The following is a 60948-nucleotide window of genomic DNA, read 5'->3' as shown; positions in this document are numbered from 1 at the left end:
ATTAGGATTCTCTAAGCTCTGATGCTGTTGATGATCATTAGTAGCATACCAAACAAATGTAACCAATCTACACTCGTACATTAATCTTCTGTAATATATTATTTTTTATTTAACTAGGCAGGTCAGTTAAGAACAAATTCTTATTTACAATGACGGCCTATACCCCGGCCAAACTCTAACCCGGACGACACTGGGCCATTGTGCACCACCCTATGGGACTCCCAATCATGGCCAGTTGTGATACAGCCTGGAATCAAACCAGGGTCTGTCGTGACGCCTCTAGCACAGAGATGCTGTTCCTTAGACCACTGCGCCAATCTATCAATAGATTTATAGGTTCTCAAAACATGTTACATAGCATAGCCTATATATTTATAAACATGTATAGTTATTAAATAGTTTTGTCTTTCTCAGAATTTTTTTCTGGAAGCATGAATTATTACTTAATCCAATTTCAATTTAATAATGCAATTTTCATATCTTATTTGAGTTTATCCCATTTCAGAGTGCTCAACGGGACTTTTATTTAGAAAATCGTGAGAGTAAAACACGTGACCGGAAGTAATAACCTCACACTGCTTTGTTTATGTTACTTGGGGTAGCTACTCGACTAGCATTCCTCAAAATGTCAAAAATAGAGTTGCTGAGATTGTTTCTCAACGAAAGATTGACAGCTGCTGCTGATGAGATATTTGGGACAATTGAAAAGACAATTGTAGAGTACCAGGAAGAAGTGTCCCGAACGAAAGAGGAGAACAGCCGTCTACGGGGGATGTTAAGGTTACAAAAAACAGGTTTGTGACTTTTTACAACGCTTATGGGCACTAGCTAGCTAGCTTATACAGCTTTGATATTACTGCATCTAGCTAGTACTGATTGATGTGAAGCTCATTAATATTTGCCCTTCTGACTCATTGCATTGCCAGCATTGCCCCTTGGATTCTCGAGAACTAATTCAGCTAGCTACCTGCATTCTACATGTTTTGTCAGACCCCAAAAAGATGCAGGTTTGCCTGGCCTGCTTCAACTCTGCATGCTCACTATGCTGTAGGTTTTCCAAAAGTAAGAATCAAAAGACAATCTTGGGACAATCTTATGCGTCCTCCCATGGGGTGGGAGGATGCATAAGCCATGAGTGGCAGGTGTTCAAATCCCGGCTGTGGTTTGAATCCAGACTTGGCGTGTCTTTGTTTTCTACTTATTACTGCTTATATGTATTTCTTTCATCATGTAATTTGATATTTTTTTTATCCATTCTCCCTCAGACCCCCAGCCGCTGACTGTCTCAGACGAGGATCTTCCCCCTGAGCAGCAGCACTGTGAGCAGCAGTGGAGCCCAAGTCTGGAACAGGATGGTCCAGAGGCCACACAGATTAAAAAGGAGCAGGAAGAACTCCGGACCAGTCGGAGGGAAGAGCAACTTCAATGGCTAGAGTCTGGTACCAAAGACTTCACATTCAGTCCGTCCTGTTTGAAAAGTAACTATGATCCGATTCAGAACCCAACTCATTCATCACATCTTCACCAAGTACAAAGTGAGGAAAGCAGAGAGAATCCAACTCATTCATCACATCTTGACCAAATACAAAGTGAGACAAACAGTGAGAACCCAAGTCAGTCCTCATACCTTCACCAAATAGAAAGTGAGGAAGACGGAGAGAACCCAGCAGCTCAGTCCTCATATCTTTACCAAATACAAAGTCAGGAAAACCGAGAGAAGCCATGGCAATGCCGTGTTTGTGACAAATGTTTCAGCAATATTCATCATCTGAAAGCGCACGTGAGGAGTCACACAGGGGAGAGACCATATAAGTGTCCTATATGTAGAAAATGCTTTATGACAACAAGCGCATTGAATAGGCATCAGACAATTCACACTGACGGAAAACCGTTTAGGTGTAATTATTGTGGCAAATCCTTCAAATGGATGAACTCCCTTGGAAGGCACATAAGGATTACCCACGAGAGGGAGAATATATGACAGCACCTTGTGTGGGGAAAGGGCAACAGCTGTTATGAAAAAGTGACATCCTGATTCTTTTTATATTCTATTGCCATATAATATTATAATATGCCATATGCTATTGCCATATAATTACACTATAACAAAATAGAACACTATGTTATGGTTAATTATAGGATATCTATGGCTATTTTGTGTGTGTTGTCTTTTACATGTTTGTAACCACTTTCCCAGGGACTGCAGATGGAAATATGTCTTGATCAATGTGTGTTGTCTTTGTCAAATAAATCAAATAAGGTCAAGATTTCAGAGGCGTATCTTGCTGTGCATAAAGATTGTTTTTTTTGTTCATATGTTATAATGTCATGTCACATCTGTTTTGACCATTTCCTCCAGTGTTCAAGAGCCAAAACATTTTCCATATGCTTACATTACTGTACTTTTTTTTATACCTCTGATCTTTGTAATGTGCACACCTGATGGCAAAAAAATAAATAATCAACACACCAAATCTGTTGCCATAGTCTTATCCCTACTTAGCTATGTTTCTAAGTTTGATGCCATTGAAGAAACATGTTCAGTAATTAAAGCATGTAAATAATTCAGTCCGAGAACTAAGGAGATGTCACATGACTTAGATTTGAGACTGATGATTTGAAATGATCTGGCCAGGTTTTGTAACGTTTTGTCACTGCCTACTCATTTTGTGGCAGTCTCCATGGGTTAGGCTACTCTCCACCCAGAGACAGTATCGCACTTCCAAAAAACGGATTGGCTAGTGAAACGCACACTCGACCCTCTGATTGAACCAGAAAACGGTCAATCAACATGGATCTGATGCGCTACAGTAACGCGGTGCGAAATATTTGGTGTCGCAAGTGTGAAACTGAATGTGAAAAACAAATAAACAATCTATACACTTTTATATTTATATCTTTTCTTATTCGACTGGTCACTAACATAGGCCTACGGCATTGCGCCAAATTATTGTAATCTGTGTTTCAGAACCAATAAATCAAATCAAGTTTATTTTATATAGCTCTTCGTACATCAGCTAATATCTCGAAGTGCTGTACAGAAACCCAGCCTAAAACCCCAAACAGCAAGCAATGCAGGTGTAGAAGCACGGCGGCTAGGAAAAACTCCCTAGAAAGGCCAAAACCTAGGAAGAAACCTAGAGAGGAACCAGGCTATGAGGGGTGGCCAGTCCTCTTCTGGCTGTGCCGGGTGGAGATTATAACAGAACATGGCCAAGATGTTCAAATGTTCATAAATGACCAGCATGGTCAAATAATAATCAGGAGTAAATGTCAGTTGGCTTTTCATAGCCGATCATTAAGAGTATCTCTACCGCTCCTGCGGTCTCTAGAGAGTTGAAAACAGCAGGTCTGGGACAGGTAGCACGTCCGGTGGACATGTCAGGGTTCCATAGCCGCAGGCAGAACAGTTGAAACTGGAACAGCAGCAAGGCCAGGTGGACTGGGGACAGCAAGGAGTCACCATGCCCGGTAGTCCTGACGCATGGTCCTAGGGCTCAGGTCCTCCCAGAGAGAGAAAGAAAGAGAGAAGGAGAGAATTAGAGAGAGCATACTTAAATTCACACAGGACACCAGATAAGACAGGAGAAGTACTCCAGATATAACCAACTGACCCTAGCCCCCCGACACATAAACTATTGCAGCATAAATACTGGAGGCTGAGACAGGAGGGGTCAGGAGACACTGTGGCCCCATCCGATGATACCCCCGGACAGAGCCAAACAGGAAGGATATACAGTGGGGCAAAAAAGTATTTAGTCAGCCACCAATTGTGCAAGTTCTCCCACTTAAAAAGATGAGAGGCCTGTATTTCTCATCATAGGTACACTTCAACTATGACAGACAAAATTAGAACCCCCCCCCAGAAAATCACATTGTAGGATTTTTAATGAATTTATTTGCAAATTATGGTGGAAAATAAGTATTTGGTCAATAACAAAAGTTTATCTCAATACTTTGTTATATACCCTTTGTTGGCAATTACAGAGGTCAAACGTTTTCTGTAAGTCTGGTGGCTGGGGTAGTGTCATTTTCATATTGCAGGCTGGCTGGTAGCTGGGAGTAGCTTTATTGGAAATGTACAGGTGTAAATCCTGCAATTTCTGTTTCCTAAATCCTAAAGCATTAATTACTCTGCAAAAAAACCTAGAAATGTGGCGAACTACACTTTTGCTTGTGGGGTAGAGTGCCCTTGCATCACTACTTGTGACACTACCCCGACCTCATCCTGCAATTTGGGCGACTCATTCGTTTGTGGACACAGCTTTGAGAGCAAGCACTCCTACTTGTCTGAGAGGCACCAGTTACTCCAATCTTACTTATGCAGCGGCCAATTGTTTCCACATAGCATTGAAGTTGTTGGTGTCATGAATGAATTTGAGAAGCAATTATATAACAACGCCATTCGGGGAGTTGTACAGTCAAATGGGTTCACAAAGCAAAGCATTGCAGAGGTGTTTAAAATTGTATACAAAGTAAAAGCATACACTAAAGGCCTTGTTGTAATGGGAGAAAATGATGACGATACACATTTGGAAAGATCTCATTGATTCTGGTTACAGAATCACAGGTCCATTTAATTGTTGGGGGGTGTCACGACTTCTGCCGAAGTCGTTGCCTCTCCTTGTCCGGGCGGTGTTCGGCGGTCGACTTCACCGGCCTTCTAGCTATCATCGATCCATTTTTCATTTTCCATTGGTTTTGTCTTGTCTTCCCACACACCTGTTGTCAATCCCATTCATTACCTGTTGTGTATTTAACCCTCTGTTTCCCTTCATGTGTTTGTCAGAGATTGTTTTATGTCAAGTGTTGTTTTATTGGTGTATAGGTGCGCGACGGGTCCTCGTACCCATTTTTATTTGATGTATGTATATTTCTCGTGTTTGGAGAAACACTTCGTTTACTCTCCTGCGCCTGACTTCCCTGCCACCTATACACACGACGTTGACAGGGGGGTGTATCAGTCTGTGTCACTGGTCGATCTCGGGTTCGTTTTATACCATATTCTCTGATTAATTATGCGTGTGTTAATGCAGTTAGTCTGAGCGATTATTACATGTTGTGTCACGCCCTGACCTTAGTTATATTTGTTTTCTTTATTTTTTTGTTAGGTCAGGGTGTGACAAGGGTGGTTTGTTTAGTTTTTGTATTGTCTAGGGGTTTTTGTCTTGTCTAGAGTTTTTGTTTATCTATGGGGATTTTGTATGGTCTAAGGCACAGGTGTCAAACTCATTCCACGGGGGGCCGAGTGTCTGCGGGTTTTTGCTCCTCCCTTATACCTGATTGATGAATTAACATCACTAATTAGTTAGGAACTCCCCACACCTGGTTGTCTAGGGCTTTATTGAAAGGAAAAACCAAAAACCTGCAGACACTAGGCCCTCCGTGGAATGAGTTTGACACCCCTGGTCTAGGGGTTTGTAGGTTTATGGTGCCCTGAATTGGTTCCCAATCAGAGACAGCTGTTTCTCGTTGTCTCTGATTGGGGAGCCTATTTAGGTTGCCATTTGCCTTGTTGGTTTTGTGGGTAGTTTTCTGTTTTGTGTGAGTACCTGACAGAACTGTTGCGTTTTGTTCCACTTTTTGTTTCAGTGTTCAGGTTATAATAAACATCATGAACACGTACCACGCTGCGCTTTGGTCTACTTCTTCCTCAGACAAATTGTGACATGTTGTTTCCCTGCGTCACTCAGTGTGTTCTCCGTAAACGATGAGATCTTTGTCAGAGCATCTGAGGGCAAATGTTGGAGTGAATATTAAAGACCTTGATAACATTCAGCTGGAGGCCATAAAATACAATTTGATGCCAATATAGTGCCAGGAATTGCTTCAGTCCTTCATCCAAAGAGGTGAGATCTTCATTGATATATGTAACATATTTATGTAATTGTTATGAATAGGTATTTGGCTGTCCCCATAGGAGAACCCGTTGAATATCCATTTTTGATTCCAGGTACATGTAACCAAGAAGGGTTCTCCTATGGGGATAGCCAAAGAACCCTTTCAGAACCCTTTTTTCTAAGAGTAGAAACCCTTTTAAGGTAGAGTAGAAGAGTAGAAACCTTTTTAACACAAGGTTAAAAAGGTTCTGTAAATAGTTAATTTTTTTGCCCTCATAAATTTATGCTATGAGGGAGCGAGGCACATGCAATTAAAGGTACAGAAAAATACATGAAAGTACAAAAATATACAAATGTTTCTGTAAATTGTTGGTCCTCTTGTGCTGGTATGGAGTGCAGCGCATAGCCTAAACGTCTTTGTATTTTTTTTCAAAGAAATTAAGAATGGATAGTTTCTGTAACAATGGATAGGACACTTGTCCTCCAAGCATCAGTGACCTTCAGGAACAGTGGCCTTTCCTTTTCATCAAGTTATGGCTCTGCGACCACTTCAATACCCTCACTGGCATCGTGATTGACGGTTGCCTGACTCAAGCTTTCCTGAACAAGGGTAAGAGAATTGTGAACTTCAGTGCCTGAAGAATGAAATCGACGGTTACATCAGAGGCAATGACGATCTAACAGCCAATGCTGCCATTCTTTTGTTGATGACCCACTTCAAAGAGAAGGACGAATCTCTGTTCCTCTTGGCAGATGTAAGGAATAGTGCTTTTATACTTCTAAAGTTCATATGATTAATGGTGTTTATACTGTTAGAGGAATTTCATAAGTCCTTTATGAGCTCATTAATTAAAATCACTGTCTGTTTCTAAGAATTTGTAAGATCCTTATTAACATAAAAGACAGGGAACAGTCTTATTAAAAATAGATAATAGTATTTATTCTCGGAGAACGCTCCCATTTAACCACAAACGAGTTTATATACAAAATATGATGTCATTGGTTACAGAATAAAGCTCCTCTTGACCAAGGTAAAACAGGTTCGAAAGTTCATTCCAACTCACCAGCGCACACACATGACACACAATATCATTTATTCCCCTGAAGGCTCACTATATTTATTACCACTTTAGCAGACAACTCGAGATAATGGAAGACCTAAGAAGTTACTCACTGCCTTATCTAAACATCTCAGGGCTAAGTTGGGTCAGTTCAACCATAGTTTAACGATCCTTTTTGCTTACTTTATAACCCACAGTGCTTTGCTGCAGGAGGGACTGGTGCACTTCACAAAATAGATGTCATCATGAGGTAGGAAAATGATGTGGATATATTGAAGCAACATCTCAAGACATCAGTCAGGAAGTTAAAACTTAGTTGCAAATTGATCTTCCAAATGGACAATGACCCCAAGCATACTAACAAAGTTGTGGCAAAATGGCTTAAGGACAACAAAGGCAACGTTTTGGAGTGGCCATCACAAAGCCCTGACCTCAATCCTATAGAAAATCTGTGGGCAGAACTGAAAAAGCGTGTGCGGGCAAGGAGGCCTACAAACCTCAGTTCACCAGCTCTGTCAGGAGGAATGGGCCAAAATTCACCCAACTTATTGTGGGAAGTTTGTGGAAGGCTACCCAAAACGTTTGACCCAAGTTAAACAATTTAAAGGCAATGCTACCAAATACGAATTGAGTGTATGTAAACTTCTGACCCACTGGGAATGTGAAAGCAATAAAAGCTGAATAAATAATTCTCTACTATTATTCTGACATTTCACATTCTTAAAATAAAGTGGTGATCCTGACTGACCTAAGACATGGAATTTTTACTAGGATTAAATGTCAGGAATTGTGAAACTGAGTTAAAATGTATTTGGCTAAGGTGTATGTAAACTTCTGACTTCAACTGTATGTTTTGTGATTTTAGGTCACTGGAATTAATAAGGTGCAAATTCCTTTGCCAGACACATCAATGCTTGGTAATACATTTGATGTAAGGTGGAACAGAAATATATAGTATTGTGGTACCTATCTAGAGATGTCTAGTAAGTATACACTAACACTTACTTTGTATTTCAGGAAATACTCTATTGGGTTCCTCAAAATGGATGGTGTCGATCGAGGTGTTGGGGGTTACCCTGGGGGTCGGGTGTGGGGCTATACCAATGCCATGATTACTGTATATGTGTGATAATAACCTTTGTATGCTTTCAATGTGCAATGATGGAAAAGTACTGGATAATGGAGATGTACTGCTTTAGTTCTCAGGCTGAGAACTTCCTGCACCTGCTGATAGTCACACAGGCTCAAGGCCGAGATAGTAGAGTGAGAAACCACAGTCTACACATGTTTTTCTCATCTTAGATACTTTGTATCTAATCAAATGCAACAATGTTAAGGTATGATTGACAAGTATAAAGAGTGTCTCATGTTTCGCCACAGATCTTTACTATAGACTACTGAGGTATTCTGTATGTGAATCTCTATCTGCAATTGCATTTTATTACTAAATCGTTTTATACTAAGGTTCCTGTGTCTGTCATCTATCTGGAAGACTGATTGTTGAAGGAAACTTGCTGTAAATGTACAGCAAGGAGGCTGTAATATGTTTTACATTAAGGAAAATCATACTGTAAACTATTACAGCATCACTGCTGTAAAGCAAAATTACAGTATTAAACTGGCAACTGGTGCCAGTATAATGCTGTAAATTTACAGGGAAAAGTTTTACAGTGTACATTTTATTAAAGAAAATGCCAAAAGTGCAGGCCTACCCATTGTTAGTTTAAGATTTGAAGAAAATAAAACATCCGATTATTTAAAGTGACGCTAGAAACAATTTGTAAAATACCCTGGAAAGACATGACTCCGACGCAACTGCGATATCATAGTTTAGTTTCTTTGACGCTGAGATAAAACCTATAGACTAGAAGACTGATTGGTAAATAATCTAATTATGTCACTATGAATTGATTAAGCTATTCACTTTCGGTACAATAGATGTTTACATTGGGTTAATCCATAGAAGAGTAGCCAGACTAGCCAGCAGTTAAAGCTTACATTTTTCTGCGATGGTAGCCTACTCGTTCTAAGGGTGGAGAGGTAGGCCTAACTTTTGTATGCATCATGCTCAGATTCATAATGACGTCTCCCATTTCATTATTTGCAAACAAGACACACTGCATTGGTATTGGAGAAATGTGATAAGATGAACACAAGGGCCTATCTCTCTGTCCATTCTTAGCCTGTAATTTCGGTAGTTTGTGTGGTATTAACAAATATTGAGATTCGGACCATTTTGAGACTTGTTTGTGACTCGAACAATAGTGACTTGGTCCCACCCGGCGTCCACTCCACTCCTGTAGGTAGCGACATTGCAGAATGCGTTAAGCCGTGGTGCACACACTAGGCATGCTTTTGGCACAGCAGATACATATATATCATTGATGAACGGAGTTGTTGTCAAAGAAGAGCGTTGTCACTGATTGTTAGCTAGCTAGCTAGCATTCTGTAAAAATGTCTAAAATACAGCTGTTGAGAGTGTTTCTCAACCAGCGGTTAACTGTGGCTGCCGAGGAGATATTTGGGGCAGTTGAAAAAACGATAGCGGAGTACCAGGAAGAGCTTTCCCGTTCGAAAGAGGAGAACGACCGTCTACAGAATAGTCTTGACATCGTTATTAAACCTGAGATAAAGTTACAAAGAGCAGGTTTGTGCCATTTTTATTGAACCTACATGTCATACACATTGACAACGTTAGTTGTTTCATTTTGAGAGTCAGTTGTCCACAAAAGTAACATTGTGTCTAGACATTCTTGAAGAATCAACGCGCATGCTCGCCCTTAGGGTTCCTCCCGTTCCAGCTATTATTTCCCTGTTGCCACATAGCCTAATTGTTTTTTGCCCGTTTTAGATTTTTTGTTGATGTACTATAATTCAGTCAATATTTGATGGATTTGTATATCCAAAAGCGTCGAGTATGTTACTCCATTATGCAGCTGTTAAATTTACCAGAACTGTATTTTTGACCTTTTATCAATTTTGACGTCAGTTGTATTGTAACATTAGCAGACATCTCTCCCTCCAGACCTCCAGCAGCTCACTGTATTGGAAGAGGAGGTTCACCCTGAGCAGCAGCCCTGTGAGCAGGATTGGAGCCCTAGTCTTGGACAGGAGGACAGCGAGCCCATACGGATAAAAAAGGAGCAGGAGGAACTCAAAAAGCAACTTCAGTGGCTGGAGTCTGACACCAGAGAGTTCATATTTGATCCTTTCTGTGTAAGTGATTATGATCAGGATCCAACTCAGTCCTTGCAAATTCAAAGTGAGGAAAATAGGGAGAGAGACTCTCAACCAAACATTGTAACTGGACAGATAAAAACAGAATCTGATGGAGAGGATTACAGAATATCAGAACCAACCTGTTCTTCAGCTCAGAGTAAAAATAGTGAACATGTCAATGGGATGGAAAGCAAAGGAGTGCAGTCTGTTTTAAAGTCACACAAACCAAAGACCACAAGAAAACTAAAAAGAAAACAATCTTATATCAGTGCAAATGGCATGAAATGTACTCCATGTTCTTGTAAGGTTTGTGGGAGGTCTTTTCGGTACAAGCGTCCCTTTTTTAATCATGTGCAAAGTCATGCACATATAGAGGATAAACAACATCCCTGTGGTGTGTGTGGAAAGCACCTAGATTCTAAAGAGAGTATGAAAGATCACCTCCAAACTCACGTCGTAGCTGAGCCTGAGTTTTGTCATGTTTGTGGTAAAACGTTCACCACGAAGCTTAGGCTGAAAAAGCACATGAGGGTTCACACAGGAGAGAAACCATACCGCTGCGATGATTGTGGCAGGTGTTTCAGCGATGCCGCCAATTTGATCGGACACAAAAGGACTCACACCGGTGAGAAACCATATTGCTGCCAGGAATGTGGCCAAGGATTCACTCAAAGTGGACATCTGGTTTTGCACAGGAGGAGACATACTGGGGAGAAGCCATATCTCTGTTCTGTTTGTGGCAAAAGTTTCAGCACCAGATCAAATTATACAGGACACATGAGAGTTCACACAGGGGAGAAACCATACAGCTGCCATGTTTGTAGCAAATGTTTCAGCAATACTGCGAATCTGAGTGCGCACAGGAGGATTCATACAGGGGAGAAACCATATTGTTGTGATTATTGTGGCAAAGGATTTGCTCAGAATGGAAATCTTAAAATGCACATGAAGACACACAGGAAATAAATCGTATATGCTAATTGCTGTGTTTGTGAGAAATATCTCAGCACTGACACCCACCCAACTTGAGAATCCAAACAGGAGAGAAATACATCTCTTTCGTGACTGTGGCAAAGCCTTTGCACAGTGGAAATTTGGCAAGGCATAATGAGAATGCACAAAATGTATAAAATATCAGAATTCAGCATGCACAACCACATTTCAACAGTTTGTTTACACTGGAGAGAACGGTGATCTGGCTCATCTGACGGTGCTTATGAGGTTTCACACACAGTTGTGAGAGACTATACAAGTGTCCAAAAGAAAATGCTTTATCACAAGTGTATTAACTAGGCTTCAAACAAGTGAAATGGAGGAAAAATTGTAGGCCTACATGCAATCCCTGCTGCAAGTGCTTCAAGTAGACTCACTAGGAAGGCACATTCACAACAGGGAGAAAACATGGCAGGGCCTTCGGGGAAAGGGCATCAGACAGTGGATTGAGAGGCATATTCTCACTTCCACCAGTAAGAGGAGATGGGGTCTAGTACATACCCACAAGAACCTGGCTCTTGGATCAACAAGATATGACTGAACTAGTTTGAACTTACAGAACATTGTTAGAAGTCCACATGAATATTGCGCATCAGATTGCAGAGCAGTAGGAGTCCCTGCTCATTAGTATGACTTGGGACACACATTTGAGCTGCTGTCCTGTATCTTGATTTTTTTTTGTTGCATTTTTTGTCTTGAAAGTAAAATGCCTTTTTAATGATGTTGTCTTACTTTTCAAAGTATTTGTTACTTCATGCCTTTCCTACCAAAACTATTGTCATACCTCTTGAGTTTGATGTCAATTTGCTCGCAAAGAAAATAAATGCTTGTCTATTTCATTGTATATCTATTGACAGGTATAAATAATTAGTATGCTATGTTCCAGGTGAACTATTACATGTGCATGGGCTACCATCTGAAATGTGTGCTTCTTATTTCAACCAGAAATTTAAATATAATAAAACATCAAAATGTATGATCATTTTTACATCATACATTTTCCAGACATCCAGAAAGTGGCACAGAATAAATATCAGATATGCAGTAATGGGAAATTATTTGGGAAATTCTTTCCCTGTATTTGATTTACTGTTGATACGTAAAAAACATAATTGTGTGGGAAGACAGACAGATGCATTTCCTTGGGTAACCTATCTATATTTAATTAAGTCGCTTTGCGCCTGTTAGTACAAAATGATCTATTGTAACTAACTATATTGATTATACTATGTTTTACCTGGTTAACTGCCAGTATCAAATGTCTGCCAGTGTTGAATGTTATGGTTAAAGTTTGACGCAAGACTGGATTTGAGGACACACTGATAATGTATCTTTGACACTGTGTGATTATGTAGCAGCTGATGTGACTTCCTACAAGCCTCTGGCTGGTGTTTACAGAACATTCAGTGCTGTGTCATTAATATATAAGGACCGTTAGACATTTTATATGCTTCTGTTCTGTAGGTGTTTCCTGTAGTGCTGTATTAAACCGGATTGATTTTGATTTGACTTCATCAACGACTGCTCTCCTTTTTGTTCACCTGAACATTCCTGTTACGTAATGTTCATTGATAACTCTTAATTCATAAATAGCTACTCCAGTTAAATGGATAATATTTTTCCAGTAATAAATGAATAAAAAGACATGGTCTTGATCAAGTTTACATTTAAAAGTATTCTATCCTATTTTTGACTTTTAATTTGAAACTCATTAACTTTTTTTTTACCGGAAGTTAGACCCAGCGTTCAATTTCGTCCCACGGCACATCCGCTGAGCAACAGCACCGCAGAAGTACATTTTTCAGTTTTTTGTATTTCTGAGCACAGCAGTAAACATTTTCAACTACTGTGAGTATGCCTTCAAAAATATGATTTATGTAACTATTTTATATGTAGCAAAAGCTATTCGTTTTCATATGCAATGATAGAATAGTGGCTAAACGTAGCAATAATTGACATGAAGGAATGGTGATGTGGCTGTTGTTAAAGGCTTCTTCGACAGGAATCGTTATTTAGTATTAAAAAAAATGTAAAAAAGGGAGATATTCAAGGTTTCGAGTAATGACAGTAAAAAACGTGTGTGTTAGCTAGTTTCTGTGATTCGGTTATTTATATTCTAACTAACGTTAGCTAGCTAAACGATGTGGCAATTGAACTGTCTGTGGGCAAGCCCATCAATGATGACAAACATTTTCCTTTCCATAACCCCAGACTCTCCCTACAGTCTCTAGTTTTTTCACTGTGCATTATTCATTGGTTACAACAATTGAAAGCGTAGTTTTGCATTGCGTGAGAGGATTTGTTATCACTTGTGAAACAGTGCCATTAACCTTTTTATGTCTATTTTCTGTCACTGCTATCTAGTATTTTAGCCTACATCTTTCCTACATCGGCATCAGTTACTCTAATGAAATCTGGTGTCCCAAAGGGTGAGAACTGCCTTGTAGACATGGACTCCAAGGCAGGGGATCTCTTCAGTGCTGAGCCAGCCGACGCTGCTGGATCCGGAGGTGTGATGGGAAAGTGTGTGCTGTTGTTTTTCCAGCTCTGTCTCTACCTGTTAGTTAATCTGTCTAGTACGTGGCTTGCCAATCCTGTTCCTGGAGAGCTACCCCCCCTTCATATTTTTGCTCAAACCCCAGTTGTAACTAACCTGATTCAGCTTGTCAACCAGCTAAATATTAGAATCAGGTGAGCTAGATTAGGGTTGGAGTGAACCTACAGGACGGCTCTCCAGGAACAGGTTTGGAGATTCCTGCTCTGGTGCCAGCGGTCTGTAAACCTGGTCCTGGAGAGCTACAGGGTGTGCAGGCTTTTGTTCCAGCCCAGCACTAACACACCTGAATCAACTTGATGAGTTGTAGCACTATGCATCTCTCTGGGATCATGGTTGGTGACAGGTTCCGGTCCAAATACATTTTATATACGTTCCTCATGTGTAGTCATTCTTCTGTGGCTATTATTGTGTCTGTAGGACAATTGTGATCTGAATTTGTCTCATATTTTTCTTAATCTAGCCTACCACTAAAGGAACTAGATGGGTCAGTTTGTCCTTTCCTTGTATTATTCCTGGCTATGATGTGTTGCTGTTCATTCTGTCCACCATCAGTCTCTTGAATTGATGCTATAACATGATTCCATCTCCCCATACCTCCTGTTTAGTTTACCACCCTGGCTTTCTGCCTTGCCTCACAGGCTGTGGCTGCCCAAAGGCCTCTCGGCCACTGTGGCCAAGGAGTGGTTTGATCGTCGCCGCGCGTCAATCCGTCCCTGGGCTGGCTTCGTGGATCATAGGAAGTTCACCAAGCCCCGCAACTTTGGTGAACTGTGCCAGAGGGTGGTGCGCAACTTTGACACCTACAACAGCAACTACATCTTCATCTTCCTCGGCCTTATCCTCTACTGCATGTAAGAGCTGCGGGACAGGAGTTTAAGGACACTGTGGTATTCAGTGAATATAAAAACACAGTAATTACATATTGCATCTAGACAGACTGCTGCCAGCAGCCTATTTTATTTTCAAATTCAAAATCTGAGTGGTTCGAATAGGCCGAGATCTATGCTGGATTGAGTTTATTTAGAATCTGTGATTATCAAAGAATAACTCTTTCCCTTTTCCAATCTCCCCCTTGTTACCTCAGTATCAGCTCTCCCATGCTGTTGATTGCTTTGGCAGTCTTTGTTGGTGCCTTCTACATCATCCACCTCAAGTCCCTGGAGTCCAAACTGGTCGTCTTTGGTGAGTAAAGCAGTCATGATCTGTGAGATGATTGATATGGAGCAATTTCAGTGCCAACAGAGATTGTATTTGAATTCCATCATTTTACATTTGTTTTAGAATATTGAGTTTGAATGTAATATTTTTGAATATGTAATGCACAAATGTAATAATTGAATTCTTGTATTTCATGTTTTGACACCGAATTGAATGAATATTGCATTGTTTTATTTAATTGAACCTTCAAATTCAATATTTATGTATTCAATTTCATTCATTGTCTATGTATCTATTTCACAAACTATCAAGTTGATCAAAGTTTCATATATTCAACTTCTCAGATGCATTCAAATTCAGTTGTCTAAATTCAGATTCAAAACCAGAGACCAACATCCTGGTACTTTGCCAGCCAGGAAAGGTAGAGGAAAGAATCAAATGCTCTCTGTGGTAACGGAAGCTTCTGGCGGTATCTGAAGCCAATGTGGCATGTTGAATTGATTTTCTTCCTATGAATTTGGCTCTAGCATATGAACCGTTTTAGCTGTAACCTATTATGACCCCATTCCTGAAAGGTTAGGCTCTCTGAAACATGGACGTGCCTTCTGTTTCCCTCTATGATGCCGTGTGCAGGACACGTTAGAAGGGAATGTCACAAAAATTTGACCCCCATAAGAATATAGTTGAATAGCCTGGTTAAAGCCCTTCCAAGGAAAGCTTTTCCACTCCCTATTTAATCTTGCTGTTGTGACTGACTGGGTTCGAACCAGGGCTCCTGCATGTAACACGACTGTTAGCTAAACGCCCATAGGAAGCTATCATGTCTTCAAGTCTCCAGCAAGGTTACTCATCAAAAGAGCCTAGTTCATCGAACCACCCAGTTTACATTGAACCCCACTTTGACCTCATACTGAGAGATCACAGCACCAATATACAGTGCATTTGGAAAGTATTCAGACCCCTCGACCTTTTCCACATTTTGTTACGTTACAGCCTTATTCTAAAATGGTTGAATGTTTTCCCCCCCCTCAATCTACACGCAATACCCCAAAATGACTAAGCGAAAACAGGTTTTTAGAAATTTTTGCTAATTTATTAAAAATAAACCAGAGACCTTATTTACATAAGTATTCAGACACTTTGCTATGAGACTAAATTGAGCTCAGGTGCATCCTGTTTCCATTTATAATCCTTGATGTTTTTCAAATTGATTGGAGTCCACCTGTGGTGAATTCAATTGATTGGACATGATTTGGAAAGGCACACACTCTATAAGGTCCCACAGTTGACAATGCATGTCAGAGGAAAAAAACAAGCCATGAGGTCGAAGGCACAGATCTGGGGAAGGGTACCACAAAACTTCTGCAGCATTGAAGGTCCCCAAGAACACAGTGGCCTCTCACATTCTTAAATGGAAGAAGTTTGGAGCCACCAAGACTCTTCCTAGAGCTGGCAGCCCAGCCAAACTGAGCTATCGGGGGAGAAGGGCCTTGACCAGGGAGGTGACCAAGAACCCGATGGTCACTATGACAGAGCTCCAGAGTTCAACGACCCTAAGCACACAGCCAAGAAAATGCCGGAAAGGCTTCGGGACAAGTCTCTGAATGTCCTTGAGTGACCCAGCCAGGGCCCGGACTTGAACCCGATCGAACATCTCTGGAGAGAATGTATCTGCAGATGAGAATGGGAGAAACTCCAAGCTTGTAGCAAGAAGACTCGAGACTGTAATCACTGCCAAAGGTGCTTCAACAGAGTACTGAGTAAAGGGTCTGAATTCTTATTTCAGTTTTTATTTTTTATGAAAACTGTTTTTGCTTTGTCATTTTGGGGTATTGTGTGTGGATTGATCAGGAACATGTAGCCTTATTCTGAAATATTGTTTTAACGTAACAAAATGTGGAAAAAGTCAAAGGGTCTGAATACTTTCTGAATGCATTGTAACTGGGTTCAAAATCAGGCCTACTGCACAACAACAACACGTTCAGTGGCAAACAGAAGCATATAGATCTGTGCAGCCTATTTAATGAGAGTGCAACAGAGGTGGTTTGGTGATCCATGCATGTGATGCGCAACCTTGTCTGAGACCTGAAGACGTGCTTGTTTGACTGACGGGGTTCTAACCCAGGTCTCCTGTGTGCCAGACAATGCAACTCTCAGACAACTCTGGACTCGTTTCGTTCATTTGAGTCACACAGGACCGGCACATTAGTTTGTTGAGCTGTGTATGTTTTGGTTATACAAAGCCATGTCCATCATAACATTCAATTTGTGCATGTTAGAGTGCCACTATTAGCTGAAATATATGATCATTTCTTTTCAGTAAAAATGTAATTAAATGTATTGTCAGCCTGTTGTCATGCAAAAGACTGCCGGTCTCAATGTAACTGACCGTTAATGGACAGAAACATGTTGAGCATCTCCAGGCCTCCACGCGTACAAGCCGCTGAGGTGCGCCTTTGGAACATCTACATTTTAAAGTCAAATAAATCTATTTTAATATACACCCTCACAATAAATCCATGATTTATTTCAGTCAGGTCTTAAGAAACATTATAACAGGTTTCTTCTTCTGAACAGAATATGAGTTGGTCTACTGTATGTCATCTGGCCATGCTCCATGCCATAGAAAGAAGAATATAGTTGAACTTAGCTGAATAAAATAGACAGGCTATTTTTCCCATTCCGGAGCGAGTGCGTGAACCTTTGAAAAAGGTCCTATACACGCTATGTTTAGAGTTATTTGGCAACTTTAGTTGTGACCGATACAAACCTTGGAATGTCTTAGAAATCAAAACGCATATGGGCTGCATGATGCGACTACAGGCTATTGATGTTTCGAGAAAGTCGCAAAGAAGGCTTGTGCTCTGTTCCTTGCCTCAGGCTGCACAGCTGTTCTCTCATCAAGTGATCATATTTTCACCCATCAGTCTATTCTCGATTTAATCTTGTCTTTACTACTATTTAACATTTAGATTTAGAATGGCTCATTGAGGCTGCGCGCTTTTCAGCCCAGCCGGTCCATTTTTCAATGATGCCTGGTAGGCTACTTCGGTTTTATAGCGGAGCTGTGCTTAATATGAACTGCTGAGAAATATATATAAGAACCCCTTTTTACGCGTCAACCACTGTTTGAGAAGCATCCTCTCGTTGCGCGACAGATGATATTCCTCCCGAACTCTGCATGTCATGGGCTCTGCAACCTTGTTACTGCAGCTACCCAGTGCTTAATTTGGGAAACCAATTGGAATCTGTTTGGGAACATCGATAATAACATGTTTTCGCACTGAAACCTATATTTCACTAAACTGTTGACAGCTCCTCTGCACGCTCAATAAATAAAGGAGAGAGAGGAGGACGGAAACGCATGGTGGTGAGATATTCTGTAGATAAAGGTAATGTTTTTTATGAAAATATCAAATAAATTCCTATTACTAGGTTATTCAAAATCCAATACAAATTCACTATAATTGCAGTCTACCTGTATGCCGCCCTGCACAGTCAATGCACCAACATCATCGCCTAGGGCTATACGTTCTCTCCCAGACTCATGGATAAAAAAATTGGAGCGTAGCATAATGTAACCAGACCATCCAGTATGCATACTATTACAGTCCACACTCAAAGGCTAGACCAATTATGTACCAAAGACATCTTAAGTCAGTTTTGTTTTATGTTTTTCAGCCATGTGTAATATGCGGTATCGTATAAGGCACAATCATCATTTTAATAAAAATATATTTTTTTTTTACGGGTTTGGGCTCATAAGCCTATGCATAAGCTCTAATATGCATATGGGTGTCTTGAATTAATCATCACTTTAGAAAGCGCTGTCCATTTTGTTGTTAGTTTTTGAAACAACATCCACAACGACCATCTTTGACACTCAGTTTCAACCTGCTGTTTAACATTTTTTCCCATAGGTCCATGTTCCAGAGTCGAAGCTTTCAGGAATAGGGTCGTAATAGCTTATAGCCAAAATGGTTCAAACGCTAGTGCCAAATTCATAGGAAGGAAATAAATTCAACATGCCACAATGGCTTCTGTTTACCACAGAGATATACAGACAATGAATGCAATATCTACCATATTGAAACTTAATATTTAAATATTGAATTTCAATATTCTATTAAATTGAAACATAATTGTAAAACCGAATGCAATGTTTGTTCAATTCAGTTTAAAATAAACAAATTACAAATAGAAAAATCTCAAATTCAGTATCCTAATACAAATGCAATATTTATGGAATTTAAATATAATTTCTGTTGGCACTGAAATCAATCCATTATTTGGGTGTAGGGTGACTAGTGATTTTATTTTGCCCACAGGAAAAGAGGTGACCGGACCTCACCAATTGAGTCTGGCTGGGGCGGTCTCTTTCCCTGTGTTCTGGTTGGCTGGTGCAGGAGCTGCAGTGTTTTGGGTCCTGGGTAAGTTACAACCCCATCTCACTCTTTACTGTACACATCAAACCTGGCATAACTGTAGACTTAGTTGTAGATATGCAGTATGGAATGTATTTCAAATGAATCTTTCTTTTGAAGGAGACAAATTATTAGGGATGTAACAGTCACGGATTTGTATGGAAGCCCAAACCGATCCAAATGTTGCTTACACCAGTAACAAAATCAATTCACTTTACGAATTGCAGAGTCACTCACATGTTTTGCTCATATTACAAACTTTTTACCTATTGAAGGTACCTCATATTTTGTGACAAAGGACACATCCTCTCCTTCATTGTCGGACTAAGCATGTAACTGTTTTGACAGCAGTGGAGGCTGCTGAGGGGAGGACGGCTCATAATAATGGCTGCAACGGAGCAAATGGAATGGCATCAAACACATGGAACCATGTATTTGATACCATTCCGCTCCAGTCGTCACCATGAACCCGTCCTCCCCAATTAAGGTGCCACCGACCTCCTGAGGTTGACAGTCATTGATTTACAAGTAATTTTGCATGCCAACAAGCCCAAGAATTATCAGTAGCCTAGTCAAACTGCGCACCGTGCCCATCTTTGTTTGCTGACCAACGGCAGGTAGGCGGCCTGGCCTGTCCCTGATCTTGCTCATCTGCGGGCATCTTCAGTTTTCAAATGCTAAAATGGCTTGCACGATAGTAGGCTTTATATCAGTTGAGTGACAACCTCTGTAAGTTGCTAGATTGTTATCTTTGCGCTTTTGAAAATGGTGTTTTGCCGGAATAAAAGTAAGCTACCGGAGACGCAACTTTACCTTTAACTTTACCTGCTGAACGGAGCTTACAACAGATTTGACTTTGATTGTTCACGTTCACCATCAGCAATAGTTTCGGTAGTTGTGTTTTAAACGGTCAGTGTATATGGTCATTTTTTTTAACATTATATAGGGTAAAGTTGATCATTTCATCACGAGGAATCACTTTTGCGAGGCACACGGCGGAGTTAAGAAGCTCACTTAATAACTTCCAAACGGTCAAAACCATTTGACTTTGAGATGGGGGTGATATCCAAAGTTGTGCGTATACACTGAGTATACAAAACATTAGGAACAGCTGCTCTCCCCATGACTTGGACTGATCAGGGGAATCCAGGTGAAGGCTATGATACCTCATTTGTTAAATCCACTTCAATCAGTGTACATAGGTTAAAGAAGGATTTTTTAGACAATTGAGGCATGGATATTACTTTTTACGACACCAATAGGATTTGCGTTCTTTAATTCCCGCCATGAAAATTGTCAAATGATAGCGATATAGTGCTAAGATTAACCATTGTGTTTGGTTTCTCAAAATGGAGCCCTAAATGTATGACCTAGGCTTTTACTCTCCTTTTCCCCCAGCCTCTCCTATCTCTTCCAATTGATTGACTGTCTCTCATCTCACTCAGGTGCGACGATGTTTGTGATTGGCTCTCACGCTGCCTTCCGAGAGCTGGAGGGAGGATCGGAAATGGAGGAGCTCTTCATGGAGCCTGTGTGAAGGCATATCGATAGAGGAATCTTTATATCTGTGCCAGTCTAGCATCTGTGACAGCATTGGCAGTGCCATTGAGGCTACAACCCATAGGGAATCCCCACATGGGTGACTACTTTAAAATGGCAGAAGCATGTTGGAAGGCCTCAATGGTGCTGCCCATGCTAAAGCAGCCTTTTGGCCACTAGAGGCCTCTCTCTTTCTCTGTGTGAACCCTCAACACTCACCTTTGACCTTTCATAATATAACACAGAATGCACCTTCTCTTGCCTCTGAAGTGATTTGCTGTTACTGACCCTCTACAACTCTTTAATACCATAATAATACTCAATTTAGACAAATATATGGATTGACTGTCATACACATAGAGTGACTGAGATGTTCATATACCTCAGCACATACTTCATACTGTATGTCTTTTCCAAATGTGACTGATACTTCTCATTTGTGTTTAATACACCTTTCTTCCCGTGAAGTATCAGTGTCACCTTTGTTTAATGCCTCTGTACCTTCTGTTTAATGTTGTGGATATCTAATAATACAACATGTCACTCGGTCAACTCAAGACCTGACATGTTACAAAGAGCTTTAACATCGCCACAGTAGTAATAATTCAGATTGTTTTTTTTTATCCTATATAGCTGATGTTGAGTAAGTCCGCAGTGAGCGCATGAAAAACTGCATGAGGCAAGTGGCATCAAATCGCCAACGCTTCTCTGACTGGGGAAGAAGTGCCATTTGCAGCTTTACAATGTATTTTGTTCAACTAGAAGTAATAGTTCTTTTGGACATATTGCATTTACTTTAAAGCAATGCTTAGTGGATATTCCAGATACCTAATGGTGATTAAGCATTATGTTTAAATCATACTTTTAGGTGTATGCAGGCATGTGGTGCAGTGTTGTTGGGTAACTTTTCAGAATTTATTAGCTCTGCTTTATGACTTAGACATTTTAAAAGTCAATATTATTATTTTTAAATATATTTCATACTTGTCACGCTATCTTTATGCTATTTTTTTGTATTTTTTATGACAATTGGGAAGTGCATTAAACTATCCTACCTGTAAGATATTGTGTTGCGTCCGATTGTGAGTATGTTTGTGTGAGGACTCAAGTCCAAGCATGAATTCTAAAATATTTGGGTCCCTTTTGCACATATTTATTTGTGGTGATTTAAAACATTACATTAAAGGTTATTAAAGGTTGTATGTTTATTCTGTGTATATACAGTATATGTGCCAAAATTGCAATACTTTGTAGACCCTTTTGTGTCCTGGATGTGCCGCCACACAATAGGATGTAGTTTCCCCTACTTTTCCCTTTCCGTGTCCTCCTCCCTGTCCTTCCCTCCCTTTGTGACACTTCAGATACCGCAGTGCTCACCACCTCCCCTTCCCCCCCCTTTATACATGATCCCTGTCCATTGCTCATCAAGACAACCCCATGCACAGGTTGCCATGGAGATGACCTTGGAGGTTCACCCATCCACACACACACTTCACTCACTGGCGTACTGCACACTGCGGCAAAGCCGGGCGATCGATATTCTATTATGCGGAGGGGGAGATAGAGGAGCCACACTGCAGTGAGCTCACTGCATGGACATGTGGGAATTTAGGGGGAGGGCTGTGTGAGAGAGCGAGTGTCGGTGATGTAGAGTATCAACGCAGTTTATACACCTTTTGTGAATAGCATTTACCATTACGCATACCTCGTCATCTCGATCAATGCTAAGCGTTTACTCACATTTTTCCCACCCTACTACAATCCCTGTTGTGGAAAACTGCATCAGAAATGGCAACTACTGTATTCCCTGTAGTGCACTATATAGGGAATGGGATGCCATTACGGACAAACACTAAATGTGTGAAGAACAGAGGGAGGAGGAAGCGTGTTTAAAACGGTAGGTGCAGGGACAGGCATAGGCTCTGTCATACCCCCATGACAGGTTTATTTGACCTACAGTAATATCTATAGCAGATATTTGCCACTGAACACATCTATTTAGCCCAGATTAATCTTACTCCAGGATTAAACATGTTTTGGGGAGAACGAAAGTGCTTTTTTAGTCCAGGATTAAGCTTAATCTCAGTCTGGGAAACTGGCCCATACTCAATCTGTACTCCTGTTACCAGTAGCTACCGAACACAAGGCAAGACTAACAAAGCTTCAGAAATGTAAAATGCTGATGACTTGATATTCTTTACTCGCAGAAAATTGTATAAATCTGTTTTACTAATGCGGAATATCAGTTGTCTGGGAAGATGGACTACTGCCTTCTGTTTGTATTTTTTTTTTAGGTTTTTAACATCAAAGCCAACATATTTACTTGATTTGGTCGTTTGGTGCATTACCCTGGGCTCTTGCCAACTCACAGTCTTCTATCAGCTGTACATTTTGCAGTGTAACCTGATGTGATTCTGATCGTTAGATGGCATCCTAGCGCTCTGCCAAAATGTACCTCAACACTACAGATACAACACGGGAACACAGGCAAACACTAGATACAGCAGATCTCACTGGTCTAAAGAATCCCTTGTAAATCACTTATTCTCTTACAGATATTTCATCGTGTATACACAACCCCAACTGTTGTCCAGGTGAAGACAAAATATATCAATTACTGATCAGTTGTATCCTACATTTCATCAATTCAGGCCTACATTTAGCATTTAAGCCATATAGTATCAGATTGACATGAGAAAAGAGGGGGAAAGGAAGCTGAGTGTCAGCGTGGCGAGTGTGTGGCGAGTCGAAGGCAGGGAGAGAGAAAGACACACAGTGCTAGGTTGTATTAAATGTTCGAGATGTTTTATTGGTGTTGGTTTCGTTTTCTTTCACATACACATTCTACTACTGTTTTTTTGTTGTCTTCTGTAGTCTCAACCCCCTACAGCCCTCTGAGTAAGACCCAGCCTGAAGTGGCTGTTCCTCTGCTGGTCTCCAATGCAGACATTCACACAGAACTCAATACCTGGACTGTGTCACCTAGACTGGACCGGACTCCAGGAACATGGACTCATCATCTCACACCAAATAATCACACCACACTGCACCGGCACGTCAGAAGTGGTAGTAGGAATATGGACGCCATAGTTTCTGTCTCACATGTTTTAATAATAAAACACAACCTTGTCGTTGTTTTTTTTTTTTTTTTTGGGGGGGGTTACATTTTTGCATCGGCTTTCTGAAAACCTGGCGGAAAAAAAGATTGGAAACCACACAAAAAAAGGAAACATAGTGATCTTTCCTCTTTTCCCATAACACGCTCAACAATGTCGCCGATGTTCTTTTTCATTGAATGTATATCTTGAGATGTTTTATTTTCAACATGTCATTTTTATTTCTTTAAATCAGTATAGAATTATATAGTTTTCCTAGAACACACAGAAAGATTTGAGTTGTATTTTCCAACTGGGGGTGTACTGTAGTATTTAACAAGGACAATGGTTCACACAGTGCACACAAACGTAGACAAACAGGGAGTAGAGGGGAGAGGAGGGTGTGAGAGACAGAAGGGGGACTGGGGACGCCATGGCGGGGTGTGCTTTGTTATGCCTAAATGAGGGAAAGCAGCTCTCACACACCCCCCCTCCCTTTATATAAATAAAAAAAACAAGTAAAACCATTGAACCCCCACCCCATGTTATAAAAAAAACAACAACACTGTCGAAGAAAAAGGAAAACGGTCGGAGTGAGAAAGACATCCGCTCTTCCTCCTGGAGAAAGGAGAGGGCGAGAGGGGACGGCTCGATTGGTGTCAGCTGTGGGATCTCGCTCGTGATCTGTATGTCTGTGTGTGATCGGAGGACAAGCAAAGGGTCGCCGGAGGAGGAAGAGAGGGAGGAACAGAGGTGTGGAGATAGAGGGGGGGGGAGAAAGGGAAGGGAGGAAGGAGTGGTATGGCCCTTTTCTTGCCGAGCGTCGACACTCCCTTTAGATCATAGCTCATTCAAATCTACATACACAATATGCAGCTGCCGTTTGGTAGATATATTGGTTTATGTACACAGCAGTGAGAGAACACATGCAAAGAGTATCATAGGAGATGGAGAGGAGGGGGGTGGGGGGTGTTGATGTAGAAAGTCGTAAAGGTGCTTTGCTGTTTTGAATCTTTGGGGCAGTTGTGATGAAAATTGCTTTGAAGCGGTTGTTGTCTTTTACAGGGTGGGGCATCTGAAGATGTGTCTTGCCAGGGATGGAATGAAGGGGGGAGAAACAAATGGAAAATGTAGGGGTATGAGTAAAGACGGTTTCCATCGCTCAATAGTATGTCTCCCTTTCCACCCAACCTGTAGGAGGAGAGGGGAGGGGAAGAGAAAGAGAGGCGTTAGAGAGTTTTCTTGTTTTTGTGTCAATTAAAGATTTGGGTGAAGTTTCAAATGCAAATTTCATGTTAGGATTTGGGCCTAAATGTTATACGTAGAGAAAGAGACAGCCATTTACCTCCTGGGTTCCTACGGATGAGCAGTTTTCGGATCTCATCATACACAAAAATGAGGACACTGTAGGGGACCGCACAGAACCACCAGCTGGGCCTGGAGGAAGGAAGGAAGGAGAGAGAGAAAGAGAGAGAGAGCAGAGGTTAATAAACACACAACATGGCAGATAGAAGATCAATAAGAGGACCCCACAAGTTGTCAGTGTAGGTGTGTGTACGGTATGTGTGTATGTGTATGTCTATCTGTTTGGTTTGTGTAGGTGTATATCTATCTGTTTGTGTAGGTTTATGTCTATCTGTTTGGTTTGTGTAGGTGTATATCTATCTGTTTGTGTAGGTGTATGTCTATCTGTTTGGTTTGTGTAGGTGTATGTCTATCTGTTTGTGTAGGTGTATATTTATGTCTATCTGTTTGTGTAGGTGTATGTCTATCTGTTTGTGTAGGTGTATATCTATTTCTATCTGTTTGTGTAGGTGTATGTCTATCTGTTTGTGTAGGTGTATGTCTATGTCTATCTGTTTGTGTAGGTGTATGTCTATGTCTATCTGTAGGTGTATGTCTATGTCTATCTGTTTGTGTAGGTGTATATCTATGTCTATCTGTTTGTGTAGGTGTATGTCTATCTGTTTGTGTAGGTGTATGTCTATGTCTATCTGTTTGTGTAGGTGTATATCTATGTCTATCTGTTTGTGTAGGTGTATGTCTATCTGTTTGTGTAGGTGTATGTCTATCTGTTTGTGTAGGTGTATGTCTATGTCTATCTGTTTGTGTAGGTGTATGTCTATGTCTATCTGTAGGTGTATGTCTATGTCTATCTGTTTGTGTAGGTGTATGTCTATGTCTATCTGTAGGTGTATGTCTATGTCTATCTGTTTGTGTAGGTGTATGTCTATCTGTTTGTGTAGGTGTATGTCTATGTCTATCTGTTTGTGTAGGTGTATGTATACAGTATGTCTATGTGTATTTCTGTATATTTCTAGGGTTTCCTCCACTCACTTTAGGGGGAACATCCTGAGTGCCACATCCATGCCTGGGGTGTAGGATAGGAAGGCAGCCAGAGCTGTCTCCTCAAACAGGCCAAAGATCAGGATCTTGTTCCTAAGAGGAGAGGAGTGCAGAGGAGAGACATGAGAATGAGAATAAATATAACAGGGTGAGAGAGACTAATATACATAGAGACCAAGCATACTGTATATTAACAAACAGACGGACAGACAGACAGACAGACAAGAAAAGAAATACAGAAACAGACAGACAGGCAGACAGACAGGAAAAGAGACACAGAAACAAGACAGGCTGACAGACAGAGACAGACAGGAAAAGAGAGACAGAAACAAGACAGGCAGACAGGAAAAGAAATACAGAAACAGACAGGCAGACAGACAGACTTACTTCATGCCCTGCTGGAAGACAGAGTTACGCCTGGTCTTGCAGACAATGACATCAGCCCACTGTACCACCACGATACTGACGAAGAAGGCTGTGTGACATGTGAACTCCACGATCTTCCTCTGTTCATATGTCTACACACAGCGAGGAGAAGGAGTGAGACACAGTATTTGAATCACAGAATGAAATAGAACGATAGAATGGACATTGGTATCCCGGCAATGTGACTAAAAGGACAGCCATCTTGGTCAGGGAATATTTATTTATAGAATCTGATCAAATATGGTGAAATAGTGTCAACAATGAATTTGCAGATATTCTTGTAATACACTGTATTGCGATATTTTGAATACTTATTTTGACTGGGAATTGTAGCGTGTACCTACCCATTGCTGGCCATAGCTGTCTTCCAGGTCGTTGCAAGCGCGGTCGTCCCAGTTGAGCCTGATACCCACAAGAATTGAGGGTAGGAAGCCATTCTCAGCCAAGATCACAAAGTAGGAGAAGAAACCTCCCAGAGCCTGGATCATACCTTCACACACAGACACAGACACAAAGCGTTAACACATGTTCACTGTGGAAATGATGTTACCGGATCCCACAAGGAGAAGCCATTGACTTTGTCATATAGACCCGTGAAATATAATCCACTAGCCATAGATTTAGGATCTATAAGCGACGATGCACTCATCAGTCTGTCAGATTCTACACAGGGTGGTCGAAGACTAATCAACCATACTGTCCACAGTGTAATGCTCAAGGACTTCATGGGGAAGTATTGACCATCGATCTGGCTGTGGGCTATAATAACATGTCCAGCTACATATGCACTGTCTTTATGGCCCCGACCAGGTAGAGGAGCTAATGGGGACCCACCGATTTGTCCGTAGGCGATGCTGATGAGCCTCTCGTTCACCAGCTTGTCCCTGGTGGGGTTCCTGGGCTGACGCTTCATGATGTCACTCTCGGCTGCCTCATAGGCCAGGGAGATGGCGGGCACCTGGGGGAGGGGGGTCACAGGTCACAGATGTGAGTTTGAATGAGAAACTACTAGTTTGATTGATTGCTTCATTGTGAGATAGGGCATATCAAGTTTCCGTGTGACATTTTCGTCAACGATGCACAATTTCGTATTTCCGGAGCTCTCTGCCGTATGTCTGTGTGCCGTGTGTGTGTGTGTGGGTGCCACGTGTGTGTGTTATGTGTGTGTGCCTTACCATGTCAGTTCCCAGGTCAATACAGAGGATGGTGATGGTTCCCAGCGGTAGGGGGATGTTGACGATGATGAAGAGGAGGAAGGGTGTGATCTCAGGGATGTTACTGGTCAGGGTGTAGGCAATGGACTTCTTCAGGTTATCAAAGATCAGACGACCTGCAGGGAGACAGGAGGACACACACAGAGGTCACACACTGAACTCTGACCTCTAACCTCTGTAGAATTGAGCAAAGGTCCCTCAAGGTTGGATCAGGGTCTGCCCTTATTCATAAAGTGTCTCAGAGTAGGAGGGCTGATCGAGGATCAGGCCCCTCTTGTCCATGTGATCTTATTCACTCTGATCTAAAAAGTCTAAACTGATTCGCGATCAGCACCTACTCTGAGATGATTTAAAAATACAGGCTCATATTACTCGTCCCTCCTCTCTTCTCCTTTTCTGGCCTCTTTTACCTTTCGTCCACTTCTCCCTCTCACATGCCCTTCTACTCTTTCCATCACTTCTCCTCTCTCTCTCCATTTCTCACCCTCTTCCACTCCGGTGACGATGGAGGCAAAGTTGTCGTCCAGCAGGATCATGTCAGCGGCCTGCTTGGATACGTCAGAGCCGGAGATTCCCATGGCAACGCCGATGTCAGCCTTCTTCAGGGCAGGAGAGTCGTTTACACCGTCACCTGTCACAGCCACGATGGCACCCTGGGAGGGACAGAAGAGTTAGCTCGTGTCCCAAATAGCATCCTATGCCCTTTATAGTGCATTTTAGTAGTGCTTTTGACCATGGCCCATAGAAAGTCAATATTGTACCAATACTAGGGGGAAGTGATGGGGTCAATTCCCTGTTCAATTCAATCAATTCATTTTCAAATGCATGAATAAAATGTCAACAATCTCCCCGAACTGAAAATGGAATGAACCCCAGCCTTGTTTCCAGACTTATATTAGTGTAGTTGTGGAAAGCAAGTTCACTTTTGTTGATCGGGTGATGGATTCAGGTGGTGTGTGTCTTTCTGTTTGTGTGTGTGTGTGTGTGTGTGTGTGTGTGTGTGTGTGTGTGTGTGTGTGTGTGTGTGTGTGTGTGTGTGTGTGTGTGTGTGTGTGTGTGTGTGTGTGTGTGTGTGTGTGTGTGTGTCTCACCAGTCGCTGGCAGCCCTCTACGATGATGAGTTTCTGCTGGGGGGAGGTCCTGGCAAACACAATCTCAGTGTGGTTTCTGAGGATGTCATCCATCTGATCCTGAGACAATTCCTTCAGGTCTGTACCATGGATCACACAAGCCTTGGCATCCCTGGAGACACACACACATTATAATAACTAGCTTGGATCCACAGAGACAGGGTGAAAGGGACATGAGAGTGAAAATGAATGAGAGCAATGAATTAGCAGAACAGGATCCCGTGTGGTCTCACCGTCATTGTGAAAGGATGTACTGTGCTTGTGTGTGTGTGTGTGTGTGTGTGTGTGTGTGTGTGTGTGTGTGTGTGTGTGTGTGTGTGTGTGTGTGTGTGTGTGTGTGTCGTGTTTCTCACCTTGGGTTGACCTGGCTGACAGGGATATTGAGGCGAGAGGCGATGTCCTCCACTGTCTCGTTGCCCTCGGAGATGATGCCCACGCCCTTAGCGATGGCCTTGGCAGTGATTGGATGATCACCTGTCACCATGATGACTTTGATGCCAGCCGAACGGCATTTGCCCACAGCGTCGGGCACAGCGGCGCGGGGAGGGTCAATCATGGACATGAGGCCCACGAAGCACAGGCCCTCTGTGGTGAAGTTGACGTCGTCACAGTCGAAGGCAAAGCCCTTGGGGTACTGGTCCTCTGGCATTAGCAGGTGGCAGAAACCTGGGGAGTGACAGGAGGTGCTAGCTTCATTTACCTGTTCTACTCATTCTCGACTAAATCAGTCAATCCTTCAGCTCTCACTTCCATTCATCATTGGATACGGTACATTTGACCCATTCTCCAAGAACCAAAATCCTGACCTTCCCGCCTGCCTCTTTCTCTCTCTCCCACTCCCCTCCCTCTAACAACCCTCCCCACTCCTCTTATGCGTTTTGGAAGGCCCATTTCTTTCTCTTCCTTCTTCTCATCCTTCCGTCCACATCAACTCTATCTCTCTCACCCACCCCCTCTTTCTCACTCTCCCTGTCTCACCGAGTACTCTCTCTCCCAGTCCTCCAAGCTCCATGTAGGCGTTCTGGAAGGATTCCTTCATCTCCTCGTCCATGGGCTGCTCCTTGCCCTGGATGATGATGGTGGTGCAGCGGTCCAGGATCCTCTCTGGGGCTCCCTTCATCACCAGCAGGTAGCGGTTGTCATTGGGATCCTCTGTCTCGTGAACTGAGAGCTGTGGGTTTGGTTGAGGATGGAAGGGGGAGAGAGAGAAATAGGTGGCAAGAAGAGGGAGAGGTGAGATCGGACATGGTCACGGTGTTAGAAACCAATCCGTTTGAGTGTTGTGTTGTGTTTGTGCGTGTGTGTGTGTATATGTACACGTGTGTGTTACGTACCTGGTACTTGTTGGTGGAGTTGAATGGGATCTCGGCCACCTTCTTGTTCTTCTCCCTTATTTGTTTGACAGAGCCACAGGACAGCTCGATACACTTGAGCAGGGCAGACTCGGAGGCATCACCAGCGGTGTCCCTCTTCAGGATGGGCAGTTGGTCCTGGCCGGCTTTGAACACGGCACGGTTGCAGAGAGCTGCGACACGAGCAAGAGCAGCCCATGAGGCTGAGGTCTTGTCGAAGGAGGCACCTGGAGAGAGAGGTGGCCGATTAGAGATGATAAAACAATATCAATTCCTGATCTGTAATTAAACTGTACTTGTCTGTGTATGTGAATACATAGGTTATAGAACTACTTCAAATCAAGAGGGATTCCTACACTTAAAATTGTCTCTAAACGTGACTGTAACCCAAACTTTAACCCTAACACCAACATCTAACCCAAACTCCAGCTCTAACACTAACTCCAACCGAAACGCAAACTCAAACGCTAACTCTAACATTAACTCTAACATTAACTCTAACTCTAACATTAACTCTAACATTAACTCTAACATTAACTCTAACTCTAACATTAACTCTAACACTAACTCTAACATTAACGCAAACTCTAACGCTAACTCTAACGCTAACTCTAACATTAACTCTAACACTAACTCTAACATTAACTCTAACATTAACTCTAACACTAACTCTAACATTAACTCTAACATTAACTCTAACTCTAACTCTAACTCTAACACTAACACTAACTCTAACATTAACTATAACTTTAACATTAACTTTAACATTAACTCTAACACTAACTCTAACATTAAATCTAACACTAACTCTAACGCTAACTCTAACGCTAACTCTAACGCTAACTCTAACGCTAACTCTAACATTAACTCTAACACTAACTCTAACACTAACTCTAACACTAACTCTAACACTAACTCTAACACTAACTCTAACATGAACTAACACTAACTCTAACACTAACTCTAACATGAACTCTAACTCTAACTCTAACTCTAACACTAACTCCAACCCAAACTCTAAAGGCTAGCGCACATCACACTGAACGTGGATCGAGCATTCGCCAGCCAATCTTTCACCCTCGGTTCTACTTGTAAAATCGGTTCGCACATTATGTTCAGAGGTGCTAAGTACTCTCGGCCAGCAAACGCTATTGGTGTGTCTGAGCCCTTACATTATATCTAACACTAACTCCAACCCTAACCCCTCCTGATCTCCTCTTACCAGACTGGTCCTCTGTGGTGTCAGCCTCGTGGATCTGGTTGTCGAACCACATGTGGGCCACGGTCATCCTGTTCTGGGTCAGCGTGCCAGTCTTGTCGGAGCAGATGGTGGAGGTGGAGCCTAGGGTCTCCACAGCTTCCAGATTCTTGACCAGGCAGTTCTTCTTAGCCATACGCTTGGCAGTCAGAGTCAGACACACCTACAGCACAGAGACAGGAGAAAGACGGGTTATCCAGGAGCCAGAATGAAGGACGAACAAACTGGAAAGGGTACCTATTCTGGAGAAAATGAGTGCGCTTGCTTCAGCTGTCTAGTCGGTCTAGAGATCTATAATGTATTTCTGTAGAGCTATCATTGGTCTGGATCTAGTCTCAATCAACGTCTTATTATATTGATTGTGTGGTTAGCTGTCTAGTTGGTCAAAATCTACAGTCTAGTTGATCTAGAATGAATCTCATTCACAGTATGCAAATGTGACATTTCAGTCCTTTATTTTTTTATATATTTGCAAAACATTCTAAAAACCTGTTTTTGCTTTGTCATTGTGGGGTATTGTGTGTAGATTGATGAGGGGAAAAAACATTTAATCCATTTTAGAATAAGGCTGTAACATAATGTGGAAAAAGGAAAGGGGTCTGAATACTTTCTGAATGCACTGTATGTAATAAATGATATTTAGCAGATGCTTTTATCCAAAGCGACTTACAGCCATGAGTGCATAGATTTTACGTACGGCTGTCCCCGGGAATCGAACCCACTGTCCTTGCGTTGCAAGCATCATGCTCTACCAACTAAACTGAGGAGGACCCCTAGAATCTGATGTCTAGAGGTCAGGTATGAGGTTCAGTAGAGCTTCAGAGAGAGACAGCAATAGAGAGGAAGGGTCAGATGGAGAGGGGACCAGGGTCACTCACAGTGACAGTAGCCAGCAAGCCCTCGGGGACATTGGCCACAATGATGCCGATGAGGAAGATGACGGCCTCCAGCCAGGTGTACCCCAGGCAGACGGCCAGGATGAAGAAGGTGATGCCCAGGAACACGGCCACGCCTGTGATCAGGTGGATGAAGTGCTCGATCTCCTTGGCGATGGGGGTCTTGCCTGACTCCAGACCGGAGGTGAGAGTGGCGATACGGCCCATGACGGTACGGTCGCCGGTGCACACCACAATGCCACGCGCCGTACCTGACAGAGAGAGAGAGAGAGAGAGGGAGGGAGAGAGGAGGGAATATAAATATTAATTCAGGAATAGAGAGGTTGAAATGAGAGAAGAGAAGTCAAGGTGGGAACTCTTGTATGCTTATGTGGGTAACTTCTGTGTCAACAGCAGCTCTATGGTATAATATTACGTTTGAATCAGCTTAGTTGAACCAGTCAAAAGCTTAGCAAGCCTTAGTGCTGCTGGGGTGCAGCATCCAATACTGCAGTAGGACCCTGTTGACTGAATTTGGTAGGTCGAGTCTGACACGCAGGAATAGAGAAAAGAGGATAGGAGAATTGTCAGGGACAGAACAGGTGATGTGTCTGTCTGTTTGTCTGTGAGTTAGCCGTTTCTACGGTTACCTTCAACGCAGTTGGTAGAGAAGAAAGCGACGTTGCGGGTCTCCAGGGGGTTGTCATGGGTACAGTCAGGTGACCTGCTCTGGGGTTCTGATTCGCCAGTCAGGGAGGAGTTATCCACCTATAGGAGAAGGACAAAACCCAGAAGGACAAAAAATGTGATGTAACATGTGTAGCTGTGTGAGTGTGTGTTATATGAACTATGTGTGTGTGTGTGTGTGTATGGTACCTTGCAGCCGTGAGCAGAGACGACTCTGAGGTCGGCGGGGATCCTGTCTCCTCCCTTCACCTCCACCAGGTCTCCTGCCACCACCTCCTCAGCGTTGATCGTCATCTTCTCGCCCTCACGGATCACCAGCGCTTGCTACAGGGAGAACACAGAGGGAGGGTTAGATAGTCCATACACGCATTCATTTATTCACACACACACACACACACACACACACACACACACACACACACACACACACACACACACACACACACACACACACACACACACACACACACACACACACACACACACACACACACACACACACACACACACACACACACACACACACACACACGTGTTTACCTGGGGCACCATGTTCTTGAAGGACTCCATGATTTTGGAGCTCTTGGCCTCCTGGAAGTAGGAGAAACAGCCGGTGACCACGACGACAACAGAGAGCACGATACCCAGGTACAACTGAGGAGAGAGAGAGAGACAGGGAATCCCATTGTTACACTGGGTACACTGCAGGTCAATGCATAGCAGGAGTATTTCGCTTCAAACTGAACACAGACCACTGTGGTAATAGTCACTAGACTAGATGATCATGCAAAAACAGAAAAAAGACCAAGTACATTAGCCATTTGGGTGTATGTTAGAATTAAGGCTAGGGACTGGCGCTGCTGGCAGTGTGTGTGAGGTTTGGTCAAGTTAGGTATGTGCGATTCAGCTGTGTGTGGCTCTAACGGTCCCTTATTCTGGGGCTGTGTTTACGTTTAGTGTTTGGGTGCATGTGTGTGTGCGTGGGTGTGCTTGTGTGTGACTCACGTTGTCTCCTGCCGGCTCGTCCTCGGTGGCGGCCTGGATGGCGTAGGCCAGGAAACAAAGGATGGCGCCGGTCCACAGCAGGATGGAGAAGCCACCGAATAGCTGGCGACAGAACTTGATCCACTCGGGGGTGGTCGGGGGAGGGGTGAGGCAATTGGGCCCGTCCCTGATCAGAAACTCAGCCGCCTTGGCGTTGGTCAGACCCTGGGTGGGGAGAGAGTGGGGTGGGTTAAACCTAGAACTGAATGGGTTGAAATAAGGGGTAACACCATACAAATCCTATTAAATCTAATATGTCATTTTAAGCCTGCAGGTATAATGCTTTATGACTACGTATAAGCATGTCTGAGTCTTTACAATATTATAATGAGGCTTAAAATGTGTTATGTCTTTTACGTAGAACGTTTTCAACTGACTCAAAAAGGCTGTAACTTAGTAAGGATCATTATAAGATTAGAATTGAGACTTTATAAGGGGGCTTGAGATGTCTTAGAATGCATTAAAACGTTGCTCAAACTGATCCCCTCAAATACACCGACTCGTGTGGCATGAGTGAATGTAAAATAGTAAAACAGCACCATCTAGTGGCCTAGTAGCAGCTCTGTTAGTGACACAGCAGGACTCGGCGACGACTCTAGTATCTCTGTGGTACAACATAGATAGACCTCTATGGTACAGTGCAGTAGGAGGAGTCACCTGGACAATGTCGGTGTTGAACTTCCTGCAACACTCCTCTATGGACATCTTGTGTTCCGTCTGAAAGGTAGAGGGGGGGGGGGAGAGAGAGAGAGCGAGAGGCGAGAGCGAGAGAGAGAGTGTATATAGGTGTATTTGTGTGGGAGAGAGACACAGAGAAACATTGAGAATATGCCACAAATATCACAACAATGAATTTAAAACAAACTAGGAGAATTTGGACTTAATTATTATCATTCACTTTAAGGTCTTTCTCCAAACTATTTAGAGAGTGTGCGTTCCAGTTACACATTGACTCTTGGGGGGTACCCTGAAATGATTAGATATTCATACTCTTAACTTATGGAGAGTCATTATGTTAGTATTTCAATAATAGTTATGGGGGTGCCCAGCACACCCCTTGAGCAGGACAGAGTGTGTGCGCCACTGTGTGCCAGTCACTTACAATCGGTACTTCTTTCTTGAGTTCATCCATATCCTTCCCCTTCTTGCTCTTCTTGCTGGGAGAAGATTTGCCATCTTTATCCTGCGTGGTAGCAACGCGGTAACTGTCCGACCGCCCATACTGGGCGGGGGGGGACAGTAAGAGAGGGGGGAAGGGATTAGGGGGGGGGGATACTTTCATTATTATTTAAATAGAAACATGGTTAAAGCACCAGACACAACAGACGGGGAGAGGGACTTCATTCCTTTTCTCTGATACCCATTTGATCTTCACAGAGATCACAGACAGAAGGATCAAACAGCCATCTGGTTTCACTGCAGTGTCTGTCTCCTCTCGGGAACCCGCTATCACAGTTTGTATCCACTGGCCACCTGCTTCATTTGTCATTTATGTGAACTGTCACCAGAGACTACTGTATGTTCTCCACACACACACGCACGCACACGCACACGCACACGCGCACGCACGCGCACGCACACACACACACACACACACACACACAAGCTGGTGGGGCACAGAGGCCCTGAAAGAGAAACTCGACACAGTGCATTATCTCAGTCCTCAAAACCTCTCTAATTATTATTTTATTGAACTAGGCAAATCCGATAAGAACAAATTCTTATTTACAATGACAGCTCACACCGGCCAAACGCGGATGACGCTGGGCCAATTGTACGCCGCTCTATGGGACTCCCAATCACAGCCGGTTGTGATACAGCCTGGAATTGAACCAGAGTGTCTATGGTGACGCCTCTAGCACTGAGATGCAGTGCCTTAGACCGCTGCGCCAGTCGGGAGCCCCTAGATTAAATTCATATCAATTGAGTTAGATTGGATACATCAATGTGACTGTGATGTGTTGAATATGAAACAGTTTTGCAGACACACGCGCGCACACGCACACACGCACACGCACACGCACACGCACACACACACACACACACACACACACACACACACACACACACACACACACACACACACACACACACACACACAGATGTCTCTCTTCTAGGGAGCTCAAAGTATTGCATTAGCTCAATTTCCGATGTACACTAACTGGTGCTCAAATCAAATCAATACAGAAGCCCCTGACCAGAGTCCCTCAGTTGACAGAATGAGAGAGAGGGATAGACAAAATGGCTTCCAGGAGGGTTCTATGGGTCCTAGTGGAAAAGCCGCTCATTGACACAGCAAACTCATCAAGGAAACTGACCTTGCTGCAGGATCAATAAAATCAGTGATGTAATAAAGGACCAGAAGGGTTAAAGGGACCGCAGAGTCCAAAAGGTTACCTGTCTGTATCTTACCACACCCCTCACAAAGAACATGCAACTCACACTTTATCATCAATTCTGATGATATGGTCACTTTTGTTTGTTGTAGCATCATCAAGGGACTGTATGGTGTAGTGTTCAACAAAACACAGGGAAGCCCCCTGGTGGCTAATGTCAAGATGACATGCTCTAACAAGCTTGGTCTACAACAAAAAATTTCTTTAACTAGGCAACTCAGTTAAGAGCAAATTCTTATCTACAATGACGACACACACTAACGACACTGGGCCAATTGTGCACCACCTTATGGGACTCCCAATCACGGCCGGATGTGACGCAGCCTGGATTCGAACCAGGGACTGCAGTGACACCTCAGGCACTGAGATCCAGTGCCTTAGACCACTGCAACACATTCCACTCGCCACACAGTGCTTTGGTTTGACTGGGTTTTAACTGTGTTACTGCTTGGTTGGAACAAAAGCCTGCACCTACACTGACCCCCTTTGGATATGATTGCCCCCACCCTGTTAATTTATTCTGAATAATAAATGTTAAATACACATTCAAGTCAAGTTTTTATTTTTGCCCTGGTCCATCACAAACCAAATAAATAGCCTATTTTCCGAGCTAAACACACATTACCTAGGCTTCCACACCCTGATAAACACACTTGACGGACTAAGTACAATGCCATGAATGGGTGAGTAAACTTGCCACTGAAAGTCCCAGTGCTTAATGCGAGTTCCGTTGAGACATTTCAGATGTCTTGAATCTTCCACTTGTAAAAGAGACCAGTCTTAAGCGGTTCATTGTGGTCAGAAAGGTTTGAGGAGGATTTATAGTGAGCACTGCAGCTCTCCACTCTGCCCCTGATTTACAGAAGTAATACTGGAAGACACCAGAGTCTCCCTTGAACACAAACTAACCCTGAAAAGATGGGTTCAAACATTCGGCCAAACACAACTCCCCACAAAACAACACACAATTTGATTACAAAATGTACAAAATCAATCTTCCCACGTGCGCATGTGGATGTCATTATCCAAGAATGTGAGTGAACTCTCGCTGCAACAAGACCAGACAGGCCTAGCGAGCCGAATGCAGAACAAAGGAGAGACTGATAGAAGGCTACTGCTACTCATGCCCTTTGAGATTGGCCTGTGTGTGTGTGTGTGTGTGTGTGTGTGTGTGTGTGTGTGTGTGTGTGTGTGTGTGTGTGTGTGTGTGTGTGTGTGTGTGTGTGTGTGTGTGTGTGTGTGTGTGTGTGTGTGTGTGTGTGTGTGTGTGTGTGTGTGTGTGTGTGTGTGCGGACTTCAATATAACATGCACATTAAATACTCTGGTTGGCATCGATAAGCATCTTCTGCCAAACAGTGTAGGGGTAGATGTTATAGATAAGCTACCAGGTCTGGGTTAAGCACACACAGGGGTGGAGTTTCTAGCTAGGCAGGCTTTTCAATGGCTAACACTGAGTGGGCCATAGAAACACATTTACAGTACATTGTTAGGTCCGACGGCGTACCTGTTCATCACACACACACTTACACAATCTAGTGCTAATTCAAACACTGGAAGAGCGGAGGCAGGTGAAACAGGCATTGCAAGAGAGGGATGGACAGAGAGAGATTCATGGAAAAAAAGAGAAAGAGCGCGATGGGGGCAGATGGAAAGAGAGATAGCAATGGGAGGTGAGAGAGAGGGAGAGAAGAGCTCTTCTCTCACACCACTAATTAGATATTGACCACTATTTTTTTGCCTGTTGACTCAGGCTGTGTATACCAGTGAGTGACAGCGTGACTGGGATCCCACTCTAACAGATTGTTCTATAACACTGTAAAACAGACAACCCCACCTGCAGGGTCGCGACCTTACAACCTGCGGACCCAGAGAGTGGGTGTTGGCCCCTTACCGTGTGTGTGTGTGTGTGTGTGTGTGGTGGGGGTGTTAACATGCGTGCAGGCACGTGTGTGTGGGCTAATGCCACTCAATCTTTCATGACACACATGGGACAACCCAAGCTGCTCCTTTTACCCACAAGATTTCTTCATTGCAGTTAAGAGGTCACAACTGTCGCCTAGGTTACAAGGCAAAACATTTAGAGAGCGTGGTTTTGTTCCTCATTGTTCAATACAACATGGTATACGTCATCTGTCTGTCTATCTATTCATCTGTCTGTCCGTCTGTCTGCTTGCCTGTCTGTTTCTACCATTTGTTGTTGAGAAATGTAACGCAATGACGTTGTTGCAGAGACGAAACAGAGACCGCAGGCTGAAATTACAACCACTGGATCTCACACAGACAGACAAAAGAAAGACAGACGCACCTACTGACAGACACAGACCGGAGGAACTGGAGTCGGTGACTTACAAACAGATCGGCACCACAGTATAGAGTACCGCATCTCCTCCGCACATTCTAATCTTTTCAAGTAGAAGACAAGACTGTCTGGAGCAAGGAAGACAGGCACATTCACTTTGGAGCAGAAAGCTAAAGCTACTAGCGTGCTAATCTATCGTGCTAATCTAGCGTGCTAATCTAGCGTGCTCATAGTAGAACATCATTGGGTGTGTGTACACCGCGTTTGAAAACAAACGAGCAAGAGTTCATCAGGTTCTACTGATGTCATGCTGCTGTGGTTTGTCTGGTTCTAATGTTCTGTTCTGGTCACATTACCAGGGAGGTTGGCATGGCGACCGAGGCTTAGTGGTGGGCGGTGGCCTAGTACTGTAGGATCCCCTGATCTGATCGCTCAGTAATAATTGATTTCTAGGTAACTGGACATTCTAGGAAATAGCCAACACTTACTGTGTGTGTGTGTGCGTGTGTGTGTGTGTGTGTGTGTGTGTGTGTGTGTGTGTGTGTGTGTGTGTGTGTGTGTGTGTGTGTGTGTGTGTGTGTGTGTGTGTACCTTTATAAGAAAGAAAGAGATACTTCCTTATATGCGCAAGCTATAAGCCTGCCAACAGCTAGGCAGAGGTGAGTCATTGTCGAGGTGGCTGCAGTCTGTCTGTGCAGCGAGAACACGCACTGCGGCAGACAGAGAGAGCGAGCGAGAGGGGAGGCGGGGGGGGGGGGGCAGAAAATAATAGGAACAGTGAAGGGAAAGGGTATGAGAAGAGGGCGAGATGGGAAAAATAGGAGACTAGGAGAGATATTAGAACAGACAATGGCCTATATGTCATGGTTTCTCTGACTCATTCGTTCTGAAGTGAACACGGGGCATGTTTCATATGTTGAACACTTCCACCCTTTAGTGAACCCCAGTAGCCAATACCATCCCTCAGGAGCATGTCAGTGTGTCTGTCTAGGGCACACAGGATTGGGCATGCCCCCTAACGGTGATGGAACTGCGTGGGCATGAGGTGTGGCATACCAGCCTCTCCTACTGGTACGCACCAGAGGTGAGGGGTTTCACAAGAGGCGGGAAGAAGTTGCAGCGTTTGGGTTTCCGTTTTAGGGAACCTACAAAGGGGAAATGGTAACTATTGCAGGAAAACAGTTTGACTGTGTGAAAAGCTTGCATTGACTAAGATGTTAGATAGATGGCTCCATACTACACACTTCCTGAAAGAAGTGATGTCAACATCATTACCTTGACTGGTTCCCAAATGACACCCTATTCCCTATATAGTTTGATTATCTCTTGTAAGCCTATCAGGCCAGCCTGTGACACTACTAGTTGATAGGCTGCTGTGAAGGGATCCTAGCCATTGGGGAAGGTTTGTGGGCGGAGGGTAGTGATGATGACAGTTAAATGTCGATTCCGTCCTGCTGTGCTCTGTGGCAAGCTTGTGTGTGGGGGTGGGGGTGCGTCAGAGAAGGCTGGTGGGAGGAGCTACAGGAGGACGGGCTCATTGTAATGGCTGGATTGGAATTAATGGAACAGAGTCAAACGTGTGATTTGTTTGATACCGTTCCATTCAATCCATTACAATGAGTCCGTCCTCCTACAGCTCCTACCACCAGCCTCCTCTGGTGTATGTGTGTCTGTGCGTGTGTTGTTCGCCTGTGCTTGCCTGTTCGTTAGTGTGCCTGTGCTTATTTGCATCTTTGTCTATGCCAGTGTTCTTCAAAGTTGGGGTCGCGACCCTTAGTGGTGTCGCGGGGGAACTGTAGTGGGATCGCCACAATTATTATTGTTTTTATTTATTCTTTTTAATAATTTATTGGAACTAAAAATTAAGAATACACTGTATTATATGGTGACAATATACAAATGTTCTTGAGAAAGATCATTTGAAAAATAAAATTGAATTGAGTAAATCTATTTCTTGGTTTTGATAAGAGATGAAGACACACTGAATTAAATGTGATTTGTGGATGTAAAAATCGAAATGTACAGATTTTAACGTTGTGTTATTATATTTGCGATGGGGTGAGGTCACAACAAATTCTTGGGAGAAAAAAATGGCACCCCCAGAAATTCTGTCGGAAAAAAATGTGATCCCTGCTGAAAGAGTTTGAATAGGACTGCTCTAGGCCTTTGTGTGAACTGTAGACTATATGCAAGTGTGCATAACAACATAAACTGCATTGTTGGTTAAGGGCTTGTAAGTAAGCATTTCACTGTGAGGTCTACTACACCTGTTGTATTCGGCGCACGTGACAAATACAATTTGATTTGATAGGGACATTTGGTTCCAACAGCCCTTGGGTATAAGGCTAGGTAGCCACAGGGGGCATGGCCTAGGGGTAGGGGGGCTGGTCTGGGTAGGTGGCTGGGCCTGGGGGCTCAGGCTAGGAGGATTAGCTAGACTGATTGCTCTTGTCTTGATTAGCCTACTATATTGTACACCAAATACAGTAACTGTCCCAAGCTGACTTCCAGTAGAGAGTTTCTTCTCCATATCAAAGAGTGATAATGAAATGGGAAAATCACTGCATTCAGACCTCCAGGAAAATCAAATCAAATGTAATTTTATTGGTCACATACACATATTTAGCATTTGTTATTGCGGGTGTAGAGAAATGCTTGTGCTCCTAGCTCCAACAGTGCAGTAGTATCTAACAATACACAACAATACACACAAATCTAAAAGTAAAAGAATGGAATTAAGAAATATATAAATATTAGATGGAGCAATATCGGAGTGGCTTTGACTAGAATACAGTAGAATAGAATACAGTATGTACATATGAGACGAGTAAAGCAGTATGTAAACATTATTTAAACATGATTAAAGTAACTAGTGTTCCATTATTGAAGTGGCCAGTGATTCCAAGTCTATGTATATAGGGCAGCAGCCTCTAAGGTGCATGTCTAAAAATGGTTTCATATCAAGACACGTCTTGGTTGTAAAATATTTGGTGTTGCTTTTTGTCACAATGACAGTTACTTTAATTTCTGGATTCTTAACTTCTTCTCAAATGGTGATTTTCTTCATTTAATAAATATATAAACAATGGTGGAAAACAACCCAATTGGAATGTCGTGAAGTAAAAGTAAAGTTGTCAAAAATAGAAAAATATAAACGCAACATGTAATGTGTTGGTCCCATATTTCATGAGCTGAAATAAATGATCCCAGAAATGTTCCATACGCACAAAAAGCTTATTTCTGTCAACTTTTGTGCACAAATTTGTTTACATCCCTGTTAGTAAGCATTTCTCCTTTGCCAAGATAATCCATCCACCTGACAGCTGTAGCATATCAAGAAGCTGATTAAACGGCATGATCATTACTCAGGTGCACCTTGTGACCACTCTAAAATGTGCAGTTTTGTCACACGACACAATGCCACAGATGTCTCAAGTTTTGAGGGAGTGTGCAATTGGCATGCTGACTGCAGGAATGTCCACCAGAGCTGTTGCCAGAGAATTTAATGTTCATTTTTCTACCATTAGCCGTCTCCAATGTTGTTTTCGAAAATTTGTCAGTACCTCCAACCAGCCTCACAACCGCAGACAATGTGTAACCAAGCCAGCCTAAGGCCTCTACACCTGGCTTCATCACCTGCGGGATCATCTGAGACCTGCCACCAGGACAGATGATGAAACTGAAGAGTATCTGTCTATAATAAAGCCCTTTTGTAAGTAAAAACTCATTCTGATTGGCTGGGCCTGGCTCACTATGGGGTGGGCTGGCTCCCAAGTGGGTGGGCCTATGCCCTCCCAGAACCACCCATGGCGGCGCCCTTGCCAGTTATGTGAAATCCATAGATTAGGGCCTAATTTATTTATTTCACTTGACTGATTTCCTTATATGAACTGTAACTCATTGAAATCATTAAAATTGTTGCATGTTGCGTTTATATTTTTGTTCAGTATAGTAAAATATAGATACCCAAAAAAACTAGTACTTTAAAGTATTTTTACTTAAGTACTTTACACCACTGTAAATAAATGAAGTTATATTAAATTCAATTAAATTGTTTTGATGTTCAGATGTATGGAATTCCAGCCAGACCCTGAGGTCATGACCTCTGCTTATAGCAGAAATGATACACTGTGTATCTATTTGCATAGATACATCTATTTGAACACACACATCAAACGTCCTGTATCCTAATTTAGCTCTCGTTGACAAATCATTTGTGTTCCCTTCAAAAAAAAAACGAACAAAACCAAAACAAAATCCCATCTTATAGCATTACCCCTCCTGTCCTACCCTCATCCCTTCATCCTTCCCCCATGGCCATCTGTCCAGCCCCTGATCTGTTCATCCTGGCAGGCAGCTGTGCTCCAGTTTAGAGTCTGCATGTGTCCTTGTCTCTTGTCTAGCCCATTGTGAGTGCATGACAGAGTTTTCTTTAGGAAAAGGTGACGCGGGACATAGACTGTTTCCTATATGCACTTGAATGACGAATGGGAAGCGCGCTTCAATTACCAGTTGAGAAGTAAAAATAGTAGTTATTTTTAATCGTGGCCATCAAAACTGTTTTTAACACGCGATTGCATTTAGAATTGGTAAGCAATGATTGGGCTCATAAAAGCACATGTATCACTCCAGCAGCAACGAATGAGCTGTTTGAGAATCTGTAGCAGCAGATAAACGACTAACGGAAATACACACGCGCCAATTTAAATTCCACAAAATTATGCAAATGAACCCATAGACCAGTAAGCAGGACGGGTACCGATGAATAGGCTAAAAAGCATTATCGGCCAAAAGTCGGCTATTACCAGCTAACGGAAACCCTGGTATATATGTGTGTGGATGTGAGTGTGTGTGTGTGTGCTCCTCAGTGAGAACAGTGTTGTCTAGATTGGTATCGTAACTCTGAGTGTTTAGTGGCCCTTGTAGGGACAACGGTAGATCCTCTGTCTTTCTCCTATGAGGGGTTTCCTGAGGATATTCTGTGTTTAATGCAGATGATTTCGGTGACAGAGAATACATATCAACTCCTGCTCTGGGTACTGTCGTGTCTTATAAAGTCTTCTGGCCTCTGAAGTACTGTGCTACCTGTGACACGGGTCTGGGAAACGAAACGTCATTTGGGCAGATAAATAAATAAATACATTTAAGCTTTTCTGTATATTTTCAACTGAGACCAAGTCAATTGACGTAGTTGATCATGAAAGGGGGAAGAAAACATACGCACACACACAAACACACACACAAACACGCACACAAACACACACACAAACACGCACACAAACACACACCCAAACACACACACAAACACACACACAAACACACACACAAACACACACACACACACAAACACACACACAAACACACACACAAACACACACACAAACACACACACAAACACACACACAAACAAGCTAGGAGTACACTCTGAATTAGTAATGACTGTGTTGGCAGGGAACCCAACTCTCCTCTGTCTCTCACTCTAAAAACCCCCACTTAACATTTCCCGAACATTGCAGCAACGTTAAGCAACCAGGCTGCCCTATCTTGCATTACAATCGATCGAATGTTTAATGTCATGTGACTAACTCATGACCTTAGTACGGAATCCAATCTGCTTTGAAGGGTAAGGGAGTCATCAAAACTCAAATAAAACCATAATGCAACATTTCCCAAAAAAGTCCCCAAATACTTACATAATACTCTATTACCCTACCGTATTACCCTACCCTTAAAGTAGGTCATTCTAGCTAAGCTAGAAGACAGACATTCAAACCATGTCCTTCCAAATGACTCTTTAAGGACAGAACCCTCATGAATATCCCACTAGGATATTGATTATTGACTATCAGTAGGATGCCAGGGCGGCTCGGTGGACCCTACAGTGCACTGCGCAAACCCTCCAGACTCAGCAGCAGGACACGAATGACTGCAGATGCAGTGAGGAGGGGAGTGAGCTAGCACTCTGCACCAAACTCTGGGCTGGGCCACAGCTATATCTTAGGAAATAAAAGGGGCTATCTAGAACCTAAAGGGGTTCTTTGGCTGTCCCCATAGGAGAATCTTTTGAAGAACCCTTTTTGGTTCCAGGTAGAACCCTTTTGGGTTCCATGTAGTACCCTTTCCACAGAGGGTTCTACGTGGAACTCAAAACGGTTCTACCTGAAACCAAAAAGGGTTCTACATGGAAACAAAATGGGTTCTCCAATGGGGACTGTCGAAGAACCCTTTTGGAACCTTTTTTTTCTAAGAGTGTACCTTGTCCCATCATGACCAAGCAAGCCTTACTTAAATACCTACACCCTTACCCTTTCCTATACCCGTCCTCTACACACCTGGCCAGTCTGAGGAGATCGCCAAGCGTACAGCTCTCTACCTCTGTGCCACTGCAATGATTTATCCCCACATCACCTACACCAATATGCCCTTCCTTAATACTGTATATCCCTTCCATTTCTTCCCTTCAATGAGAGAGGTGATGGGGTGATATCAGGGGGAGCAACCCTATGCTCCTCAGTCTCTGTCCAGTGAACTCTCCCTGATATCCCCCCATCACCTCTCTCTGTACCCCATATGGATGAATACCTACACCTCCCCCCTGTCCTGTCATCCCATCTGCCTCCTGTCACCGTGGTAACCAATCCCCAAGAGCAGAGGCAAGCAGGGGAAACAGGAGCCATGGCAATGTGAGCTCAGGTCATTCTCCCGCAACAGGATACAGCCCTCCCCCTCTCTCTCTCTACACCTACAGATCAGTCACAACTCATCTCATCCCCCTCCCTTTTTCGCCCTGCACCCACCCACCCTCCATCCTCCACTTCCTTTTCTCTCTTGCTCACATGCATGAAGGTGAAATGTGTGTAACCGTCTTCACTTGCTCTCCTCTCCTCTCCCATTTCTCTTTCTCACCCCCCCCCCCCCTCTCAGCATCATTAGGTTACCCCATCCCTGACTGCACCAGAGCAACTATACACATCTCAGCAACCTCAATTGCTCACAACTGGTGTGTCAAATTAAATAGGCTGTCTGTCTTCAGTGCCCCTGACACTTCGCCTCAGTGTTTGCTTGCTAAAGCATCCCTTTCTGCGTAACTCGCCGAGTCTGCCAATCACAGCGTTTTAAAGGGAATTTCCACTCAACAGGCACCGCCCCCATTTTGACGCGGCAGCCCGGCGGCCTTGGGGACGGACAGTTGGCAGTGTCATGGCATAGCGCGTCAAGTGTCATGGCAGTGTCATGGCACCCCGCGTCATAGGGGTGAGCTGGGTTAAGGTAAAGGACATATGCCTTCCAATGATATGAAAATGTAATTATTATCAGAGGTCACACAAATATTTTATTTGCGCGCCGGATGAGGACCTCCGCCCCCTGTCTCATTCACACATAGATCAGACAGTGGCGCCTAACTTTGCCACGGAAGTAGTTCGTGCGCAAGCACTTTTTTCTCTCGGTCCCATTTGACGCAGTGCTTGCTGCTACAGATGATTCTCGCATCCTCATGAATAGCCTATCACCAACGACTGCTTCATTTCTCCGCGCTCCACACCAGACTTCGACCGGGAGAAATGCCTCCAAGGCCCACCCAGGTCATAGATGGAGATAGCTGATATCATTCGTGCCTGCTCTGTCGGTGTCTTCAATAACGTTCGGTAACCGTGGGCGATCCAGCTTCATCAGCCACTGGGATTTTGTGGCATCATGTCATCAAATTATTTCAACCCCTAGAACCGAGTGTGGGATTAAATCGTAAACTCTCATACAATCAAGATAAATGATGAGACAGAAATTGCGCAACAGTCCATACCGATAGTCGCAGCATCACCTCGAAATGTTCCTACAGAACTATTCATAGTCAAATTATTATTGGCTTTACGAAACAGTGAAAATATTGGTGTTATTATGAACAATCAATATTTTTATTGAGACGTGATGTTTTTCAAAAATATCAGCCAGGGCCGGGCCGCATCCCCCATTTGACGCAGTGAGGGATTCAGAACTTCGCGTGCATTCTATTCACTTACACATCCACAGCCCCAAATGTATCATCACCCAGCATGCACAGGACATCTTTTTAATCTATCGTGTGTTTTCACTGTCAACGATTATCGAGTCCCTGTTGTCACAAATTAAAGGGGAAATAAGCTGGGGAAGCGTTTATTCCTGGTAACCGCATTATGACGCATGGGTCACCGAAGCTGCAGTGCGCTCAGGCATTGCATACCATACCGACATACGCAATCTCCTCAGTAGCCGGGTAGACTAGGGTAGGTTTTTCCAGGTAACTACTTCTTCATCAAATGCTGCGAAGAAGAAGTTACATGCGCTATCGAAGATTTAAAGCAGTAGACAATTGGGTCGCGATGATGCGAGGATAATTTACATGGGCAATAGGGTGAAGGGGGTACTGTAATCATGCACCCATTCGAATACACAGCCACGTATTCTAAAATCATCAAATACAGGCTAATAATAACGGAGGTGATTAACAGAACATTGTGTCTCATTTGAAATCCCTCAGTGACATGCCAAGTGAAGCCTATACGCAGTGGTCTCTCGCTAACTCAATCTCTCTCTCTCCCCCTCTCTCTATCTCTCCCTCTCTCACGAGAGCCGGCTGTCAGAATAAACCGATTACCATGGCAAGGTTATAGACAAAGTGTCACGATATGCCTAATATAGCCTATAGTCTATATTAATGCATATGGCAAAACCCTGAATTAGACAATTCAATCATATTTTATCACTAACTTGTTCGTTCCATATCGTATGAGAAACAAAAGAAACAGCAGCAAATGACAGTAAATTATTCCATCAGCAGATTCTAACCAATTCATTGTCAAATTGAAACCTTACAACTGCAGTAGAAATTACAGAGAGCTGTTTTGTGCCTGCTCTAGCCTACTCGTCACATCAATTTGTCGCAGTCTATGAGACCGTAGACTACATAGCCTAAAAAAAATCCGCATTGGAGTCAATGTCACTCAAATATTTCCAGAGGAGAAAAAACATGACACTGCAGTATGGTGCCCTTCCCCGTCAGCATCTGGGGTTTTAAACAGTTTTCAAGGCATTTTATAACTTTCATGCATCATAAGGCAGTTATAAAGTTGGTAGACGCCGGGCTTACCCCCATGTTGGCGCAGTCAGGCTTCTCTCCTCAGGTGATGCAAAGCTTGAGACGTGTCAGCCCCTCAGGTGGAATTATATCAAAATGGTATTGCCTTTTAAAAACGTAAGAAAGATTTGTATTCAGTTATTCAGGTAAAAAGGAAAGGAAGCGACAAAGACGTCAGTCAAGCAAATTTCTATAAAACAAATGGGTTAAATTATTAAATAAACTGATTGTCTCTAACCTCCAAAAGGTTACAGTCTTTTCCCTCTCCACCTAAACGTCTTTCAAGTGAAATGTAGCGGTCTCAAGCAGAGCATCACGCGAGGATGCGGGTCCTTCTCTTGCTCTCTGATAGTTGCGGTAAAAGACCGGAGAAACTCAGAAGCCGCACTGCTCCGGTTTTTTAGGATTTGATCTCCCTCCGCGGCTCTGTTGGCTGCCGCAGTACTCCCTTCTCTACACACTACCACTCCGCTTATGGAAGAAGCGCCGGTGGGTGTGAGCGATCGCAGCGCCCCATTGTAGCAAAGATGATAAACCATGGACCTGGTAAACCCGCCCAAGGACCACTGAATTGACCAATAGGAATTACGAGCAACTATTTGATGACAGGAAATCTAGCCAATCATCACAAGTACGTAACACTGGCCAATAGAAGACCTAATCAGCCCCTCCTTCTTTACTGCAGAATTCCAAGGCCGTTAGCAATCAGCATCCTGAGAGCCCCTAGGCCGAAATTTTGTGTAAATGGACATACAAGGTTAGATACTATTGTCGTGGTTGTCTTGTATTCATGTAACTTATTTATGTTTTATAAATTGATGGTATTGTGTGCTGTATTGCATGTGATAATCACCAGTGTCTTTCTGGCCGTGTTGGTCACTGTGCACTTCAATGCCTCCCCTAGGCCTGCAATTACATAGCAGACGATTATGGTTCTTATTGGACAGTAGACTAGAATATCAATCAATCAATCAAATGTATTTACAAAGCCCTTTTTACATCAGCAGATGTCACAAAGGGCTTATACAGAAACCCAGCCAAAAAAAACCAAAGAGCAAGCAATGCCGATGTAGATGCACGGTGGCTAGGAAAAACACCCTAGAAAGGCAGGAAACAAGGAAGAAACCTAGAGAGGAACCAGGCCAGTCCTCTTCTCGCTGTGCCGGGTAGCATAGAATAGAATAGATTGCAGAATAATATTCCGATATCAGACAGTAAGCATGGACAGGCTATGACTGGTCTCCAACCCATTGCTCAGACAAGCAGATTCTCTCCATAGGAGAGTGTATGTCTCACACTTTAAGGAACATGGAAATAGCCTATTCACTGTATGGTGTGTGTGTGTGCGAGACGACAGAGGTGGACGAGTTCAGAACTAACAACTGTCAAAATTAGAGTGAGAGATTACCAGTGGTGTCCAACTGCAACTGGGTTAAGAAAGCCATTATCTGCATGTCTGTTGCATATGTTGTATGTCTGCTTATCAGGCAGATTACACCCTCTTTGTGTTGAAGTAAAAAAAAAAGCATTCTCTCTCGCTCTCTCTCGGGGAAAGTGAGACAAACAGACAGAGGTGTGGCACTATGTAGTATGCAGTATGAAGTTGATAGAAATGGAGAGAGAGTGAAAGAGAGAGGCCATGGAAAAGGAGAGAGAGCGACAGAGAGGAACTGACACACAGAAAGAGACAGCTAGCCTTCATGTAAGTGAGAAGTAAGTGAGTTGCCATTGCAGGTCACGGATTTTCTGTGTGTTGTTTTACCCCTGAATGTATTAAGTGGAGAATGAATGCTGCAGTACACTGTCTGCACGCAGCCTCACGGCTGATTTGCAAGGGAAAGCACAGAGTCATGGTTCACCTTCCAAGGCAGATGCATAGCACTGCTGCCTCCACTGCCCCTCACAAGATGGCCGAAAGGATGACTAGAGAGAAAAATAACCATACATAAGAAATAAAGGTTGGACAAGGGTTACATGAAGGTTATACGTCTTAACAAGGTGTTTTTCCAATTAATTCTCACGATCTTTAGATGAGGGACACACTTGACATGACACAGGCCCTATGTCAGATTAACTACCAGTGAAATAACCTTTGTAGCTATGCCGTTTCAGAATGCAATGTCCTGTATGTCCTTGCGGTGATACTGCCTTCAGTGCCAAGACTAGCTCTGCTATTGAGGCAATAAAATATCCCCTGATTTCCACAGATCAGGCTAAAATGAGGGAAAGGGGATACCTAGTCAGTTGCACAACTGAATGTGTTCAACCAAAATGTGTCTTCCGATTTTAACCCAACCCCTCTGAATTAGGGGGAGCGGTGGTGTCACGCCCTGACCATAGTTTGCTTTGTATGTTTCTATGTTTTGTTTGGTCAGGGTGTGATGTGAGTGGGCATTCTATGTTGTATGTCTAGTTTGTCTATTTCTATGTGTTTGGCCTGATATGGTTCTCAATCAGAGGCAGGTGTCAATCGTTGTCTCTGATTGGGAGCCATATTTAGGTAGCCTGTTTTGTATTGTGGGTTGTGGGTGATTGTTCCTGTTCCTGTGTCTGTGGTTTCCATACGGGACTGTTTCGTTTTCGTTCGTTCACTTTGTTGTTTTTGTTCAGTGTTCTATTTGCTTTATTAAAATATGGAAACTTACCACGGTACGCATTGGTCCTCCGATCCTTCCTACTACTCCTCCTCAGAAGAGGAGGAAGACGAGCGTTATAGGTGGTGCACATAGATGACATGAAATAGGCCTTATATCAGTGTAGAGCAATGTAGTCTCACATGGTTTATTATTACCTTATTACCTCTATTACTGTCTCTGTTTCAAATTATTAAAATAAATAATAATGATTATTATCAAAGTAATTGTATATCTCTCTGTCAAGCACATTTCCTCCCCAGGCAATGTAATGTAGGGATGGAAAGAGATGTACAGTGCATTACAATTCCATACAGCAATATAGCACTTTGTCATCGTATGTATGCTACTAATAAAGTTATTCAAGCCCCTTTTAAACAAAATGGCTGACAGCAGTATCCTTCTTTAACCTCTGCCATCCTGCTTCCGTGTCTCTCATTACCCCCACTCTCTCCATCCCCCCCTCCTCCCTCTCTCTCGCTGCCCTGCAGTAGAGGGAGAAGGCGGAGGGGGAAAATCCCCAAATTCTCAGTCTCCATAGCAACAGTAGTCAGGTGACCTTGTATCCGACTCATAATGCTGAGTCAGATAAATTGAAGGATTGAACAAGATGGAGAACAGAATATAGTGAGACAGAGAAAGAGAGAGAGAGAGAGATGAAATGGAACCCAACATCATTTCATTCTCTGATGCTCTGATGCTGGATGTTGTGCAAGTCTTTGATGTGTAAATAATGTTGTGTCATCCTATTCCTCCTCTACTCTTATAATGTCAGGCATAAGGGACATAAGCAGGTTTTTCCCCTCCTTTTTCTCTTTTAGGAACTCAGTCCGAAACTCACCTTATTGTTGAGAGTTCAAATTGTAGAATTCACAAGGTGTAAATTCGAAATGTGTTTGTGCATCAGCAGTTTCCTCTTGTTTTGTCAATCACTGACAGTCACTCAATTAGCCATGTCAGCTAACCATTTTTTGATTGGAAAATTGGTTTAGCCAGTTATCTAAACTTGTAGTAATTATGTCCGAATACCAACTGGGCTGACAGGGCACGTGCCCAGGGGCCCTGACCTCCATGGGGGCCCGTATTGATTTTGTTAGTCACTCTCACACAGATATTATAAAACATGGCATAAGTCATGGCAAAATGTGTAGAATTGCAGGAAATTAGACTTAAAACTGCTAAAATGTCTCTCTGCCCCATGGCAAAATAAGTAGAATTGCATGGAAACTGTTATAAAAGTGCAAAGTTTCTCTCTGCCCCATGGCAAAATGTGTAGAATTGCACAAAAACATTTTTCTCCGCTGTCAAGATGGGGGCCACTATTTCTTTTCTTCCCTCCTTGGTGGGCGGGCTCCAGCAACTACTCTCACTTAGGGCCCCTAAAAGGCTAGATCTGGCCCTGAATGTCAGTGTCTGATTGTTAAACTGTTACTAAAAGTAGCTCAGTCTCAGGAGTGGTCGGGATGAGTGGTCGTGATGTGTGGTCGTGATGTGCATGTGTTTGTGTCTTACGGAAAGGTTACGCAAATGTCATCCTACTGTATCTCTACATACCACCCTAATGTTAGTCTTGCATTGTTTAATGTAGTAGCTGTGTCATTGCATGTGGGAGAGAGGCTGAAGTATGTGTGGAAATATAGGCATGCATCGTAGGTTTTAAAGAAGGGTTATAGAGATGTGTTCATTTGTTCAATGGTTTAAGTCAGGCTGAATGAGAGAAAGAGAGAGAGAGAAAGAGAGAGGGAGGGAGAGTGTCAGCATGCAACAGTCAGGATGGGTGGAAATGTGTGATGCAGATGCTGCCATGGAGCATTTGTGAGTGTCATGGAGCATGTGTGTGAGGGTCAATATGGGATTCAGTATGTGTTAGGGTCAGGGACAGGGTGTGTGTTTATATTCTATGTGTGAAGTCGGCAAGGAGGATGTGTGAGTGTCATGGAGCATGTGGGAGGTAGAGTGTGAGGATGAGAGAAAGAGTGTGTGTGTGTGTGTGTGTTTGTTTCTGTGTGTGAAGGTGATCCTTGTTAATCTGGTTTTATAAATGTCTGACATAATCTATGTTCCACTCACAGCGTCCAGAACAGGGGGAGGGGAGGAACAGAGGAAGAGAGAGACAGAGAGAGAAGGACAAAAAGAGGAAGGGAGTGAGATCATACGGTACAAAGGACCGTGTCAAATGATGGAATGAACGAGAGAAGGGGATGACAGAGATAAAGAGAGGGGCCAATAGAAAAAATGATCTGCTTTTCTTTTTGGGATGTAAAGCGCTTGTATGAATGAACTGTTGGTATGACAGGATCTATACATACTTCTGAATCTTTTTATTATTATTATTATTAAGAGGAGGAGCGCCAAAGACCCCACAGCAGGGGTAGACAGAGAAGGATGGAAATGGAGGAGTGAACTAAGAATTACACGTGGGATGAAGTAACACGGAAAGTGTGACATGGGACAGTTGATAAGGGATAATGTTGCCATGGAACGAAAGTATCACAAGAGAGGGCAAAAGGCCCCAAAAGGGGATGAGGAAAGAGGAGGACTTAAGGGTAGAGATCAAAAGTGCCGATCGGATTAATAATGAGCTAAAGACTCACAGGGAGAGCATGGCTCCAAAACACATGCAACAGTAGCCTACTAGTCGATGTATTCGAAAGAAACATTTCAACAAATTCAGCTCCAAACATTAACCCCCCCCCCCCCCTCTCCCTTCTGCTACTAAACTGTACATCTGGTCCCAGACATTTTCCCCACCTCCATCACTTCTCTCCCGTCTCTTCCCCTCCCCCTCTCCCTCCTCCTCTCTCCTGTAGCTGTCCTTTCAGAACCACCACTGCAGCAAAAGGAGCACAACTCGGCCGTAGTCACTCATCCCGGCTAGCCTCCACTCCCTGCTTCTCTACTCCAATCTCTGCAATACTTACACTTAACTGACTTTAGTGTGAATTGACTAGCACGGTGCATTCGGTAGGTATTCGGACCCCTTGACTTCTTCCCCATTTTTGTTACGTTACAGCCCTATTCTAAAATGGATTAAATTGTTATTTTCCCACATCAATCTACACACAATACCTCATAATGACAAAGCAAAAACAGTTTCTATTATTTTGAAAATGTATAAAAAATACAAAACTGAAATATCACATTTACATTAGTATTCAGACCCTTTATTCAGCACTTTGTTGAAGCACCTTTGGCAGCTAATACAGCCTTGAGTCTTCTTGGGTATGACACTACAAGCTTGGCACACCTGTATTTGGGGAGTTTCTCCCATTCTTCTCTGCAGATTCTCTCAAGCTCTGTCAGGTTGGATGGGGGGCGTCACTGCACAGCTATTTTCAGGTCTCTCCAGAGATGTTCAATCGGGTTCAAGTCCGGGCTCTGGCTGAACCACACAAGGACATTCAGAGACTTGTCCCGAAGCCACTCCTGCGTTGTGTTGGCTGTGTGCTTAGGTTCATTGTCCTGTTGGAAGGTGAACCTTTGCCCTTCTCTGGAGCAGGTTTTCTTCAAGGATCTCTCTGTACTTCGCTCCGTTCATCTTTCCCTTGATCCTGCATAGTCTCCCTGTCCCAGCTGCTGAAAAACTTCCCCACAGCATGATGCTGCCACCACCATGCTTCACCGCAGGGATGGTGCCAGGTTTCCTCCAGACGTGATGCTTGGCATTCAGGCCAAAGAGTTCAATCTTGGTATCATCAGACCAGTGAATATTGTTTGTCATGGTCTAAGAGTCCTTTAGGTGCCTTTTGGCAAACTCCAAGCAGACTATAATGTGCCTTTTACTGAGGAATGGCGTCCGTCTGGCCACTCTACCATAAAGGCCTAATTGGTGGAGTGCTGCAGGGATGGTTGTCCTTCTGGAAGGTTCTCCCATCTCACAGAGGAACTCTGGAGCTCTGTCACAGTGACCATCAGGTTCTTGGTCACCTCTCTGATCAAGGCCCTTCTCCCCCGATTGCTCAGTTTGGCCGGGTGGCCAGCTCTAGGAAGAGTCTTGGTGGTTCCAATCTTCTTCCATTTAAGAATGATGGAGGCCCCTGTGTTCTTGGGTACCTTCAATGCTGCAGAAATGTTTTGGTACCCTTCCCCAGATCTGTGCCTTGACACAATCCTGTCTCGGAGCTCTACGGACAATTCCTTCAACCTCATGGCTTTGTTTTTGCTCTGACACACTGTCAACTGTGTCCAATCAATTTAATTAACCACAGGTGGACTCCACTCAAGTTGTAAAAACATCTCAAGGATATTCAATGGAAACAGGATGCACCTGAGCTCAATTTAGAGTCTCATAGCAAAGGGTCTGAATACTTATGTAAATAAGGTATATGTTTTTATTTTAATGCATTTATAAATATTTGTAAAAACCTGTATTCGCTTTGTCATTATGAGGTATTGCGTGTAGATTGATGAGGATTAGAAATAAAAAAATGTTTTTTGAATAAGCCTGTAAAGTAACAAAATGTGGAAAAAGGGAAGGGGTCGGAATATTTTCTGAATGCACTGTATAGTATATTCACTGTTAAGCAGTGTTTAATAATGTTAGTTTGCTTTTGGTGCAGAGTCATTCGTGTTTCAAACATGAGCTTCGAGACATTCTGAGAAACTGAAGACAAATTCATGAATTTGAATCTTTTTTGAATTGACAGGATTCTATAGTATCTCTGTATATTTAAAAAAAAGTATACATCTACTGCATTGTCCATGGCCATCCAGAATCACAACACGCTGAAGTTCTCATCGCTTTCGTGACGTTGTCAGCTAATTCATCATTAAGCGGGCACAGCCAGAAGAGGACTGGCCACCCCTCAGAGCCTGGTTCCTCTCTAGGTTTCTTCCTAGGTTCTTGCCTTTCTAGGGAGTTTTTCCTAGCCACCGTGCTTCTACATCTGCATTCCTTGCTCTTTGGGGTTGTAGGCTGGGTTTTCTATATAAGCGCTCTGTGACATCTGCTGATGTAAAAAGGGATTTATAAATACATTTGAGTTGATTTAATGTCAATTGGATCCAAATACAGTATGTGGTGTTAGCTAATATCTGTACCATGAATAAGGGAAAAATGGCTTTTAAGTAAGATTACTCAGCAAAGTGAACTTTTGACCTCTACTCAAGAGGAATGAGCTGGCTAAACCCATGATCCATTTCAGCCAACTCAAAATTCTGGATTCCATTTGGATTTGCCATTTCTCTGTCTACAGTGTTTCACTCCCATGTTTTCTGCTAATGACTCTGCAAACGACAACAGCATTTGGGTCTGGCTATTTAGGAGCCATTTTGCGGGTGATCTGCCATAGTTTGTTTGGAGCAGTTTGCTTTCTGATGCTAGGTCTGTTGAGCTGGTGATGTGTTACTGCTAGTTATTGTAAAGACAATGTTTGGTGTCTGTTTTGAGTGTTTGTAGTGTGTCCTTAATACTATCATGCATTGAGTGTGTGTTGTATATGTGTTTAGCTGACAATTGTCCTAGGTGTGCGATGGCATGTCTTGTATGATCATGAGCCTTAGACTTGATTTGAATGACAGGGCTGTGTGTGTCTGTTCAGTGTGTGTGTGTGTGTGTGTGTGTGTGTGTGTGTGTGTGTGTGTGTGTGTGTGTGTGTGTGTGTGTGTGTGTGTGTGTGTGTGTGTGTGTGTGTGTGTGTGTGTGTGTGTGTGTGTGTATTTATGTACTGTGTGTGCATTCCTGGGCTGAGCTGTGTACATTAAGCAGCCTTGGGAGTGCTGTGCCTGACCGTTAGGTGAGCTCAAGACAGGACATGTGCTCAGCTGGGAGCTGGCCCTTTAAGTCCCAGCAGCCAACCAGAGAGGAGATGCTGGGAGCAGGCTGTCCTTGGGAATGACCTTGCAGGGGGGCTGAAAAATGGAGGGAGAGAAACAAAGTGAGGGAGAGAGAAAGAGGAAGAGGGAGAGAGGAAGAAATGTGGGGGAATAGAGAAAGGATGAAGGGGGAAGAGAGTAGATGAACAAGAGAGGGGGTATATAGGGAGCTGGGGGGATGGAGAGAGAAAGAGGGGGGTGCAAGAAAGGTGGAGGAGAGAGTGAGAGCTGAGAGAAAGGGCATAGTGAGATTTATAAAGAAGGAGAGAGGAAGAGAGAAAGAGAGAGAATCCTTAGGCTACAGTGTCCATTGCTACTACATAGGTCACTATAATACAACAGCGTATCCAGTGAGGTAATATATGGAAGGTAATCTTTCAGTCGTGATCATATGCAAATACACACCTTGTTCAGAGAGAGAGAGAGAGAGAGAGATGAAAGGTAGAGACAGTTCGAGACACTAAGAGGATTGAGAGTTCAACTAGTTCTCACTCTTTCTCCCTCCCTCCTTCCTTTTCATCCTCTCTCTATCTCGCTCCCTCACGGTGACAAACATGAACGTCATCTAGTACGGATTACATTTACAACACACCACTCTCCCATTGCATAAGACATTCTCTGAAAGGGATGCAGAGAGGAGGATAAGAATAGAGAGGGATTTGAGACAGGAAGCGAGGGTGAAAATCAAGGTAGAGATAGGAAATGAAAGGAGGATGAAGGGCAGGTAATAAAGATAAAAAACGTATTATTCTTATAATGGCTTTGAGTTTTGACAGTGATCAAAAAGGATGAGAGCGAAAATGATAAGCCAGAGCTCAAATCAGAATGGTGTATTATACTTTCTCAATTGCAGCGTTCCCTATGATCTTAGTATCTATATTAGAGGTTGCACTTGCGACATACCTCTCCTTCATTGCACCTGTACCTGTGTCACTAGTAGGGATGTAGTACCCTAGCCGGTTAGCCAGTTAGCCGTTTGCATACATTCAACTGGCTAAGGCTAATGCTCATAGCACATCATCATTTCACCAAGTAGGACACGTTCCTGTATAGTCTTTATTATGTTGTCCCTGGATCAACAAGTCCATCAAGCAATCAGACCATCGTCTACCTTGTGAGATCGCCAACATGCGCAATATGTGCAATGCTCCCCTTGTACCCGCCAAAAGTAAACATTCCTAGTGCAACTGACTGACCTGCTGTGCGCCGCTGCAAAATCTGAACTAGCTCTTCAACATAAGAGGTAAGCTGACGATGATAAAAATAAATACATGTCTGAATGGGTCAAAGGGCAAGTTTAACCTGCATCATTTAAAAACATGCAATTCTGCATGTCCCAAGGACAAAGCTGGGAGATACTATTTGTTCCTTTACATGTGGTCTGGTCAGACTTTCAAATGCAGTCAAAGTGTTACAGGCTGAGGGTGTGAGACGGAGTTGGGCAATGTTCTTGAGGTGATAGAATGACGCTTTACGCAGTTGTTTGACGTGGCTGTCAAAGGTCAGGGAGGAATCAAGCTTTACACCCAGATTGGAAACTGAGGGGGAGAGAGGGATGTTCTGTCCTTCAATGGTGAGGCGTGTTATTGGTGAATGCCCGACCTGGTGGGTGAGTCAACAAGTAGGGCCTCTTTTTTACTGCTGTTCAGTTTAAGTACGTTTTGCTTCATCCATGCCCTTATTTCCTTAAGGCAGGCGTTCAGGCGGACACATGCATCAGAGGGTCACCTGGGTCAGTTTCTACATACAGCTGGGTGTCATCAGCATAGCAGTGGAATGAGATTCCACACCGGCTAATGACACGACCGAGGGGGAGCATGTACAGGACGAATAGGATGGGTCCAAGAACAGATCCTTGTGGGACACCGCAGGGGACGTGGTGGGTGCAGGACCTGGACCCACCTAGCGACACATACTCAGTACTGTCTGAGAGGTAGGAGTGAAACCAGCTCAGAGCTGCTCCAGACAGCCCAATGGTGTCCCAGAGGCGTTCCAGGAGGCTCAGGAGACATCCTATGTCAGCCGCCATCAGCAGGTCGTTGGTTACCCTGAGTAGGGCCATTTCAGTGCTGTGGGCCTGCCGGAAACCTGACTGTAACTTCTCAAATAAGTTGTTCTGTTTAAGATGGTCCTGGAGCTGTACAGCAGCCACTTTTTCCAACACCTTGGAGAGGAAGGGCAGGATGGATATTGACCTGTAAATTGGTCAGAACTTCTGGGTCCAGAGTGGGCTTCTTTAGAAGGGGGCTGATGACAGAGGTCTTAAATGCAGGTGGGAGACTGCCAGATTGGAGGGAGTGGGTTATTAGAAGGCTGAGTGCAGAGGTGCATGATTTGAGCAGGGCGGTTGGAATAGGATCCAAGGTACAGGAGGTTTTCATTATGAATATAGTTTTCTCAATACCTCCCTGGGTGAGGGAGCAGGAAAGAGGCTGAGGTGATGTCGGTGAAAACAAAAAGTAAATTAAGCTGTTACACTGCTCTTCCGTTGTCTCGATGACAGACTGGGTCTGTGGTTTGAAATTATGGTTTATGGTAGAAAACAGGGGCTTTGAGTTTGCAGGATTTGTATTAATGAGGTTGGAGTAGATCGTCAACCATGTCTCTTTCAGTGCATTGGAATAGGCCGTTTGATGATCTGGAAATGCCAGTTTGTGGACAGTGAGGCCCGAGTTTCTGAGACGCCGCTCCAGGATGCATTTAGTGTATTTAATGTTTCTCAGTTCTGGAGTAAACCATGGAGTGTGTTTTTGTGGAGGCATGCAGGCCAAGCACACTGCTCAGGGATTGGTTGTAAAACTCCACAGTTTAATCTCATCCACTGACGAAAAAGCTGGAGGAGACAGGTTCAAGATGTCCTCTGACATGCTGGCAGGGTCGATGTTTTTCCAGTTCCGGAAACATATGCGACGCTTGGACTTGGTTAGAGGGGGAAGGAATGTCAAGTCCAGTACGACAAGCTTGTGGTCAGACACACCAAGGTCACAGACCTACATGTTGTTGATGAGGGCGGAGTCAGTGATGACCAGGTTAATTATGTGCCCACTGGTGTGCGTGGGGGCGTCAACGAGTTGCTTCAGGTCAATCAAACTCAGAAACTCAGCAGAAGAGTGACATGAGGAAGAATCACCTATTGCTAGAACCTGCTTCATGTTAATTTCATTATTTATTTCAGGTTAAATATTAATACTATTTCACCCTTTTATTCATATGAACAAATAGTAGTATTTATAGTTTAATAGTGTCTTTATTAATCAGGGCCAGCTCCAGGTATAAGCAACATACTGTACGCGGTCGTTTAAGGTCCCCGTTCACTAGGGGGCACCCAGCCCAAAAACGCAGTCGGGGTTTCGACTTACTATTGAGAGTTATAATAAAATACACAAGATGCAGGTTCGAAATTTAGTTGTGCCTCAGCAGTTTCTCTTGTTTTGTCTGTCAATGAGAGTCACTCAATTAGCCGTGTCAGCTAAAAAAAATGTTTTACTTGTAGTATTCATGGCCGAATACCGACCCGGGCCCAGGGGCCCTGACCTCCAGGGGACCCACGTTGATTTTGTTAGTCACTCAGATATCATTAACATGGTAGAAGTCATGGCAAATGTGTAGAATTGCAGGAAACGAAGTTTAAAACTATAAAAATGCCCCATTTCAAAATGAGTAGCATGACATTTGTTATACATTTGGAAAAAATCGATCTCCCTCACAGTAAAATGTGTATAACCGGAGAAAACACGCTTTAAAACTGCAACCAAATCTTGCTTAGTGTTCCTAAAGGCTAGCGCCGGCCCTGCTATTAATGTTGCAGCTAATATATTAAAACGCTTCATGCTTTTTAAATGCATTACTAAATGGTTTATACATGTGAACTAATTCATTAATACATGCTAGTTAATGTATCTTTATTGTAAAGTTCTACCTATTCATTTGCAAACATGCCCATAAATATTTGATTGTATAACAAAGTTGACACTTTACACAGAAGGCACACATGTCTTTTAATAGGCACTTCTGATGATAATGGCCATAACAGACATGACACTTGACCTAAAGCAGGAGATGCAGATGTAAAATGTGGAATATAAGTATAAATATAAATATAAGTGTATATTATTGAGTAGCTGACACCTCTGCAACAATTCCTGAGAGCTATTGTGTAAAGGTACGTGAATGTTGAAGAAGTTGTTGTAAACAGCCGGTAAATGAGTACAACAGCTTGCATTTTAAAATCACAGCACACCCTGTTAATAACATGTGCATTGGCATTGGTCGTTCGCGAACAAACGGCTCGTTTTGAATGGCTCTTTTTGGTGAACGTCTGGAACCGAATCGCATCTGTGAAAGAGCCGTTCATTTGGCTCCCTGATCTGCATACTGTTACTGCTGCTTTATGAGCTCCAGACATCGATTATCTGCAGATAAATGATAAAAACATTATCTGAAGATGAGTGAGTTGCTTTCCCTCACATTCTGCG

General features: G+C 43.2%; 4 protein-coding genes across 9 annotated transcripts; 3 read left to right on the top strand and 1 right to left on the bottom strand.

Annotated features, from left to right (window-relative positions):
• The first annotated feature begins 562 nt into the window (after positions 1–562).
• Positions 563–2474, top strand: LOC129857745 (zinc finger protein 3-like). The gene is made up of 2 exons (XM_055926269.1): positions 563–794; positions 1266–2474. The coding sequence occupies exons 1-2, from the start codon at positions 587–589 to the stop codon at positions 1979–1981; spliced, it is 924 nt and encodes a 307-aa protein (XP_055782244.1). The 5' UTR covers positions 563–586; the 3' UTR covers positions 1982–2474.
• Positions 2475–9221: 6747 nt separating this feature from the next.
• On the top strand, positions 9222–12663 carry LOC129857744 (zinc finger and SCAN domain-containing protein 2-like). Its single transcript, XM_055926268.1, has 2 exons — positions 9222–9548; positions 9927–12663. The coding sequence occupies exons 1-2, from the start codon at positions 9356–9358 to the stop codon at positions 11084–11086; spliced, it is 1353 nt and encodes a 450-aa protein (XP_055782243.1). The 5' UTR covers positions 9222–9355; the 3' UTR covers positions 11087–12663.
• Positions 12664–12852: 189 nt separating this feature from the next.
• LOC129857743 (prenylated Rab acceptor protein 1-like) lies at positions 12853–21852 on the top strand. 5 transcript variants are annotated; one of them, XM_055926266.1, is made up of 7 exons: positions 12853–12961; positions 13542–13636; positions 14131–14154; positions 14276–14521; positions 14755–14852; positions 19157–19258; positions 20698–21852. In XM_055926266.1, exons 2-7 carry the CDS (start codon positions 13563–13565, stop codon positions 20787–20789), a joined length of 636 nt encoding a protein of 211 aa, XP_055782241.1. In that variant the 5' UTR covers positions 12853–12961; positions 13542–13562; the 3' UTR covers positions 20790–21852. The 5 variants fall into 5 exon arrangements, with proteins under 5 accessions (XP_055782241.1, XP_055782240.1, XP_055782238.1 ...); XM_055926265.1 differs by having other exon boundaries at positions 12854–12961; positions 13478–13636; positions 14309–14521; XM_055926263.1 differs by having other exon boundaries at positions 12854–12961; positions 13478–13636.
• A 1722-nt stretch (positions 21853–23574) lies between these two features.
• LOC129857742 (sodium/potassium-transporting ATPase subunit alpha-3-like) lies at positions 23575–48522 on the bottom strand. Of its 2 annotated transcripts, none has more exons than XM_055926261.1 (22): positions 48265–48522; positions 48039–48132; positions 35321–35440; positions 34876–34935; positions 34180–34383; positions 33715–33828; positions 33364–33498; positions 33138–33255; positions 32491–32759; positions 31577–31775; positions 30337–30581; positions 29981–30173; positions 29356–29668; positions 28964–29114; positions 28357–28525; positions 27834–27988; positions 27493–27616; positions 27003–27148; positions 26620–26750; positions 26224–26325; positions 25232–25323; positions 23575–25077 (listed from the first exon to the last, which is right to left on the bottom strand). In XM_055926261.1, the coding sequence occupies exons 2-22, from the start codon at positions 48042–48044 to the stop codon at positions 25049–25051; spliced, it is 3075 nt and encodes a 1024-aa protein (XP_055782236.1). In that variant the 5' UTR covers positions 48045–48132; positions 48265–48522; the 3' UTR covers positions 23575–25048. The 2 variants fall into 2 exon arrangements, with proteins under 2 accessions (XP_055782236.1, XP_055782237.1); XM_055926262.1 differs by having other exon boundaries at positions 35321–35401; positions 48265–48521.
• Between the last annotated feature and the right edge of the window lie 12426 nt (positions 48523–60948).

Source organism: Salvelinus fontinalis, chromosome 6, assembly GCF_029448725.1.
Source record: "Salvelinus fontinalis isolate EN_2023a chromosome 6, ASM2944872v1, whole genome shotgun sequence".
Taxonomy (NCBI): Eukaryota; Metazoa; Chordata; class Actinopteri; order Salmoniformes; family Salmonidae; genus Salvelinus; species Salvelinus fontinalis.
This window is presented reverse-complemented; position numbering and strand designations above follow the sequence as displayed.

Excerpts from the sequence above, each read along its gene's own strand:
- LOC129857743 (XM_055926263.1), top strand. The coding sequence starts at position 13,521 with ATGAAATCTGGTGTCCCAAAGGGTGAGAACTGCCTTGTAGACATGGAC. Across the intron at positions 14,522-14,754 it reads GGCCTTATCCTCTACTGCAT|TATCAGCTCTCCCATGCTGT; the intron begins GTAAGAGCTGCG and ends TTGTTACCTCAG. Across the intron at positions 19,259-20,697 it reads TGCAGTGTTTTGGGTCCTGG|GTGCGACGATGTTTGTGATT; the intron begins GTAAGTTACAAC and ends CATCTCACTCAG.
- LOC129857745 (XM_055926269.1), top strand. The coding sequence starts at position 587 with ATGTTACTTGGGGTAGCTACTCGACTAGCATTCCTCAAAATGTCAAAA. Across the intron at positions 795-1,265 it reads GTTAAGGTTACAAAAAACAG|ACCCCCAGCCGCTGACTGTC; the intron begins GTTTGTGACTTT and ends ATTCTCCCTCAG.
- LOC129857744 (XM_055926268.1), top strand. The coding sequence starts at position 9,356 with ATGTCTAAAATACAGCTGTTGAGAGTGTTTCTCAACCAGCGGTTAACT. Across the intron at positions 9,549-9,926 it reads GATAAAGTTACAAAGAGCAG|ACCTCCAGCAGCTCACTGTA; the intron begins GTTTGTGCCATT and ends CTCTCCCTCCAG.
- LOC129857742 (XM_055926261.1), bottom strand. Across the intron at positions 28,526-28,963 it reads TAGAGGGCTGCCAGCGACTG|GGTGCCATCGTGGCTGTGAC; the intron begins GTGAGACACACA and ends TGTCCCTCCCAG. Across the intron at positions 26,751-27,002 it reads ACAGCTATGGCCAGCAATGG|ACATATGAACAGAGGAAGAT; the intron begins GTAGGTACACGC and ends CGCTGTGTGTAG.